Source organism: Clarias gariepinus, chromosome 22, assembly GCF_024256425.1.
Source record: "Clarias gariepinus isolate MV-2021 ecotype Netherlands chromosome 22, CGAR_prim_01v2, whole genome shotgun sequence".
Taxonomy (NCBI): Eukaryota; Metazoa; Chordata; class Actinopteri; order Siluriformes; family Clariidae; genus Clarias; species Clarias gariepinus.
Window position 1 is genome coordinate 25748279 of NC_071121.1, and position 71845 is coordinate 25820123.

Here is a 71845-nt window from a genome sequence, read left to right on the forward strand (position 1 = left end):
TTAACATTAAAACCAATTAGGGTTTGGGTTCCCCTTTTACTAACAGGGCAGCTCTGGCCCCTCAAGATGTGGCTCCACAGGGTATCTAGGAATGTTCTGTGGTATCTGGCACCAAGAAGTTGGCAGTGAATCTTTTGGGTGCTGTGGGTTGTGGAATAGGGCCTCCATACATCTGAATTGTTTGTCCTGCAAATTCCATGAATGATCGGTTTGTGAACGGTGGCCAGCATTGAGTTTTTTGACAATTTTTGCTACATAAACTTTTCTGTAGGATCTGAAAATCTTGCTTCATGCTCCATGATTACTAAGATCCATATGGGCATTTCTTATGCACCAGGCGTACCTGAAGCATGCTTATGATAAGATTGATGGTCCGCTGTGGGTCCACTTGATGGGAACAGCTGACAGACTAACAACACCACAGTTGCCACCTAACACACTGTATAAATGCAGATCATTTCCTGCTTTCTGTTTCACCCAAATGAGGATGGGTTCCCTGTTGAGTCTGGTTCCTCTCAAGGTTTCTTCCTATTACCATTTCAGGGAGTTTTTCCTTGCCACTGTCGCCCTCGGCTTGCTCACCAGGGACAAACTGACCATTTTGATTCATACAAATTCACATTTCATACAAACTTGAATAATTCTTTAGATTGTGAAAAGCTGCTTTGCGACAATGACAATTGCTAAAAGCGCTATACAAATAAATTTGAATTGAATTGAATTGAATAACAACAACTACTGTAAGATTCCAGATATCGTTTTGGGGTGGTTTTGGACAATTGTGGAAGAACAGAGGTTTTTTGATTGCAATTAGAACTCTAATAAGGAATGTTCAGTGGATCCAGGATCTAGTAGTTAAATTGTCACTAACAAAAGAAGTGACTTCTTCTTCTAAACCAGAAGAACCAAACCAGAAGAATGAAAATTTGTGCCAAATTATCACAAGATTAAATATTTATTTTATCTTTAATACCCATTAAGTGAAAACCTGATTACCAAGACACAGCTTTGCTCTTCAGAAGTGTTTTAAGCTCACTGTCTAGCACATGTTCAGCAAAGTGCTAACCAATGCTAACTTAGCGATTAGCTTTGGCTAATTACATCAGCAAGTGCATCAATGACATCAGTGTCTAAAAGATTATCACCAAAGGCTGTTTCTGTTGTAGTGATTTCTCTCTTTCAGATGTGCTAAACAGTTTCCATTTTTGGTTTGAGGATTAGAATCATGTGGCTGTAAGGAAGACCAACCCTCCTCACACTGACCAAGTGCTGTTTTTTACCACAATTACTATGAAAGCTCTGCTGGACCAGACAATATTTCTCTGAACAATACAGTCGTACCAGTGTGCTTCAAGGCCATCAAAACTGTCCATATATCAAGAATTCTGTCCTGTCTCAAGACTACTGTTCTTTCATACTAACACCTACTTTAAAAAGCTTGTCATGAGGTACCCCAAGTTCCCCCCCACCCAACAGGGTCTTTCTTCCTTCCATCACAAACATTTACACCTCACCCCGAACCACCAGCAATGTGGACCTGGAGCAACGTTCCATTTCACTGTCACTGAAATGAGTTGAAATGACTTGACTTATGCTTTTGATATAGGGTGAAACCTTGGATTGCGAGTAACGCAGTTTGCGAGTGTTCCGCAAGACAAGCAAAGAATTTTTATAATGTTAGACTTGGAAAACGAACAAGTCTTGGTTTACGATTACCGAGTATCATGTATCACACATTCGCTTTTTGTTTTGATGCCAAGCCAACGGTTTTTCTCTCTCGTGCGCTGCAGAATTGTGAGTAATCGTCTTCCCCGCTGCGTCTTAGTGTGTGTCTCTCACAGGTATAGTCAACATCCGGGCATGCATTGTACTGTTTATGTGACCATGTGTGCGAGTAAAACATCTTTTTTTGTGTGTCTGTATGCGTGTGCGTCTCTTTGTCAGCCTGCTCTTTGTGTCTGTGTGCCCGCACATCATTTGACACCGTGTCCCACACACACATTCACACACACAAACATACATACAGACCCCTCCTACTATTGTCTTCACATTTGTTTTATTTTAACTTTACAGCAGTGGTTCTGTTAGTGTGTCGCTCAATGAAGTGTCATTAGAGAGATTTCTTCTTTATTTTTCAGATAAAACAGTGTTTCCGTTGTGTGCGTGCATGTGTGTGAAAAGAGTGGATGAAGGGTAACTGTGTAAGACGAGAAGGGCGAGAGTGGAGGGGCTCCTAACTTTAGCTTTACACACACACATACACAGCACCTGCGCGCATTAATTACTTTTATGTGTTTATTTTTTTTGTTCTGTGAAACAAATAATTTGAGTTTCAATTATTTCTTATGGGAATTCTCTGACTGTTTTTACTGGAACGATTTATTCTCGTAATCCAAGGTTCCACTGTTTAAATATTACTTTAGTTTAAATGTGTCCTTTGAGTTCAGACAGATTCATTGAAAATTAATTGAAAAAAAATCAATGTTGCATTTGTGGAATTTTGTGGTAAATTATTTGTGGTACAGTATATTCATCCGCAAACAATCTTTTCATTCATGTTAATAAAACATACCACAATCTTAAAGAAAACAAAGTGCCCCTGTTTTTAGTCAATTTTGACATTCCGTCTCTAACAGGTAAAAACCATTCCACTACATTATGCCTTGGTTTTGATAGAGAGCAATGAAATACTAGTAGGGTAAAGGTTGTGTATTTTGTTCCTTATGATTATTTGTGTTGTGGCTCTGTATAATAGAGGTATGTATACATCTATGTAATATATCAATATGGGAACATACAGACCATAATAATTTTATAATAAAATAACATAATAATCAGTGGTGTCAAAAGTACAGTGGAACCTCTGATTACGAGTAACGCGGTTTACGAGTGTTCCGGAAGACGAGCAAAGATTTTTAATAAATTTTGATTTAAAAAACGAGCGTTGTCGTGGTTTACGAGCACCAAATATTATGTATGACGCATGCGCTTCTTGTTTTGACACCGAGCGTTGCGTCATCACAACTGAGCCAACGGTTTTTCTCTCTCTGGCGCTGTGGCTCGTCTCTTACTGGTATAATAAACATCCGTGTGTGTGTGTGTGTTTCTTTCTCTTGCGCTGCAGAGTGTGTGTGTTATGTGTGTGCGCGCATAATTTGACACCGCCGGTTCACACACACACACGATCTCTTTCTTTCTCGCCTTTACTGTATGTCAGTGTTTGAGTGTGTGTGTTATGTGTGTGTGTGTTTTTTTTTTCTCTTGCGCTGCAGAGTGTGTGTGTGTGTTATGTGTGTGTGCATAATTTGACACCGCGCCTGTTCAAAAACAAACACACACACACACGTCCTCTTTCTCTCTTGCCTTTACTGTGTGTCAGTGTTTGGGTGTGTGTGTTATGTGTGTGTGTTATGTGTAACGTAATTTGACACCGCGCAGGTTCACACACACACTCTCTCTCGTCGTTAGTGTGTGTCAGTTTTTGAGTGTGTGTGTTATGTATGTGCGCGCCCGTAATTTGACACCGTGCCGGTTCACTCTCTCTCTCTCTCTCTCTCTCACTCTCACCTTTAATGTGTTTGTGTGTGTGTGTGTGTTTGTGAGAAACAGAGAGGGGGTGCTTCACTCACACCCAACTGGCACAGTGTCAAATTACGCTCGCGCAAACACATAACACACACTCAGCAGCGCAGGAAAGAGAAAAACACACACACACACAGCGCCTGTGCGCATAAATGGAAACACTTATTGGTCGGGATTTATTTTTACTTTTTTAAAGGTAACATGCAGGTTGATTTGTTTTATTTTTACTTTATATTTTGTGTTAATTATTTTTATGTATTTATTTTTCTTGGGCTGTTGAACGAATAATTTTAATTTTCTATTATTTCTTATGAGAAAATGTGCTTTGATTTACGAGTGTTTCGGAATACGAGCCTGCTTCTTGAACGAATTATGCTCGTAATCCGAGGTTCCACTGTATTCACATTCGGTACTTGAGTAGAAGTATAGATACTAGGGTTTAAAAAGACTTCTTTAGAAGTTGAAGTATCAACTCAAGCTTTTTACTCAAGTAAAAGTGTAAAAGTACTGGTTTCAAAACTACTTAAAGTATAAACGTAAAAGTAACGTGAGGGGAAAAAGCATTAAGGATAAAAGCTTAGGCTGTGCCATGGGCCTATAACACCTCATAAAAAAAAGAAAAATGTGTTGTTTTTTTGTTGTATTTTTTAACGGCCATAGTGATTTGGGATACTGTATATGGCAGTTGAAAAAGAATGCATTTTTGTACAATGCAAATACATTAAAGAACCATATATGTGTACTACTGAGCATTAACATGTTTTATGGAGAAGAAGATATGATAACTAGTTGCCTATAAGTATTTTAATGGTGCAAAAAGTCAAACTTCAGAGGCGTGTCATCGGTAACCTTTATTGGAATGTAAATGTACATCCAAGCTTAGCTGCAGAAATCTGTGAGGGCAACATACAAGAAAATTAGTGTACCCAGGGCAGGCTTAGTAACTTATACCCTTGTATGGTTGTCTACAATAAACATTAGTGCTGTTAGAATTAATGATTAATCCAAGTGATTAATCAAAAAAATATATATATATATATTAAAATTTTTAATTTATATATATATATATATATATATATATATATATATATATATATATATATCATTCCTGTTCCCTTCCTGGTGCTGTTACCTTCCTCGCTGGTGCTTGGTTGTGACATTTCCCTCGAATCTTGAGTCTCTATCACGGACATCTTCATCTACTTATCACAACCTTATCAACTGAAAATGCTATTTTATTCAAACGTCCTTGCTGGAGCTGTATGACGTGACGTCATGTGCAGGTGCGATGGATCGCGTACCAACCAATAGGGAGTCGAAATGGTATGTTTATACGTCCCATCCAACCACAATCAAATTCGCTCCATCTGGATGGCGCGATTTATCCGGATGTTTGTTTTTTGTTTGTTTTTTGAATGACAAGCTGAAATAAAATAGGAGTAACAAGGCTATCTTTAAAATGTTAGAAGTAGAAAGTAGAGATAATTGCATAAAAAAATGTAAGGAGTAGAAGTAAAAAGTCGGCTGAAAAATAATTACACCAGTAAGGTATAGATACCCAAAATTTCTAATTAAGTAGGGTAACGAAGTATTTGTACTTTGTTACTTGACATCTCTGATAATAATAAAACCGTGGTAATAATAATTTTCTATAATAATGACATTTATTTCTGTCTTAAAAAAAAACAGGAGCACAGGAGCTCCACCCAAATATTCCAAATATCAGGTTATAATTACCTTAATCAGTCATAAGGAATCTTGATAAAAAATGCAACATATTTTTATCCTCACCATCAACGTCAACAAGTCTCTATTGTTATGATATAAATCATTTTTATTTAATTTTCTTATTTAAAGATTTATCGTTCAACTATATTCTTTTATAATTAAATAATAATTAAAAAAATATTTGATCATAAAATTTACATGAAAGTATACATGAAATATAAACACATTCATAATTTTATTATATGAAATAATTTCTATATATGACTGCAGTCATTGTATTTTTTTATATGCCGGTATCTCTCATATGTTATTCACTATATGTTCTTATTCATTATTCATTTTTATTGATAATAATATGTCATAAAAGTTGTTTGACATTAATAAAGTTACCTTGCCTCGAGGGATAAACTGTTTGGCTTAACCTTAGCAAATTTTCTTCTGCCATTTCTCTTGACCAATTTATTCTTGATTAATTAATTTCAATTCTATTTAAATGTTTAATAGAACATTTCACATCAATGACGAAATCTTACTGGCCAAAAAACAGCATTTGTGGGTGTGTTCTTTGCCCCAGGTTAATTTTACTGAATTTGCAGATGACATCACAGTGATAATCCCGATCAGAGATAGTGAGACGACTTACTGGGAGGAGATACTCCACCTACAGTACAGTATTAGCATGGTGTGATGACAATAACCTTAAAACTTAAAACCATGAATATGAGGGAGGTCACTGTGGATTTCAGATGCATGCAATCATACTCACAATCCCATTCAAATCAGCTAAACTGGTGTTGAATGTGTACCCTGTTTTAAGTTCCTTGGAGTCCACATCTCTGAACGCCTCTCTTCCGGTTAAAAGGGCACAACAGCTGAAGAGGTTTAAAAAGTTTCATGGATGCTCCAGGATACTGGTGAACTTTTACCACTGCATCATTAGGAGCATCCTCACAAACTCCTTTCAGTGTGGTACAGTAAGTGCCATGCTAACTGGCTTTGTACATGTACTTTGCACATTTCTCAGAAGCAACACACCCCTGAGAGCTTCTAAGGACCTCTCCAAGCCTGGAGATAGCAGACGAAAGCTCTGGCTAGTTGATTAAGTAAAAAAATATTTTGTTTATTTTGTTGGTGAAAAAAGTGTTCTGAATTCTGACATTTCTTTTTAAAATACTGACTTTAAATTTAGAATACTGAATACAATCTCAGATAACATGTTCTGAGAAAAAAAGCTGGAAGACAGAATTTTTAGTTTAAAGTCAGAATTCTGGGAAGAAAAGGAATTATGGCATAAAAGTCTTAATTTTGAGCTTAAAGTCAGACTTCTAGAGAAAAAATACATTTCTTATGGTGACCCTAATTCATTTCCATACAAAAATTAACAATACTGAGATAGTTTTTCCCAGAATGATGGTATTTTTGGTTCTGCTGCCAGTTCTGTCCTCTAGATGGGACCAAAGCTCTATGAGAAGGATTCTAACAAGATATACTATTGTATATCACATTCTATGCAGTTGCTGTTGTAGAACGAAGGCGCTGTTTCCAGTTCGGGTGGTACTTTTAAATTTGAGTAGGTGTTTTATTATGTGGCCCAGCAGCAAGAAGAACTGCATCATACTCATAGTACTTATAGTATATTACTCACTCATGCACTCATCGCCTATACTGCTTCATCCTGTATTCAGGGTCGCCGGGGGCCTGGAGCCTATCCCAGGGGGCCTTAGGGCATGAGGCAGGATACACCATGGACAGAGTGCCAATCTAATGCAGGGCACACACACACTTTTATACCCATTCACACACTACAGGAAATTTTGGAAACGCCAGTTAGCCTAACCTGCATATCTTTGGACTGTGGGAGGAAACCGGAGAACCCGGAGGAAACCCACCAAGCACCCACCAAAAACTCCTTATTAGAACTTCATTATTATTATTATTATTATTATTATAGCATGTATTTTATATTAATATTGTTTTATGTTAAAAGTTTATCCTACATGCTATTTCTTTAAAATGTAATTTTAAATGAGTTTTTTCTTGTTATGGACTAATGCATCACTCAGCAGTTTAGCAACAGACAAGCCGGTTGAACTAGCTTTTTCTATACATATTGGAGAGACTGGGGACAGTTGCAACATGTCTTTTTTCTGAAGTCAAAAACATGCTAGACTGATGACACTCATCCTGCTCATGATCCGTTGAACCCAGCCACCACCAGCAAGAGAATTCTTTTTTATTAACCCAGTTGTTGTGCCTCACCAACACCTATCCTTGTGCAACTGGTGGAAATAATTAACTGTGACTGGTGACCAGTTAATGACCAATAGTTAGTGTATTACCTAATTAACAATAGTTTAGTCCTGTAAATCTCTTATGTTTCTCTGTATATAAGTAAAATGTTAATAAGTAAAACTGTATGTATGTTTTAACCATTCATGTGCCATGTTGCAGCTGTGCCCAGGGCCAGCGTCAATTACAACTTCTGACTCCAACTGACAACCCTAGTCTCCTCTATGCTGTATCCTTTTCTCTTTTAATCATTAACATTTGCTTACTATTTTTTGTCCCTTTGTATCCAGTAGTTTCTCTCAAAGTTGGGGATTAGAGAATAATCTTAATAGGAAAGACATACTTTTGGAATGCAAGGCTCACCCGTTCCCCCTGAAACCAAAACACCGGCCCGTCCGGTCTGATCTCACAGAAAATCCAATGCAGCACGACAATGAAAAAAAAGTCAGTGCTTCTCATCATAGAAAGGCACCAGAACAACCAGTGCACCACATCCCATCATACATGGGGCCCATCAGGCAAGGAGCCCAAGGCCATTAACTCTGCCTTCAAATGTGAGTACGCCATACATTCGATCCGGTCCAATCCATGGTGGTCCAACGACACAACCCACATTACCAAAATCTTTGGTGGTAATATTGGTGTTTTCCTTTTTTTACAAGAACCAGATTTAAAAAATCTTTCGGTAATCACAGTGGGTTAACATTATCTAGTTATCACATGGAACAGATCACTCATAGATCGTGAAACTCAATGAAACATACTATGGGCTACATCTTTGATAATTAGTAATCAAGTTATTTTTAGTGAGTGTCATTCATGGTCATAATTTAAATGATTTACAGTAAGTCCGCGATTTACAAATGAGTTCTGTTCTAGGAGCATGTTCGTAAGTCAGATTTGTTCTTGTATGCACACACATACATACTGGACATTTTATACATTCACTTACTTACTGAAAATATTGTATATAATTGTAAATATTGGTATCTGGTGCACTGCAGTGTCTATTTTTTTGTACAGAACACATGAGGTCCTACCGCAAACCAGAAGTAGAACTGCGGTCCATTCGTACCTGTGGAAATCTGTAACTTTAATGTTCATAATGTGGAGACTACTGTAACTGTATCCAGTGACTGAATCTAAAAGACCATGCCTTTAAGAATATAACAATAAAACGAACAATTGTAGACTATATTTCAGACAAAGTAATTCATACTGTAATTGTTTCGTAACAACCACATTTCAGAGACAGCAAAAAAAAATCAAAATTTCACTGCAGACATTAAGTCATGTTCTTGGCATGTTTCAGCAACTGAGTACTCATCGTTCCCTTTTATCACTGCTGACGTCAATAAAGCTGAACATAATCACATCAAATACTTCACCCAAGACATGTTTCCGTGGCAACCAGTTGCTGCGCTTCGACAACAATCTCTGCATGTTTCTTCATATTTCATTCATGACCTGACGTCTTAGCTTTGCAAATAAGCGCAAATCGGTGATTACTTTTTTTTATTGAAATGGAGCAAAAACAATATAATGGTTTCAAATTTTTGTTAAACTGTGTTTTTTTGTCATGTAATGACAAAGTAATAAAAACAATAATATGAACTACAATATTTTGATATAAAATGTTCTACTTTATATATATATATATATATATATATATATATATATATATATATATATATATATATACTGTATATTTACCTTTACACTGCACCTTGAAGAGGATTAACAGAGTGGTTTGTGGACAAGCCTGTGCATGATGTGAGAATTTTACATCTTTAGTGGAAGTTTATTTTGTTTCATCATCCATTTGCGTCACATAACATGAAATAAGAAACTAGACTTAATTGCATTGTGACATTTCTACACATCTACACCGCTGAACCTGTTCAAGTACCTGAGTGACGTCATGTGCTGGTTGATAAGTACCTAAGTGATGTCATGTGCTGGTTTAACATTTGTTACTCACAATTAATGCCAGGTTAGTGAAAGAGTCTCTGAGTCATAATGGAGCAGCTAAATTTTGATAAAATTAACATTCATTTAAAGTAAGAATGTCAAATAAAAAATTATAAAAAACTTACATTTATTAATTCTACAAATACCATATGCAATTTCCAGTTCGATTAAATTATTTTTTAAGTATATAATTTTTTTTAAACATATATAAAAAAAAATAAAAAAAAATATTTGAATATTACCCAAACAGCTGGCTTACCATCTACCTCGACCTACTGTACACAGATCAGCTATAACATTAACATGCACATTAAAAATAATTATCAGTTACTGTATATTTCAGTATACTGGTGACAAGAACAATGCAAGGCTCACCCATTCCCCCAGAGACCAAACAACAGCCCGTCTGGTCTGATTTCTCAGAAAATCCCATGCAGCACAACAATGAAAAAAAAGTCAGTCCTGCCCATCATGAAAAGGCACCAAACCAATGCACCACATCCCACCTTGCATGGGGACCATCAGGCAAGGAGCCCAAGACCACAAACCCTGCCTTCAAATTGGGATATGCCATACATCCGATCCAGTCCAATCCATGGTGGTCCCACGACACAACCCACATTACCCAAATCTTTGGTGGTTATAATATTAAAGTTAAAAATTTTACGGATGATTGATGTATACAATGTGCTTATGTACTGTATGTATTGGATTTGTGCTGTTAATAAAAAAAAGTATTTTTGATTTTTTTATGAATATTATGTTGTTCATAATATGATGTTAATTTCAGCTCTGCTTTTAATACAGTCATACCCACTACACTCCTTATGAACACTGGCATTCCACAAGCTGGTGTGCTGAATCCATTGCTCAACTCCCTGTTTACCCATGACTGTTTGCTTCTTGCATAACTCCAACATGATCATCAGGGATGCAGATAATGCCACTGGGGTAGGGCACATCAACAAAAATGAGTCGGCCTGTAGTGGGGACATTGGCAGCCTATCAGCATAGTGTTTTTCCAACAACCTCACCCTTAAACAAACCTAAAGAGCTCATTGTGGGTTTCTGGAAATTAAAGATCAGCAGACACTCCCCCATCTACATCAATGGAATTGAAATGGAACGTGTCGCTGGCTTCAAGTTTCTACGTGTCCACATTGCTAAGAATCTGTCCTGGTACAATAACACCTCTGTTCTAGTCAGAAAAGCGCAACAGCATCTTTACTTCCTGAGAAGACTAAAGAAAGTTAATCTTTCCTAAACCTTATAATTTGCACAATGACAATATTTGCACTGATGTATATTCACTATTATTTACAGATCTGGTAGATGTTAAACTGAATTGGTTGCTGAGTACATGTACTATGCCATGACAATAAAGTTCTACCTACCTAACAATTTTCTTTTATTCTTTACCCATATGTTCGAAGTCTCATCTGAAAATATTACAAGGATGACTAAATATTTGACAAAATAAAAAAGGCTGAAACACTATGGCATGTGTGTGAGTTCACGACTTGTATATAAAACTTATATTTAAAGTTTAATCCTCTCTTTATTTTTATTTTTAGATTCAGTTTGCCAGCCTCCCTCCAGAAATGACACATTTCCTCATTATAACCGTTAATTAGACACGGTGGTTTCAAATAACTAGTGCAACGGCCCTTAATTAACCTCGTTGTTTGAATTTTTGTCTCTTACTAGAGTCCTATTGTGCTGTTGTAATATGCATCTGGAGAGCCTGTGTGTTCTAGTTATTTCAGGGATAATTGTTGAAACAAACAAAAAAAAAACGTGACAATTCATAGTGGTATAAAAAAATTAAAACACATGAGCACACGGAAACAGGCACAATTTTTAATAAGTATATAAAAAAGTCACAATAGATAAAAAAAATAATAGGATGGTCTGGTGAATGGATGCTAGTGAAAAACAAAGTTATTTCAAACAAACAAACAAAAAAATACTTTCAGAATTAAAATTAAAAAAATATATGAAGAAATCATGACATTCTATCTTATGTCATATCTGGAGACAAAAGAAACAACATCTAATTCTGTACTCCTTATAAAAATGACCCTTAACTCTATAGCTACTGTATATAGCTCATATTTATGCATTTGAGTTTTGTGTTCTTAAAACTCACTATCAGCGCTGGAAACCTGCTAAATGCTGAAATAAAGATGTCCTCATCTCCTCTTCACAGGGTGTCTACAATAAATTTTGTCAACAGTTAAAATTGTTTGTGCGTCATTTCAGGATATACTTGTGGAACAGACAACTTCATAAACAACAAGCCAAGTTAAATATGGACAGTAAAAAAAAACTTATATAAGAGGAGCTAAAATCGTAATAATTATAACAATTAAGTTTGTGTGTAGCGCATGTTTTTCTCGTATACGTGTTAGTTTAAAGTTCTGGACAATCAAGTGCAAAAAGAATATACAGTATACTTTAAACTAACACATATATGAGAAAAACATGCATATATATACTATAATCATATACTTATATATATATATACTTCTTTTTATACTAATATTTTATCTTGTATTTTTATCTATCTACTTATCTACTTATCTATCTATCCATCTATCTATCTATCTATAGAGATAGATAGGTAGATAGATAGATAGATAGATAGATAGATAGATAGATAGATAGATAGATAGATAAATAAAAATACAAGATAAAATATTAGTATAAAAAGAAGTCTTGAGGAGATTAACGTAGTACAAAAATATAGATTAAAATCAGACATATGCAACAATTTTTAAATTAAATTCTAATTAATTATTTAGAATTACTTTCAAAGTATTTATTTCAAACACTAGAACATTGTTGTAGTGTTGCAGAAGTTAAATCTTGTTTTTGCTTTTCAACAAAAAAATTCATAATCATAATTTTTTTTTTTATTCTGCAACAATTCTTTTCCCACAGCCTTAGGACACCTGGCTGGGAGGTACAGAAGGAGTGAATGGGGTTGTGCATGGGCGTGTGTGACTATAAATATTTCCAGGCATGTGTTCATGAGGAAAAGAGCAACGCAGGCAGCAGCAGAGGAAGGTGACTAGAGCTGCTATTATCAGACTGATCTCCTGTGAGAAACACACCGAATACAGTCAGACGCTAAAACTGCAGAAGAACAGTCAGGTAAGTGCTGATGTTCCCACCTGTGTTCAGGTTCACTGGATTCACACAGAAACGAAAGGTTTTAAAAAGAAACGATGACTTTGATTAGCTCGTAGGTTGAATTCATCTGAGTTGAGTTGAACTCAGATGAACTCTGAAAGTGCTAAAAAAAATTCTAAACTCTTGACTAATTTAATATACAAGCATGTCAGCAAAAGTCAAGCTAGTGTTGTGATCTTGTAAAAACCACATTGTTTTTGAATAGAAAATTGGGTAAAACTAAGGTTTTTCCCAATACTATTAATAATTAATAAATTAAAAAGATAATGCTAGATTTAAGTTCAATAATAAGTTATTGCTAATTTTTTTTATCTTATTAAGTAGTTTAAGTATAACTGAAAAGTTGAACCCTCATAGTACAAAAAATATATTACTAATATTTTAAATAGGCAGCAAGGTCTAGTAGTGGTTAGCACTGTTGCCTTGCACCTCCAGGGTACAGGTTCGATTCCCACCTCGCGGTCTGTGTGCATGGCGTTTTCATTTTCTCCTCGTGCTTGGTGTGTTTCCTCCAGGTAATCCGGTTTTCTCCCACAGTCCAAAGATATTCAGGTTATGTATTTGGTGTTCCAAAATTGCCCACAGTGTGTGAATGAGAGAGTCCAGGCCATACTGTACCCTGTCTCCTGGTATAGACTCCAGACCCCCCATGACCCTGTTTACAGGATAAAGCTGTATAGATGATAAGTGAGTAAGTGAGTGAGATATTTGAAAAACTTGCTGCTACAAATATGAAATATATTTTATTTCAAGAACTTTTTTAAAGATTAAGGTGAATTAGCGTATTATAATATAAACCCATGATTTGAAACCATATGGGATTCTGTCAGAGGTACTCGATAGGGAAGCGTTTAATTTTAGTCACAGTAGCAGGGATTAAACTGGAGACTGAACACCAGTCCATCCCATCCCAGAGCACCTTGCACACATGCAATCCAATGCAAGCAATTCTAGGAAATATTATTGCATAGATTGAAGTCAAGTGTCCCAATATTAAAATAAAGAAATCTCTGTTTTTCGTACAAGCATTATACATTATATAGTGTCTCAACCTGCTTTAGCTCTCGCATACACAGTGCAAGGATTAGTTACCCAAGACTACGTTTTATTTCTCTGAAGTGCAATGTAAAGAAAAGGTGTGTCAGCTGAGTATGGAAACTATTTTAAATACTATACCAATGATTCGCTCTTCTACCCAGGGCAACACATTCGTAATCAGTAAAATCAGCAGTTGAGTAGTCTAGAAGCAGAAGAGCTAGATTTTGTAATAAGACAAAGCAGTAACAGTCTGGCATCTCAGGCATTTCAGAGGCATTCCATTCATCATCTTATTGAGGAACAGCACTCGGCTGGTGTTTGACTTAAACTGATAAGAAGGTGAAAAATGAAGAAATTTGTGTAATGTGGCCCAACAACTACATTCTTCTTTGACCTTCTGGCTCTTCACAGTCATAAGATCAGCATTTCTGTCTCCAACTATGAACATGTGACAAATCTTTGAATGCAGTATTTAGTCAGACTAGTTGCTTGTTGCTTTCTCTCCCCATGCACACGACACACATCATGGTGTAGAACACATTTTTGCCCCTTAGCAAGAAACTTGTACCTTCTTGTTCTTGTTACAATGCATAAAGTGTGGTGTTTGCATTTCTCCATAGCGAAATGTTGCTCAACCCTCATGGTGTTTTGACATTAAATAAAGACAGGTGTATAAATCCGACATGCAATAAATACTTAAATCTTGCCGCTTACTGTAACAGCTCCTAGTGCCTTGCAGATTAAAGCAGAGCTAGATCAGCAAGTAATGATATGTTCTAGTGACGAGAAGATTTTGAGCTCAGGACAGTCAGTGAACAACTCGCTGGACGAGTGTTATGTGTTTATGACTTTCAACTTTCGCTCCTCTGTTTCAGCATGCCTGGGGAAAATATAAGGAATCGGGTTGGTCGACAGGCAGGTGTTACGCTATCCAATGAGGAATTATTGAAGGAAGATCCAGTGCAAGAGAATACTAAGAACAAGGAGAAAGGGGAAGGGGGCTGCCGATGGTGGTTTCGCAAAATCTGCCCATGCTGCTGTCGTCAAGCCAGCAAAGAACCTGAAGCCATCGCCCTTGAGCACAATGCAGAGCCAGACGATGATGCAAAAAAGCCACCAGCGGAAACTGTCGAGACAAATGGTGAGGCGGTGAATGCAGTGCACCGTGGAATATCTAGTTTATAATACTATATCACCTTATACTTATTCTTAAATACAAATTTCTCACTTTCTTTCTCTGTTTTTCTATCCCTCTTGTTTTGCCTTTCTTCCAGAAAATCTGTTAACAGTGCGCTCCATAGACCTCATCAAGTCCAAAAAAGGCGAAAACCGCCTGGATCATCACACGGAGCACTACCATAGAGATAACCTCATCATCCGTAGAGGGCAGGCGTTTCACATGTGGATCGAGCTCTCACGAGCTTTCAACCCCCAAACTGACAAACTACACCTCGAGCTCAAACTTGGTGAGTATTATTAGTTGGCATTCCGCCTTTAATAAGTCAGTACTCATGTTTGGCAGACTGCTAAAAAAGCACTTTTTTATTTTATTTATAGATGGTTTTCAAATGAAGTGTGTCCTGGCCAATTAGACCTGTGTTGTGAAACAATCGCTTTCTAACAACCAGATGCGAACATAATAGTCTTATTAATGCAAATGTAATAATTATATCAGAATTTTTAACTACGAAATGAAAAAAATTAATGACAGGAGTCAAGAATTTGGCTGTACTGAATAAGAACATTATATGCATGTGGTTAATAAATTAGATATACAAGTCTCCAAATGTTCCCCTTATTCATGCCCAGGTTAATTATGTTTTTAGGTTTTTACTCACTCGCTATATTTGCAATCAAATATATAATCTCACTATATTCTAATAAAAATATATATATTGAGTAACAATCCGGTTTAACAAATGACAGAAAAATCTTTCTAAAGACAGATAAGGCACCGGGAGGCTTATTATATCTACGGATACGGATTCATCAGGTTAGGGAAAAGCTATGTGACCGTTATTTCTTTAATCAGAAATCAGCTGTACGGTTGTGGAAACAACATTTTCCCAGAATATCAATAATATCTAACAGTTGTAATCTAGTGGGTACATTTGGCTGGTGACCACAATGCAAACAGATTTTAAATGATTTTAAATGATAACAATTTTTTTTAAAGGTCAAAATGGCAAATGTAAAAGTCTCAATAGATCACAGCCTGTAGCGGTAGTTTTTAACAAGACTGATCATCTTCAAAAGAAATCTATAATCAATGAATATAGCCTGCAGGAGTCCACATGTCTGGAGAAGGGACCTGACTGTGGCTGTTAGGTGATAGGTGATATTTTTTAAGCTCTTCTTGCTCAGACAGGATTGTAGGGTGTGTCATTTCAGGTCTTGCAATACTGTGGTCTATCTAGATCGTCTTGTTTAAAAAAAAAAAATATATATATATATATGAACACCTAGACAACTTTTATTCCTGTCATCTGAGAAAAACAAATAAAGGTGTAGTATCGGTTTAAATTGGATAATGTGAGTCTTACTTTGTAAATCCTGGTGTGTATGTTACAGGTTCCAACCCAGTGGTGTCAAAGGGGACTCTAGTGATCGTTCCTTTAGTGGAAGACTTCCAGAATGATGGCTGGGAAGCCAAGATGGTGGAAAAGAAAGGCAGTAAAATCAAACTCTTGGTCAACTCCCTGCCGACTGCTCCTATCGGCCAATACAAGCTCACTGTAGCAACGCAGACTCCCAGTGGGAACAGCACTTCAACTTCCAATCCTGAAAATGATATCTATGTGCTGTTTAACCCCTGGTGTACAGGTGAGCACTGAGAGAGAAAAGGCTAATTCAAACCAAATATATAAGGAATATGATGTAATTATGGATTCTCTCTCTCTCCCTCTCTCTCTTTCTCTCACTTTTACTCACTCACCCAATCATAGATGATTCGGTGTATATGGATAACGAGGAGGAGAGGAATGAGTATGTCCTGAATGATGTTGGGCGGATGTACTATGGCACTGAATCTCAGATTGGAGAAAGAACCTGGAACTTTGGACAGGTATCAACCATCATTCCCATCAAAATAAATAAATAAATAAACAGAGTTGCTGTGCACGGTCATGTCCATGTCCAAAGAGCTTAAAAGTTTTTTAAGAGCTAGAAGACTGACAGAGTTCGGGAACTCTCCACGTCGAAACCTCTTACTTGGCTATGATGTCTAGTCATCAGATCTCTGGACGTGCTGATTGGCTCACTCAGACCTGACCCACACAATACTCATAAAATCAACTGGAGGTATACAACCTGATACAGGAAAGATCCAGTAGCTCTTAGCTCCAGGCTCTTGACGAGTTTATCAAGTCAGACATATTGATTGTTCCTTGTAGTAATTACAGAGATTCATGCTAGCATTCGTTTTCAGCACCAATAACATCCAAATAAAACCTGATGGAACCCTGAGTCTCGGTAATGACTTTGGGAGATTTATCAAATCGTACACACAGTTAAGTCTCTTGTAGTCATTACAGAGACTTGGGCTTCCGTAAGGTTTAATCTGGGTATTAATAGTGCGGGAACCTAATGGTAACATGAATCTCTGTAATGACTACAAGAACCAATCAATGTGTCTGACTTGATAAACTCATGGAGAGCCTGGGGGCAGGACCTACTCATGACTCATGACTTGATTTGTATCAAATTGGAAACGGGTAAATCTCTTGTAGACATTAGAGAGATAAACTAGGGGAGGGGATGGGAGGCTCCTGGTAGAATTTGGTGTACTCAAGTATCACTGGGAATCTCCTTAAATCAACAGCTTGAGGAAAGGAACTCAATGGAGACCTAAATGAGAAGAACAAAAAGAGTTTTTTTTTTTTGGTTGTTAGTTACTACCTCAAGGCAGCTGTTGACATCACGGGATGTTATTTTTCAAAGGTTGCACTTTGGAAATAGGATGCACCAGCTATGGAAATGTATGTTGGGTGTTGTTTTTGGAGGCCTTTCATGTCCTTGTAGTGTTTGTATGATGTGGATCAGCATCACAATGTAGAAAATCATGTTGTAGTAGAATTGACAATTTTGTAGCAGTAAAGTACTTGCAAACACTTCAAAAAATTGTCACTTTCCATGTGTTTATTGCCAGGGAACTTTAATTTTGATGCATTTTTTCTGACATAAAAATATATATATATTTTATTTGCTATTTTATTGTTGGTTATATTGTAATAGTTATGACAATTGCTGTAAAATAAAATGCACTAAGGACAAAACATCTGTCCCGGAATGCGACTCTGTTTACCTCCTTGTGTGCAGTTTGCTGATGGGGTTCTGACAGCATGTCTGTTTGTACTGGAGAAGAGCGAGACGTCTGCTTCTGGGTGGGGAAACCCTATTAGTGTTGTCAGACTGATATCAGCCATGGTAAGTGTCTAGTACGATAATTACGATTATTGTTGGGTTGTTGGTCTTTTGGCTGCTTTCGCCGAGAGATCAGCCGACCATCTGATCCACACGGCACCCTGCCACTGTTTTTTTTTTTTTTTTTTTTACCCAGGCCTGGGACCAGCACTGCATCCAGTGCCTGGGGTTCAATCAAAATTCATCGAAATCAATATTCCTGTCTTCTTAAAAACATATTACTGCAAGTGTAGCCACAGGACTCCACCGCACCTAGTCTGCAACATGTCAACTCTGTTATTAGAAAAAACATCACATCATTTAATAGTTGAGTATATTTACAGTACAAACCTGGAGAGTGAACTATAAGGGCCTTAAAAAAACGTAGATGATTTAATGTAAACAAACAAAAACAAACGTAAATCAGTTAAAAGCACTAAACACTAAAGTTCAAAAACACCCGTAAAAAAAAAAAGAAAAGAGGTCAACAGCAGCCGCAGCCGTGGGTCTTTTAGGGTCAACCCTGACCCCAAGTACAGTACACTGCACGAGCGAATTCGCAAATACACACTCAGAACCTGTTTGTAAATAATCTGTTGTGCATCTGCAGTTACAGGCGTATATTAATGTGCCAAACATTCTTGTCTCCATCGTCATCATTATTGTTCTTGACTATATAGTACCAATCAAAACTTCGGACACGCCTTATAAATCAGTGCTTTTTGTTTAGTGATTTATTTTCAACATTCTAGAACAAAAGTAGTGATTTCACAACTATGAAATGACACATGAAATTAAACAAACAAAAAAAAATTTTTTATTTTAAATCATAAAGTAAAGCAGTCCTGGAACAGTTCTTGCAAGAACAATACGGTACAAAGCGGTACCTCTGCATATAAACTTATTCTTGTTATATATACTTACACAAGAGAATTTTTTTTTTTAGTTTTGTTTGGCATTTCACTGATGCAAACAAGTTTTAGATGGAAAAATCAGGAAACACCATGGAGTTAGAAGGGTCCAAATTGACTGGTAGGGTATATTATCATACTCGGGTATATTATCATTTACTTACTCAAACATTAATACAGTGACATTTACTGTATGGAGATATTTATTTAGAATTTCTTTTGTTCTAAAGAAAAATAAAGTCAGTGATAAAGTTGCTTCTTACTGCCTTTCTGCAAGTTTTATCATGTTATCTTTTAAGAAGCATTTTTTTAATTCAGAAAACTGCTTTTATTAGATAGCAGAGTTATGTTTTTACCTTCCTTGATGCAAACTGCTTGAACAAAGATGTATAAGAGGAACTGAAATATTTTAGATAATTTATTTTTAAGCTGCATTTTGAGCAGTAAAGGTTATGTCTCAAGGTCAGGAAATAATTTAGCAGAATTTCAGTTCCTAAAATTTAATTACAGTATAGTACTTCATGCTCTTATCCAGAGTGAGTTACGTCTCATTATACATCTGAGTAGTTGAGGGTGAAGAGCCTTGCTTAAGAATGGAGCAAGGGGCAGAGAGGGGTTTGAACCTGGGACCCTCCGATCAGAAGTCCAGAGCTACCCCTGCCCCAACTCTGTACCAATTTATACCAATGCTTGCGTGTATATGACGGTATAACCCTCTATTTATTTATTTAATTTTTGGTACCAGATCAACTCTCCTGATGACCAAGGTGTACTGGAAGGTAACTGGTCAGGTGACTATGCAGACGGGACGTCCCCGACAGCCTGGAGTGGCAGTGTGGACATTCTGAAGCAGTACCACAAAAGCGGAGGCATGCCTGTCAAATACGGGCAGTGCTGGGTCTTCTCGGGGGTCACCACAACAGGTAAAGGGTGTGGGTTATTAGTATTCGTTATGCTTTGTGCTGTCTTATCTTCCCCTGGTTTCACCACCTCTCTCCTTCAGTTCTCAGGTGTTTAGGCATCCCCACCCGCAGCGTCACAAACTTCAGCTCCGCACATGACACTGACGTCTCCTTGACGAATGATGTGTATTTGGATGAAAACATGGAGCCCATTTTTGAGTTGAACACTGATTCTATCTGGTACAAAACATGCAGACACACACACACACCTTACTGACTGTCCACATTCCACAGCAGTTATGGCATGTACTAAATTACAGTGACATAATTGTGAATCGTCTTTCACTTTAAGCTTTATATTTCGATTATGGTCACTGGACTGTGAAACCTGTCTATTTTCACAGCTAGAAAAAATATCAGTGTTAAATCTTTATGCAAGCTTTGAATCTTGGCTATGGATTTGATAGTGATGTACATTTTTGTTACAGTTCAGTTCAGTTTAATTTTTAATCTGGAATTGAAACCTTCAGGTTGGAGTTCCTGGTATCGTTCCATTACGCGCCCACTTTTATTTTGCTTTCAAACCCACAGACAATATGAGATATGCCTAAGGTTATCCTAGAGTTAGATAGAACTCAGAAAGTCTTCAATATTATGTTGTATTTTCCACTAATGATGAGTACGGGGCAACCGGTTGTTGGTAAATATTAGGACGAACTATATTATGTAACCATAGTAACTACTAATCCTTGGTCTCCTGCTTAAGTCATACCTGCTTAACTGTTTAACAAGTGAGAACATGCCCCTCTTCCTCCAAAAAAATTAAAGGAAAAGACTGAACATGGGATAAGGATGGGATAAGCACTTCTCTCCATAATTACGTTCACTCACTGTCTCCATATTCTCATGTGCAGGAATTTTCACGTGTGGAATGAATGCTGGATGGCCCGGCCTGATCTACCAGTTGGCATGGGAGGTTGGCAGGTGGTGGATGCCACGCCTCAAGAGACCAGTCAGGGCAGGTACTGCTGTGGGCCTACTTCTGTGTCAGCCATACATGATGGACAGGTCTACCTTAAATACGATGCACCCTTCGTCTTTGCCGAGGTTTGTAAACACTGGAGCTGTTGTTATCTGTTAAATATTAAAGCACTAATCCAACATCTACAGCAGCATTAGATTGACAATTAAACTATTATGCACTACATGACATATGATATGATGAATATTTATTCATGGTGTACGAGGAATGATTGTGTGTGTTTTATAGGTGAACAGTGATAAGATCTACTGGCAGAAGAACGCTGATGGCACCTTCTCTCAGATCTACTGCGAGAAGCACGTTGTGGGCCACTGCATCAGCACCAAGGCAGTTGGCTCTGACAAAAGAGAGGATATCACACACCTCTACAAAAACCCAGAAGGTGAAAACACTCCCAGCACACACTTCCTTTTAGTTACTTTCAGCCACACAGTATGATTCTAATGTGTCAAAATTCACTTGGTCATTATCCTTATTAAATTTCTTAGTCAAAAACAAAATAAATAACTACAAACAGTGTATCATATAATATTCAAGGGTTTTTGCTTCTGAATTTCCACTGTAGGTTCCGAAGAGGAGCGAATCGCGGTGGAAACTGCCACTCGCTACGGGTCAAAGTCCAGCATCTACCCCCCTCCGGAGGCCATGGATGTCACGTTAGAGGTCTCGATGAAAGGAGAAGGGCCTCGGATGGGAGAGGACGCAGAGCTGACCATCAACCTGAAGAACAGCAGCTCTGGGAAGCGCAGAACCGTGCTCCACAGCCAAGTGGCAGTCATGTACTACACCGGTGTGCATAAGGCTATGATGAGAAAGGATGATATCGTGGTGGAGCTCAAACCCAATGAAGGTGAGAGATTGAATAAAACCGGTATGTTTGCAAGCATTGCAAGCTTTCGTTATTTTTTTATACGAGGCTTTACATGAGGCCTAAAGATTCAGATGTGCTACATTGGAATAACATTCCAGCAGTACTCTTTAAGAACATATCGCATTAATGTGACATAGAGAATCCACATATATACCACATTTTGAGTTTTTGACACCAAGTTAAATAGCTCAAGTGATACAGCTGGGATGTAAAATAATATAGAGTTAATATTTCCATTTTGTAAATTGCCTCTAAATTGCATCTTCCCATTGATCAAGCCTGATATCCCTCCAGCAGGAAGTGTTAAGAAACGTACACTGTCACAGATAGTAAATCAGGTCACCTGAACCGCTTTGGCAGGGTTACTTTATCTCTTATTGTCTGGCAGAGTGATCATATAACTGTGGCCACTCTGCTTGAGCTTTGGTCCAGCCTAGTTCACTTGAAGTAGATTTTTCTGCTTTACTTCTGAGCATCTTGCTTTTATTGTCTGTAAAAACTCATAGACTCCGACAGGGAGGAGTTTGATCATCACCCGCACACAAGCGTTCTCTTTGTGGTGAACTAAATGAGACAAACCTATTTCCCGTAGCAGCATATTTCCAAATACCTTGGAATACCATAGTAACTGGCACCATCATGCAGTCTCGCCAAAAGAGAGGCAAGGTTCAAAAGGTCAATGATATCTCCAATTATGGAGATACAGTATGCCAGCTATAACAAGCCCTAACATGGATAAAACATGTGACAACTTCATTCAAATCTCATCCATCATCCAGTGTTTGCTTTTGAACACGGAAAATGGCCAAGAAAAATAGGCTTTGATTTCTCTAAAGTTTTTCTCAATAGTTCCTCAAAGTACTCATTTTATTGAGTAATGCTAGTCTCAGTTTTACTGCCCTTGCTTTGCACAGATTGGCCTCTGCTCTCTGCTCACTCACTGTTTTATCTTTTAATTCTTCTTTAGTCCAAACACTGGAATGGACCCTTCCCTATGACCTGTATAAGAATGAGCTGGTGGACCAATCGGCCTTGATGCTCACCCTATCTGGACGAGTCAGTGAGACCAAGCAGGTTCTGGCCACCCAGTTTAACTTCCGCCTGCGTACACCTGACATCATAATCACAGTAAGTCCTCAAGTTATTCCTACAGCAGTAAAGATTCTTTTTTTTAATCATATTTTTTTTTAATTATATTACACAAGATTTTAGTGTAATGTATTGATGGCGCCACAGTGGCCTAGTGGTTAGCATTATCACCTTGCACCACCAGGGTCCGAGATCAAGTCCCGCGTCGGGTTCTGTGTGCATGAAGTTTGCATGTTCTTGTGCTTGGTGGGGTTCCTCCGGGTACTCCGTTTTCTTCCCACCGTCCAAAGACATGCAGATTATGCTTATTGGCGTTCCCAAATTGTTTTGTAGTGTGTTTGTCTGAATGTTGACCAGACCATGGTCACCATTGGCCTCCATGGTCCCTAGTTGGACTAGAAAGGTTCCTAGATGGATGGGGAATGTACTCACACTGTTAATTGTGCTATACAGCCTGTAGGGGACGCTGTGGTTGGTAAACCGATGGAAGCTAAACTCACCTTTAAAAATCCACTACCACAAGTCCTGAGAAAGGTGAAGTTCCGCATCGAGGGTTTGGGATTGCAGAACATCAGAGAGATCTCCTATGGGTAAATTTAACTTTTTATCTACATAATGGCTCTTTAAACTAATAATTTCACAGGTTTTTTTTTTTTTTTTTACGTTTAAAGCACAAATCAATCAGATTTGCATTTGACATTGGCACAATCTGTTCTTTCCTACCCAGTGACGTGCCCAGTCTGGCAAGCGTCACCCTAACGGAGAAGTTTGTTCCAAACTTACCTGGCCCTAGGAAGCTGCTCGCCTCTCTGGACTGTAAGCAGCTCACGCAGGTTCACGGCGTCGCCGACATCCTGGTAAAGGAGAAGTGAAAACATGGGGGATTGCAAACTGACAAGCACCACACACTCTCCTACACACCTAAGAGCAAAGATAAGAAAATGAACTCAGGGTAAAAGCAGAAACTGTACACCGTAACGCTGCACTCAAATGAGAGCTGATTCTGATAAGCAGCAGCACAATATCCCAAGAGTGTTCAAACAAAAATATAAATCTAGGTCCGCTGTAACCCTAAGGTTGTGGATTTATATGGATTTTTCAGAAATGATTCCAAGATGAACCTTTGTTAGGAAACAGGAATCCTTAGCAAGAACCCTTGAAAAACCACTTAAAATAAAATACTTTTTTTTTTTTTTTTTTTACATTTAACAGCTCACAATCATTACCTATCAGAAAATGGTTCTATGTTTACAATATAGTCATCTTTTTTTTTTTTTTTATAATAATAATAATAATCTTGCAGTCTTAAAGCGCCCCCTGGTGGCTGTTGGACCAACTTATTCAGAAATATACATGCTAGCAAGCCTGAATGTTTGCATCACTTAAGCCAAATCTACATCTTCTTCTTCTTCCCTGGTTCTTGGAACTGTGACGTCATGTTTAGCCTCTTCTACAGATATGTACGACAGTCTCACTGTCATGTAATACCTCACATACCTTCATTGGGTGTTTACCTACAATAAGTAGATTGCTGTTAGGCAAATCTTTTGTATTATTATTTTATTCATTTATGTACAGTGATTTTATATCAGTAGCTTGAGCTGTCATTGTAAGATGCTTTCATCTCAAGTTCCACTTCTGGATTTTTTTTCTTTTCTTTTTTTTAAATTATTTTTGACACATGCAGGTGCTAAGTGTTGTGGCTCACAGAGTTTTCACCTAGTGTGTTTTGTAACTTATTATCATCATGTAATATTTGTTGTTTATAATGTTTATTTATTCTCCTTAATTATGTTTTTAGATTGTTTGCATTGTATAATTATGACAGAACTGTAACAAACTGAAGTTTAGATAATACCTAACTGTTCTACATGTTTAAAAGTCATACTGTATGTACATAAAATACATCTGATAATTAAACAGAATTTTGTGTTCGACAGTGCACATATTTTCATTACAGGAGCAGTGTTGTTGTTTTTTTCACGGATTTACTGAACTAAGTTAATTCTTAGGTGTCTATACTGTACTTTATGTCACACGTCAGGAATTTCCCCGAGCACGAGTTGCCAAATCAAATCAAGCATTAGTGGACCCATGTGATGAACATTTATTTAAAAAAGGGAAATGTGACATTAAAGGGCAAACAAATAAACTGTACAAGCACACACACACACACACACACACAGGTTAATCTACAGTATCACAGATGCTCTGCACCACTGCGTTGAAAGCTTCAGGCTTATCAGCGTAAACATGATGTGGAGCTCCTTCAATAACCTGGTGAAAAAAAAAGAGATATATTCACCATGTATGGATCTGAATAAATAAAATAAAGGTTTCAGAATTTAACAGAATTTATTGAATCTTTTGCAGTACTTTATTGATATTCAATTTCAATTCAATTTTATTTGTATAGCTCTTTTAACAATTGTCATTGTCGCAAAGCAGCTTTACACAATCAAAAGAACTATATAGGTTTGTATGAGATGTGAATGTGTATAAATCACAATGATAAGACTGTCCTTGATGAGCAAGCCAATGGCAAGGAAAAAACTCCCTGAGATGGTAATAGGAAGAAACCTTGAGAGGAACCAGACTCAACAGGGAACCCATCCTCATTTAGAAGGGATTAATCTGCATCATTCTGTGATCTCTGTCTAAAGTTTAAGCTGCACCATAAGTGAAATCTAAATGTTAAGTAAAAGCGATGTTATGAACAGTTATGTGTGGGATTTAATAATCCACTGTACTTTATAATAATCTACTAATGCGCTACTGTTTCAATGTAAACAAACACCTGCACCAATAGATATTAATTATTTAATATTTTTACTGGGATTAGTTCATATTTTCACTTTGGCTGAAATAACAGCGCTGAAGTGGTATAAGTGAATTTTAACATGAGTTATAGGACAAAACTCCATCTTTATCTGATCTACTTTTTCCATTTCTCATCTGTGATTCACTCTCTGATTACCGAACAGGGAGTGTATTTGTCTGACCACCAAAGAAGGACAACTTAGTGTAAACAAGGCGTAAGATACTCAACCTTACAGAATGGGATTTCTTTGTATTAATAAGTTAGACAGAGAGTTCTGCTGTACAGAAAGACAGACAGACATGTACGTGGGCTTTAACCTCAAATAATAATAATAATAATAATAATAATAATAATATCACTGATTACAGTAAAGGTCAGCAGCTTATTTTTAACCTTTTAACTATTTCTAAAAACTCTTTAACCATCAATGATAAGTACTTACGCTAGTATATATATCATTACTTTTAAAAAGCCATTTGTAATTGCCTAAATGTTTATAGTGCATTCTGGGTAAAAAAAAACCCTCTGCCCATTTATTATTATTCACTCTGAAATATTGACTGTCACATTGCATTGTTATTTATATCTCATACGTCAGTGTTATTGTCGTTCTTATGCTCCTTACCACTGTGTGTGTGTAGCTGTTCGGCCTGAGCCGGGCTACTCGCGCTCCTGTCGAACTGTCCATCCACGACTGGCCTCCGTACACCAGGGTCACCGGGAGGTCAGAGGGCAAGAGGTGAACCCGCTCCAGCATGGGTCTCCTTGCCCAGAGTAAGGAGGCACACATGGCTCTGAACCCGACCTCACCACTGGAGTGAGAGAGAGTGAGAGTGAGAGAGTAAGAGAGATGTTCTCAAAGTACACCAGCTTATTGCATTCAAGTTTAAAATGCACATGAGAGCATGACCCCAGACACCCCACAGGGTCAGAGGTCTACACAATATTCTGTATGAAACACTGCAGTTAATGTTGGTCTGTTGGTATTAAAGCCTACCTGGGAGTCTGTGCGTTACAGTGATAAATGTATTCCATAATCGTATCATCCTGAAAAAGCTCCTCGAAGTTCCTCTTAAAGTCTGGCCGAACTCGACTGATTAACTTTGGACCTGCAAAACATAATAGGATAAAGGGGGAGTTAGATATCGCCGTGCACTACTTGTGTTTTTCTGTTTGTGACTTCAAACCTTTTCCGCTCTTCTATAGCCGCTTACCCAGTGGCCCACAGGCCCGGACGACAGCCAAAGGGTTGAAGTACGATGCGAAGGCTATGATCATCTCTAGCCAGCGTGGACATCCCAGACTCGACACGCCGTCTGGAGGCATGGGCTCAAAACCCCAGGGGTCCACCAGGATCAGGTGGCGAACTCTGACAGGGTGAAAGAGATGGAGATAAAGAGAAACAAGAATTTATGGACGATGTATGATGGTCACCCCTAATGTGTCGTTGTTCCTGTCAATCTCAGTGAAAAGGGGTGTGGCTTCTGCACTAGTAAGTATTAGTCAAGAGGATGTGGCCCCTAAATGTAACACAACATCCACATCACATAACATTATATTGTACAGTACATTTTTTCATCATTCATTTATTTTTCTAACAAAATTCCCAATCAGAATAAAAAAAAATGTTTACAAAAGTAAAAGTTACTGTTGCGTTGTGTATTTACATATTTAGAGCTAAAATTGTAACGATGTACTAACGCAGTGCTCTTTGATCAACCCCAGGAGTTCGTTTGCAGAATTATGTTTAGCATTTACAGTTACAGTTAAACTTTATCTCACTTTTTTTCACAGCAGAACCACAAACTTCTGTTTTTTCCTTTCCTCTTTTACTTTTGCCCATAAGCCACGAGACCACATGGCGCTAAAGTATTACACTCCATAAGAGAAACATATACAAATGACTTACACAAATACTTATACATAGCATTAAACCTGGAAATGCTAAAATGTATTTATTTTTTTATTTTTTTATGAATATACACAAAATATTCCATACTTGGTACGAAAATCAGTTCAGTGATGCAGCGTGATTCTTTTGTGTAGTATTTCATATCTCGCCACACTGATTCACAGTGTGACGAGATATGAATGCATAATACCTAATTTTTAATTTTGTATATGTTCAATGTTTCTATTTAAGGTGCTGAAATGTTGCAGTTTCTCTATAACCCTATAGGTGTTCACACATTAGCAGGCGGCAAAGTGTCCTGTGTTATAGGAGCAAGTTATTTGTTAAGCTTGTTTAAATTTGTAACCTAATCTAATAAAGTGTAATAAAAAAATTTATATTAAATTAGGATTCACTTATATAAAATTGTGATACTAAAAGAATCGCAATACAAATATGATCCCCGGTGATTCCCATCCCTACATCCTACTATAATTGATTTCACACAATTTCACTAGGGATGCTGTGAACACCTTAAATTAGTTTTAGTGCCATGAGAGTCCCATCATTACTTGAATAGAGTCAACCTTTTTTAAGCCTTTTTTTTCTCATAAAATGAGAGGATTGAGTCAGAAAGTGTATCCAAAGTAAATGCAGGGTTGTTGTGCGGATTGGATGGTCTGCTGTGGCGACCCCTCGACAGAAGCAGGCGGAAATCCGACAATAAGAAGTCGATTTCGAAGTACAGTGGAACCTTGGATTACGAGCATAATTTGTTCCGGAAGCAGGTTCGTATTTCTAAACACTTGTAAACCAAATCGAAATTCTCCCATATGAAATAATGAAAACTTTAATTATTTGTTCCACAGCCCAAAAAAATAAATATAATTTTTTTTAAATATAAAGTAAAAATTAAAAAAATTAACCTGCACTTTACCTTAAAAAAAGTAAAAATAAATCCTGACGGATAAGTGTTTCCATTTATGCGCGCAGGCGCTGTGTGTGTGTGTAAAGCTCAGGAGAGAAGGAATCAGACCCTCCCCCCTCCCTGTTCTCATCTTACACAGTAACCCTTCCTCCTCTCTTATTTGAGTTTTACACACACCTACACACGCGCACACACACCCACACAACCTCCCCTCCCCCAACCCACACACACATTAACAAAAAAACTGTTTTATCTAAAAAATTATCCGAGGCTTCACTGTACTTAAATTTTACTACGTTTGTAGTCCTTTTTCTGTCTACCTTTCTTCTGTGGCATCTGTCAATTATTGTTCTCAATTTGCAATCACATGCACCGGCTTAGATGATGTTTAAAGGCTATTGCCTGTGCTTAAAATGCAAGATGCCAGACGTTCTTAACTGTCTTGTCTCCTTTTATTTTTTTTCTCGTTAGCAAAAAATTTAAAGAAAATTTAAGACGAACTTAAGAGAATGTCTGAACGAGGCACAGCGCTCTGGAAAAGTGCTGGTCAGGGTTCAGTTGTTAAAAAATATACCAAAAAGTAAAGTTACCATAAAGCACCGTTATGCAAATGAAGATAAACATGGCACTAAATTGCGACTTTAACACAAGGAAGCTGTCCACCAACGTAAAGCTTGGATTACCCAGAGAGGTAAATATTACTGTAGGAATGGCGTCAAAGTTCAAGGGGCATTATATAGTACAGTGTGTGTCATATACACAACACTCTGTCCTCTCACCTCTCGGGATACTGTATGGCATAAGATGTTGCCAGGTAACCCCCTAAGCTGTGGCCTAAAAGGATCATTTTTTCCAGGCCCAGTGCCTGCCTCCAGTGTTCTATAGAGGTGACGGACTGCTGTTCGGCCTGGGCGGGGTCTAGCGGAAAACGTGGACGAGAGCTCCGTCCGAATCCCAGCACGTCAAACGCGAAGATGGGACGCGAGCGGCACAAAGGGTCGAGATTCCTGATCCACAGACCCACACCACCTCCGAAGCCGTGTACCATCACCAGGGGAGTCCGCGAGCCTGCAAACACAGAGCTCAACTTAGATAAAGCTATAGATGAAGATCATTTCTTTTTTATTTGTATTACCCATAATGTGTTTTCTACTCTCACTCCAGGTCATCTTAAATGATTATACAGTTCTTAAATAACTCTTATACTCTAATAACTTTTTTTTATATTTCAGTATTTAAAAAAATCTACATTTGTGGATAATTGAGCTCAAAAGCCTTTAAGGTAATCCTAATAAAAAGCAAATATATTTTAAATTCTTAACATCCTCTAAACCAGAACTCACCTGACTTTGGAGCGTCTCTGCAACTTTTATGATTAACCATTAGCGTCCAGATCCTGTCCTGAGTCGGAAGAGAGACAAAACGAGCCCACAGGTCATTCTGGACACCTGGGAGAGAAAAAGAAATGTGTACAGATGCAATGATATGGTTAATACAGTATAATATTCATACTGTAATAGATTAAACTGAAATATTATTATCGTGGAATGTCTGTCAGACTAAACATAATAGACATTATTCTTGTACCAAAATTTTAAAAGTTCTTTCATACAATTTTGGTATTAAATATTATTTTAAAAATGCTGTATTTGAAAAGGCTCACAAATTGTGAGATCATGTATTTTGTAAATAAATAAATAAATGTCTATATGTGCATATAAATGTCGTTGTTTGTCTTGTAATCCGAATCTCTCTCGTGAGCAATTTGGAGTCAACTCTGTATATAAAATGTGTATATGTTTTGTTTTTTTTTTACATTTAAAATTTTTTATATTTCTTTTTTTAAATGTGGACAAGATAACTAGAGTATCTTTTTAACTTTTTTTGTTTGTTGCTGAAATGTGTTCACTAATTACAGTAATCATGTTGTTTAAATATACATCTATCCCCATCTAGGAACCTCTGGAGTCCAACTAGGGTCCTTGGAGGTCAGTGGTGACTGTTGTACAATGGTACCTTGGCATGTGATTTGCAAATTTTCACCTTAAGGACTGCAATTTAGTATAAAAGTTGCATTGGCCTACAACACATTTTTTGGGATACGATTGAACAAACCAAGGAGAACTGAACGCCGGCTAAGTTGTGCCGTTTAAAATATGTTTGTGTCAGTGAAAAAAAACCAAGCGAAGCCAGTTTACATTTTTTTGTGGATTTTTTTGTTGTTGCAAGATTTAGTGAAGACATGGCACCAGGGGCCCCAAGACTGTTATCAAGGACGGTAGGAAAAAAAAAATGCGGCCACTTTTAGGTTTGGTTTTTAAAGCAGCTGGTGCCAAGAGAAATCATGAACTAAGATTAAGAAAGGTTTAATGTCTATTTATTTGATATTTGAAATTTATTTACATGTCTTTTCTAAATGTTTTGATTGTTTATATGTAAAAATATAAACATAGTGTTGGAGATACTGGAGGTAATACTGGTAATATTTTGGGTGGCTGGATCGGATTGTCAGCATTTACATTATTTCCTATGGGAAAATTTGTTTCGCAATATAAAATTTCTCCTTAAGAACTCAACTTCAGAATGAATTCAATGCCGATTGTATGTCGAGGTACTGCTGTACTTCTTTTTTTTGTTTGCCTTTTACAGTGGTGGCAGTCGTGGTCACACTCTCATTCACTCACTACAGGCATTTGGGAACACCTAACCTGCGTGTCTTTGGACTGTGGGAGTAAACCAGAGTACCCAGAGGAAACCCACCAACCACAGGGAGAACATGAAAAAATCCATGCACACAGACCCGAGGTGGGAATCGAACCCAGACCCTGGAGGTCCAAGGCGACAGTGCTAACCACTAAGCCACTGTTGTTTATATAAATAAAGTTTATAACAAACACTATGCAAACATTTGCATGATTTTTTGATAAACACATAATCACACAGTAGAGAAGTAAACAAACAAAAAACTTCTAACTGATTCATTTGGGAATCGACACATGGGAGCCGACTCTTCCAGGTGAGCCGACAGCCGAGTCTGAGTTCATATACTGTAGAACTTGTGCGCACTTACGGTCTAGGATCTTCGTCTCGGTGTTCCTCAGGAGTGAGAGGGAGGTCGGGCGCCAGGAGGGCCACCAGGTCCAGCGGGACAATCTGTGTGTGATGCCAAAGAAAGCAAAGATTAAACAGAAGTGTGTAACGCCGTTATTAGCGCTCAGTAAAACTCTCTCTCTCCCCCAAAAACTTACTTCTCCTCAGTTTCGGTTCCGTCATGCATTGTGTTTAGAGACAGGACGCTGAGCTGAATGTTATTATATATACAGCAGGAACACAACACAACACAACACACCGACGATGACGGAGCACCGAGCGCGCGCTCTAACTCACATGCTGTCTGTCAGGAGGGACTTTGTTTTCTACAGATCTCTCTCTCTCTCTCTCTCTCTCTCTCTGTCAGTCAGTCACTCGGTCAGCTGACGGTTTAGCGCAGGAACTTCCTCACCACAGTGCAGTTTATGACGTCACTAAAGGGTTAACTGCTAGCGAGACGCCATATTGGTCCTGGAAACAAGTGCAAGGAAAACAGTGGAGCTGGGGGTTCATATATATATATATATATATATATATATATATATAATATTATTATTAATATCATTAAATTAATACAATACAATTATAAATATAATATGAAATATATACACACATACAATACTGTGCAAAAGTCTTAGGCACCATATTATCAACCACAACACCACACAGGACTAATACTATCTTTTTTAAACATCCAAAATATGACATTGTCTCTTCGCACTCATCCTGGACATTCATGGACACATTCATGCACACTTACACTTACATATTTATATTTTTCATTTCTGGATTATTGTACAAGACACTTTAATGAGATACTTTAATAACCCACTTTTTATACATATTTGCACCCCCCCCCCCTCAAAAAAAACATTTTACTTAATTTTTTTTACACAAATAAATTTCTATATTTTACACTAAATTTCTATTTTTTTTAGTGTTTTCTTTATTTTGCTATATTGTGTAATATCCTTGTATTTACAGAATATTTTTATTTTTATCCTAGTTAAATTGGTTTTCTATTGTATTTTTTATCATTCATATTTATTTCTTAAGGTCACAGGCGGTCGTATAAGCATTTCACTGCATATTGTACTGTATATGACTGTGTATGTGACAAATAAAATTTGAATTTAATATATGCTGTACCAATTTGATATATGTTGTACTAATGTTTATCATGTCTGCATAATTATGTCCAAAATCATTCAGTATTTCCATATATAACTTAAATAAATAAATAACATTACAAGAGAATATATGCATGGCTGTAAAGAAAAAAAATATATAGTACAAGGCAGACCAGGTTTCAGATGGAAATAAAAAACCTAATGTACGCTTCTGGGATTTGCATTAAAATAGAAAGGAGCGAGTGTGACAAAGTTACCAGAAGAACTCATATTCTCCAGGAAGCTCAGTAAAACCTAACAACTATTTTACTTATAGTACTAAGCACATACAAAAATATGGCATAAGTAAAAGATGCTGAGAGGATCTGTGCGTATGTATAATACCCTCAGTTCTCTTCTTTTTAAAATATGTTAAAAGCTATGCTTGAGCTGTTTTCTTTTTAGCAAAAAATAACGCACACTGAGCTTGTGAGCAGCACGTTACAATATTAAATTCTGATTGGCTAATCACCGTTATTTATTCGTAGATGATAATATGTAAAGTTTTAATATTTAATTTTCATGACAAATTTTACATAATACACAGCAAGGGGGATGGTGGTTTATATATGTATAATGATTGGCAGACATCAAAGTGTGGAAGTGTCTTCCATCCCTTCATCTAGGGACAGGAAACACCAGTAACCTCCCGATACGATATTCTCAAAACACCTTTGTGCCAATTTAATTAAAATTGTGATTCTATAAATATCACGATTTTTAATAAATATTTAATTAAATAAAATAATTTAAAAAAAAATTAATATTACATTACATAGATATAGATATTACAGTATATGCATGCTGTCATTGTAAGTGTTGTTATATTAGTGCACAATTTACTTTTTTTTTTAACCATATTTTAATACATAGACCATTTACTATTAATAGTCTAATATTAATAGTCTAATATTAGTCTAATATTATCTAATATTATTATTATTATAATTAGAATGTATATCTATACTACACATAGTGTTTTTATAAGCTATTAATAACAATATATTAAATACTACTGTACTATACTGTATGTTGTTTTAGTGTATTCAATCTATTTATCTAGGAACCTCTGTAGTCCATCTAGGGACCATGGAGGCCTAGGATGACCATTGTATTTATTCCCATTGGTACGAGCATGGTAGGACCTTCAGTCAACATTCACACATGTAGGCACACTACGGGCAATTCGGAAATGCCAATTAGCCTAATCTGCATGTCTTTTAACTGTGGGGGGAAAGTGGAGTACCTGGAGGAAACCGACCAAGTGTGGGGAGAAACTGCATGCACACAGACCCAGAGGTGGGAATTGAATCTAGTGTATTGTTGTATATAAAATTATATGAAGTCACAAAGGAGATGTCTACAAAAATTAACCCAGGGAAATAAGCCACATCAATGCTTAACAAACCAATTTTTTTTTCCAATTCCTCTTGACAGGAATTCAGTTTGTGTAAGCCTAAATATAGAGATTTTAAGTAATTGTAGACAAAATATTTTGTATTTTACGCAGATAAGAATACAAATCAATTTAAAATGTATCACTGAAATCGGTTGAGAAACATTATAGTTTTTTATCAATAATAATAATAATAATAATAATAATAAACAGCACAGCTCTTTCATTTGTTTGTATTTAACTACAGGCCTGTTTTGCCAGGACCAATATGGCGGAGGATTCACGTATCACGGCGACGCGGTGTTTCGGGAATAGATGTCTATAAAAAAATTTAAAAAAGTATATGGTTAACTGTGTTCTACTGTATTCTCTGGGGGGAACGCGTTTTAAAATATTTTAAAAACAGATGCAAGCATTGTAAAAAAAATTACTTTAAAAAAATGAATAATTGTCTAAACATTTTTTTCCATCCTCCCTTTGGTGGTGCGGTTCTTTAAAAAGATTAAATGCCACGCTATATTTGCATTATATGGCATTTTATAATACTAAATAGCTTATAATTTTATTATTATTATTGATATTATTTTAAACATATCAATAAAGGAATACCAATGTAGGTGAGCGGAACTATTTATCCGACCTCATCTCTCCGTAGCCTGAGGGGGCGGTCTAAAGCGGTGACACCCGTTATTTGAGTGAGCAAAGTGCGCATGCGCTTGGCCTAACGGGACACGTCAGGTTCTGGAGCTGTGGGGTCGCGCGAGCTGCAGGAGTTCAGTAAAAAAATATAAATAATAATAATAATAGTAATGGCGAATTCGGTGATTTCTGTGATCTCCAGGTTTATAGGGGAGTACGCCAACAGCACGTCGGCCAAGCTCAAGCTAGTGGACGCGTATTTGCTGTATATCCTGCTCACAGGCGCGTTCCAGTTCCTTTACTGCCTGCTGGTCGGAACGTTTCCGTTCAACAGCTTCCTGTCCGGCTTCATCTCCTGTGTCGGGTCCTTCATCCTGGCAGGTGAGAGTTAGTGATGGCTGGGTCCAAGCACAGGGACTGAGACACCAGGGGAAGGGTTTGGACTCAAACTGATGTACCAGTGGGTAATATATTCTGTTCATTTGAGGTAGAAAGGCAACATGAGGGTGGTGATGCATTTCCAATACTGACACAAACACTGGCAATCATCTAATTGTCAAAATAATAATAACATTAATAATAAAATGTGTACCTTAGATGTACTTGAAGATGTAAACTTATCATTAGGGCTGGAACTAACGAGCATTTTGATCCCCGACTAATCTCGATTATTTAAACGATTAATCGGATTACAAATGGTGTGCAATTACTCGATAGCTCTTATTTAGCTTGTACATTTTGCTCGCGAAGAAGTTAGCCGTCACGCTATTACTTACTTTGCTCCGCTACACCAAACACCTACAGTACATGATGTCACTGCCATGACAGTTCATGTGAGAGTCATGAACTATTCATCGATTAAATTCGTTGGCAACTAATTTGATTGTCGATTAATTGTGGCAACCCTCGATCATTTACGTTGCATAGATTATTGCAGGAATATACTGGGGAGTCCCAACAATATATGGGACAATATTGTGTATGTAATATTGAGATTTACAGCTTCCACTTCAGTTTTTCTGCCTTTACCCTGAACAATCATTTCTTGCTCTTAGCTGTCAGTGTCTGTTACCTTTTATGGCGTATTGTGGGTGTCGCTGCATGCAAATGACTTGCATGTGTGTTTAGGTCAAGATTTTACGGACTTTACGGAAGTTTGCTAAATGAGGCCAGTCATATGTTAAACTTTTGTGTCATGTGCATGAAAGTTCAGGTTTTGTACTTGTATCTGTAAATAAAGCTTATTATTTTTCCTTCTTGTCTTGCTCTCTTTCAGTTTGCCTGCGTATCCAGATTAATCCTCAGAACAAATCAGAGTTCTTGTCCATCTCGCCGGAAAGAGCCTTCGCCGACTTCCTGTTTGCTCACACCGTGCTCCACCTGGTCGTCATCAACTTTGTCGGGTGAAAAAACGCCCCCCTAAATTACAGGGTAAGATTTACATCATGTCTGCATCACTGGATGGAAGGGTTAATGTGAGGAGTCTCCAGTGTCTGGTTGGAGGATGCTGTGTTTTCCAGGTTTGTTGTTGACGAAAAATAATGAATTCCTCTTTCTAATTCCAGATTGACTGAAGAGACGTGACCAAACCCAGAAGTCACATTTCACCTTTGATGAACCATAATGAAGAATCGAACGCAACACGTGGTGTTCCTTGATTAGTAACGCATCATGTCACTTATCTTAATTACCCAGTGCTACAGTCCCTCCATAAACAGAAAAACCTTGATGATTTTGTTATTCTTTAGGTTAAACATGGGACAGAATGTTTAGCAATCATTATTCTGTCGCCTGGTTGAAAAACACTTTTGTACTTGTTGATCTTTACAAATAAATAATGTAAAACAAAATATTACTGCGGTGATTGTGCTTTGTGTGAATGAGTGCATATGTGAACTAAATGTAAAAGGAATAAAATGCTCTGCAAGTAAAGTGAGACAAATGATCATCAATTGAAGTTTCTGAAGTTAATAAAGAATCTATTCAAAATTAATAATAAGTGATTGTAAAACAAATTTTTACTCTCTTTTCTTTTTGTTTAGCATTTTTTATTCCCTTAAATATATTACAATTGTGATTTGTTTGTTGTTTTTTCATTACGGGCACATGTCTAATATTCATTCTTTCTATTTTGGCATTACATGTATTCTTTTATTTGGAATACAAATAATAAAAACTATAAAATAATAAAAATATTATTCATGCACACAGACCTGAGTAGAACCCAGACCTTGAACTTCTAACTTCCCTACCTTTATTAATCACACATTTGCTTTACATCTGTAATAACTGATTTAATATATAGTAATTATATTTTAATATACTGCAGTGCTTGTGCTTTGCATGCATATAAATGTAAAATTAATAAAATTACAATGACTCTCAGCAAAAAACAACAAAAAAAAGTGATGATACAAATGGTGCCTTCAAGTGCCATCATGGAATAAAGTTCCTGACATCCATTCCAAATTAATGTAGGAGGTTTGAAAACTTTTTGGAAAAGTATTATTTTGCTTTCTCTCGCTCCCTCTCATACATCAATTACAACACGGAAAAGATGTTAGGAAAAACTAACCCAGACTCAACGTAAGACAAACTGGGAAACGGTATAAATCCGAGTCGCGCTTGAACGCGGCATGGTGTACGAGGCGAACGGCTGACGTCAGCGGTTTTGCGCATGCGCAGTGCTGTCCTCCGGGTAACAGCACTTCCTAAACACAACACTGGAAGGTAAAGTCCTAAATGTCTTTATACGTACATTTAATAGAAGGATATTATTATTATTATTCTTGTTTTTTTTAATTATTATTATTCTTTATCCTTAGTTTAGTCAGATGAGTTAGCTGTTAGCACGACAGAGGTTTGGAGTGGATGTTAATGTTAACGTTACAGATTAGAGACTCATTATTTTGTAATTAAATGTTTACATGAAGCTCAGAAGACAAAATAAATATCAGATGGATGTGTTTATAAAATAAAACTGCAGGATAACGCATTATTTAAATCTACACAGTGTTACTCAGCTATTTAGCTGGTAATAAACGTGTGCTGGTTTGTTATTTAGGTTTTTTTTCATACCTGTAGTTTAAATCTGAAGGTCATTTCATCATTCTTGTTTTTAGGGAAATAATCAGTAAAGTGTGATGATGTGATGAAGAGGAGTTATTACTGACACCCCAGCTTTTACACCACACTTATTATTATTTACCTATAATAATAGGATAATGTTTTCCTTATAATAATAGTTCCTCTTACAGAACACTTCTATTTCTTTCTTAAACAATGACGTCGTTATTTTTTTTTTTTTTAAACCGTGTTATATTATTATACAAGGTGGTATCAAAAGTTTCAAGAGTCACTTTCGCTGTATGTTCTCCCTCAGACGCCTAAAAAACCTGTACAATGCAGCAAATGTCGAAAACGATGATGAGCATGCACTCGATTGAGCTGCAGACCTGCCTCTCCTTCTCGATTGTGGATATCACGGGCTCTTCCACTGTTGCTTCGTCTCAAGGTCATACCCAAAAACACCCAAGTTTCGTCACCGGTGATGATCCTCGACGCGTCGTCCTTGGCACACTGACAGGGTTGGCAGACTTCGATGCGATGTGCGATGTTCTCCTGAAATAGCAGCCTGGGCAGCGACACGGCGCATGTTCATTTCCCATGTGAGGATCGCCTGGAATGTTCTTTGGATTGTTCTCCGACCATCATCCTGCACAATTTGGCTTGTTGAAGGTCTTCCTGATCCCTCGTGATCTTCCAGGGATGTCTTGAAGCGCGTGGCACTCAAAACACCTCGGACCACTCGCTGCAGCATCACTGTAAACTTGCTGAATCATCTTAAACATCTCTGTGGCAGATTTGCCCAGTTTCACACAGAATTTCACGCTTACTCTTTCTTCTAACCTGCTGTCCGTAATGAAATATTGCTTGCTGACTTATGAAGGTCGGTGCTGCCTGTAACTGTGCGCACAGCCTTGTGCTGCCTTCAGTTGATGAGTTACAAAACTAAACCTTTTTGATACCACCTTGTTGTTCCAGTGCTCTGGCTTGGTTGCACATGCGTACAATAAATAAAAGCTTTTTGGTTGCTTTCTTTTTTAAGCTCTAATCTTTATGTCGGTTTCAGCTCGTCCCTGAGGACGTAAGAAGACCCGCCTTTAAAAGGGAAGACCGTGCTGGTCTTTTCCATCATGGCCTCCGCCTCTGAGGAGACTGTCCATGTAGAGGAGGTGGTGGTGGTGACGACGCCGGACAGCTCGGCTCAGAGTCCGTCAGTGGAGGACATGAAGAACATGCTGGAGACCGCAGACCTGCAGCAGGCCGAGTGAGAGACGTGCAGCTTGTCACAGTTTATTCTTTTCCAGCATGACCTGGATCCTGTCTAGTCCTTCTGTTACTGATTAATAATCGAATAAAATCTCTTTATATTCGTTTGAGAATTTTTCTCATAGTTTTATAGTGATGTGATGGGGAAATTAATTTATTATTTGTGTTTAGTAGAGACTAGTAGTCATGTGAAGTCTGTAGTGTTGTTTGAATCTTGTCACATGTTCAGGTTTTGTTTTACAGGGTGGATAACATGGAGCAGAGTTTAGAGCCGGAATCCAGTCCCACCATCTCTCTGCCTAAAGAAGCAGTGCTAGGTATTGTTGTGGCAAATGTGTGAAAGACAGTGTGTAGGGAGAATGTAGGATGTAAAGAAAAATATTATTTTCAGTACAGGATGTTTTTGAGACAGTTTAATTTCTAGGTAACAGTAGATTAATCAGGCTTGAGCCATAAGGTTTTTTCAAACGAGTTTTTTTAAAGCACCATCACACACACACACACACACACTTCACGTACAACCCAAGACCCGTCCTTACACCTGAAAGTTGTAATGCTCAATAGCAAAAGCTATTGTGTGCAGAATTCATTTTTGGAAAATGCAGTGTTTTGTAAAACCTTTTACTCATTGGATGAAAGCGTCTAGACAGATGTTCCCCGTAATTTTTAAATACATGCTAGAAGTGTGCAGTTAGATCGATTAAGATTTTGACAATTTCTATCTAGATTGGATTGGGGTTCTTGCTATAAAATAAAGTCATCTCTAAGTTTTTTTTTTAGTGTTTTTGCTTTCATAATAATAATAATAATAAACAAAATCTTTATTCACATATATCTATCCATGGCTGGATTCTTAGAGTATATAAAATACAGTTTTACGCAAAAACAGTAAGATAGCGTACATGGTACTCAGAAACATTCCAGTGGTGTTCATGATGTTTGTTACTTGTCTAAAGCAGAGCACGTTTGTGACTCGTAGATGCAGGTGGTACGTTATTCTAAATCCGACATAATTTTTCTCTCTCTCTCCAAACACACACACACACAGTGAAGCTCTCGGCAGACATGGATATGGAGACAGACATCCTTTATCAGATCACCTGCGGAGACAGCAAGGCCGACCTGGTGTGGAAAAAATTCGTCTGCCCCGGCATCAACGTCAAATGCGTGCAGGTGAATGAGTCACACGCTCACGTCACTACACCGCGTCACGTTTAATGACACAAGAGGTCGCTTTCAGCGGTTTTATGAGTGTTAGGAGAACATCCAGTGTGGCACTGGATGTTCTCCTGACGCACCTCAAGCACACACGCCTTTCAGGTTCTGTCACTGAGAAGATTTCTGTTAGAGTGAATCAAGCCTGTGTGTCTTGTTGTGTATCGACTCAACACTATATACTCGATGGTCAGAAAATATACAATATCTCATTTGAACAGTTGATATTGAGATGTATCTGCGACTTAGCTCTGTAAAATGGTTAACGCAAGCACGCGAATGCACACTTAGAGCTACGTGAGCAAGTTGTAGCATCATGATGCCACTTGAAAAGTCCTAACGCAACTCAAATGCAATCGTCAGTCCCTGTGTCGCCACTACGGGGGCGCTATAGCATGAAACAACATGAGAAGGCTGACATTCTTTTTAGGCTAACTTTGGAAAGTCTGAGCCGTTCAGTAGCTTAAATCACCACTTCGTGGACTGAGCTTGATAGCACGTAACAGCGCAGGTTCAGTATATTTACCAGAGATGCATGACGGTGCTGGCGAGGCCAAGCGTTGTCATTTTTCGTTCATGTTCTTGCATGAACTGTCTTTCAGGATTATTAACACTTGAGTAGAGAAAAATCATGAGATTTCTTTTTTATATCATTGATTATTTTACAGTAATGGCACACTTCTAATTGGTTCATTATTTACATATAATGTTCATTATTATTATTGTTATGATGATGATGATGATGATGAGAGAGTGGTGTGAGGTTTCTCAAGTTGCTTTTATAACCTTAAAACCTTGACGTTGAATATTTTTCTGTTTTACATTGACCGCAATCTTTAAAAGTGCAGTCGTGTCCCGTGTTCCCCGGACAACCCGAAACTCTGATAAACTGATTCCGTTATTTCTTATGCTTTATCTTCCAGTTCAACAATCACCTGATCAGTCCAAAGGAGTTTGTGTACCTGGCTGGAAAATCCACGCTGAAAGACTGGAAGAGAGCGATCCGGCTGAACGGGACAATGTTAAGGTGTGTGTGTGTGTGTGTTACTCTGACCGTAACTCTGGAACGACGCAAAAACTGACTTGTTTTGTCAGTTGAGGTGTATGGGCATCTGGTGCTCTGTGTTTAATGTACCACGGTCATGTGATCATTCTGCTTTGAAGCAAAGGTATAGATTCACCTTGTGCTGAAATTTTATTAATAAACTTATAGTTTTTACATGAGACATATTATCATCTGCTTATGTTTATAACATATGCACAACCAAATTAAATGCTTAGATATGCTAGATTAAATGTATATTTTCATTTGTCCTAAAGACATTCTAATGTAATTCAGCTTGGGATACCAGGGGCCTCATGTATAAAACTTTGCGTAGATTTCATCCTTAAAATGTGCGTACGCACATAAGGCAGAATTTGCGTACGCACAAAAGTTTTCAGATTTATAAAACCGTACGTACGCCAGAACCTGCGCAAGGTTCGCTTTATAAATCACAATTATCTGAATATTGTGCGCAGGTGCACGTGCTTATAGCTTACCCCAATCTCCTCCCGAAATAACCATATTTGGAGGTTAAGACCGCCTATTTTGAATATGTATGATCTCCCTGCATATTAACACGACCGATAATTGTCATTGATCTGTTGGCTAAAAATGGAAAAACAGAAACGAAAAGCAAAAAAAAAAAGAAACTTCACCGACTGCGAGATGGAGGTACTGCTGTCTGAGGTGGAGGGCCGAAAAAAAGTTTTATTTGGTGGGCTCTCTGCGGGCATTTCAAATAAAAGAAAGATGGTAGAATGGGAGCAAGTATAACAGAAGCAGTCAATGCTGTTACATCGGTGCCTCGCACAGTCCAAGAGACCAAAAAAAAAAATGGTCAGACTTAAAAGTAGTCGTTAAAAAAAAGAATATGTGCACACAGGCGCAGTGTCGTAACAACTGGTGGTGGTCAAGGAATCACTGACCTCTCAGCCTTTGATGTAAGGGTGGGCGCGATTATAGGGGAAACAGGATTAAGTGGAGTTCTTCCAGAATTCCAAAGTGATAATGTGATTTGCGGTGACGATGGTAAGTAATTGATTTATCTACACATTATATAAGTTTTTGTCTGTTTAAAATTCTGCTTTTTTATTGTGGATAATTTAAATTAACCAATTCAAATTCCGCGGAAGTGGAAAGTCCTAAAATATCCAAGTGACAAATCTAGCAATAGATGCAGCTGTCCTTAAGATACGTTTATTAAAACAGTCGATTTTCCTGTTTATTCATATGCAAATAAAAAATAACTTAAAAAGACAACACCACTTGTACTTGAACACACAGCGCGGTTTCTCCGCGAGGGTCTTTCCAATACTGACCGTAATTCAGAACACAATTCCAAGAGAATGGCTCTTGGAAATCGAAATCGGCTCATGAGCCAATCATCATCATGAGCAAGGAAATCTTCACGGTCTCTGAAAACACGCTCCCTCCGTAGAGCGACGTTAGCAAGGTCTTCTAACAGCGCTAGAGCATCCATTATGATGATATGTTATATACGCACATACCTTTTTATAGCCCATTCATTAAAAAAAAGTAAATTCAAAGTATTTGCACTTGGTTAAGAATGCTGATAATGATAATTCAGGTTGATGCAATTTGATAAATTGGGTGATGACTATTTTAAATAATTATTGCTATTTGGGCCAGTTGGTGTCGCCAAAACACATACTCTTTTAAAAGAGTGCATACGCACGGTCAAGAGCATCCTTACGGTGCGCACTTATTTACGCCAAGTTTATTTTTTATAAATCCCGATATGTGCGTGGAAAAATGCGTACGCATATTTCTATGCCCATTTTGGGCGTACGCAACGTTTATACATCAGGCCCCAGGTCAGGAATTCAGGCAAGGTGGATACTAATATCTGGCGTAAAGATGCCTGGCATCACAACAATATGGCGGTCCACACAATAGAAATTCATTTCTAAAACACATTTAAGAGAATTTTTTTTTGTTCTTGCATTTTCCATCACTATTTATTTTTTATTTTATTAAAATAATTTGTTTCCCCAAAACAAGTTTTTTTTTTCAACTCTTTTTATTTGTGAACTTGTTTATTTGTGAGACTCCTAGGTGAAACTCACTCATGAAAACTACAAAATTACAAATCTACATATTAAATAGACTTTTGTTTGTTTTGGATTTCTTTGTTTCTTGGTAAAAATGAGGACCTTACACAAACTTTTCAACTAGTAGTACAAGTACAAAAAGTAAAACCTTTTAGGACGTGATGTTATAGGAAATTAATCAATGCTGATTTGCTGTTGCCACATCAAAGTTATTTTCCAATAACAATATATCAGCATTTTATTCCACTTATACCGCAGCAATTGGCCAGTAAAGATCAAGAGTTTACTTCTTTGTCTTTCGGCTGTTCCCTTTCAGGGGTCGCCACGGCGAAGCATCTACCTCGACCTAACCCTATCCTCTGCATCCTCTTCTCTTACACTAACTATCTCCATGCCCTCTCTCACTACATCCATAAATCTCCTCTTTGGTCTTCCTCTAGACCTCCTGCCTGGCAGTTCCAACCTCAGCACCCAACATGTCCAAATCACCTCAATCTGGCCTCTCTGACTTTATCTCCAAAACATCTAACATGGGTTGTCCCTCTGATGAACTCATTCTTGATCCTATCCATCCTTGTCTTCCCCGAAGAGAAGCTTAACATCTTCATTTCTGCTACCTCCAACTCTGCCTCCTGTCTTTTCTTCAGTGCCACTGTCTCTAAGCCCTAGAGCATCGCTGGTCTCACCACTGTCCTGTACACCTTTCCTTTCATTCTTGCCGATACTCTTTTATCACACAACACACCTGACACTCGCCTCCTCACCTCCTTTGCAGACTCTCCGTCTCCAAGAGTTCACTTATTAAGGAACATTACATAATACTTTATTCTTTTAGAGTTGCATTAAACAAAACTTGTTAGCTTTCGCTCTCACTTATGTAAGAGAATCTAGAAGTGATCATTCTTTCACCAGAAATGTCTCTGTACAGGAAACTTTCACCAACACTTAATAATTCCATTTAAACTTGGCATGTGTAGCTGCTCTACTGTGACTTCACAGCTTTTGACAGTGAACAGTTTACATGGTGAATTTTCAACTTTTTCCTAGTTGTCTTAAATAGGGAGCACAAACTCGTACCCCCTCTGACTCATACTACTTATTTTTTTCTTTATTTTAATTATTTCGCTTTTCCATGGTGATGTTTTCTGTCCTGTAGGAAGATCATGGACTCTGGAGAGCTGGATTTCTACCAGCACTCGAAGCTGTGCTCCAACACGTGCCGCAGCACCAAGATCGACCTGGTGGGGACGCGAGCGTCTCTCAGCAGCCAGGTGTCCACCGAGACCGCACCGACTCCGTCTTCCACTGAAGGTACGGACCGCTCTGTTATATGCACATGTCAGAAAGGTTCAGGAGTCACACTGATAAATAACACTAAACTGTTATATACAACAGATGTAACAAAAGTTGCTCTATATACAAACATGTCACTTTATTTTTAGTGTGCCATTATTTTGGTCAGTTAATGCTAGTCATGTATATTTGTAGTCCAAACAGTGAATGGATCCTCAGCCACGTTTACAACAGAAAGCTCAGAAGACAGCACCGAGTGGGTCACGGCTATAGGAGGTGAGCTAAATATAAATGAATAAAATACTGCATTTATTCACATGTTCTTATATCTTAACTGATTGTTTCATTCATTAAGCACCTTTAATGCAGATCTTTATCAGTAGGTCACATGATCATATAAAAGTATTTGCTCCTCCTTGATTTTTTTTTTGTTGTTGCATATTTGTCGCACACAAATGTTTGAAATCATTAAAGATATCATAAATAAATGATGATTTCATTTTTTAAGGGGAAAAAATCTGTTCAATCCCATCTGGCTCTATGTGAAAAACTAAACTTAGTAACTAGTTGTTCCACCCTTGGCGGCAACAACTGCGACAGCTGGCAATGAGTCTTTCATGTCGCTTGGGAGGAATTTTGGCCCACACTTCTTTGCAGAATTGTTTTTTATTCAGCCATATTGAAAGGTTTTTGAGCATGAATGAACTGTTTAAGGTCATCTTAGATTATTAGAATATGGAGAAAACAAAAATCAGGAAAGGGGCAAATACTTTTTAACAGTTTTTTTTTTTTTTGTTCTGCATTTTGAAAGTTCCGTGTAGTTCCAAAGATTGATGATAAAAATCGAAAAGATTACTAGTGTGATCATGCAGTCTGTAAAAACATGCCAGATTTGAACAAGATACACCAGTAATGCATACGCTACGCAATTTTTTTTCTTTTTCATGTCATACAAATACAATCCAGGCAGAAATCATTTCCAAAGGGGAAGAGGAAAAGGCATGAACATGTTTATTAAATCTAAAACTCCGGAAATTAACCTTTTTCTGTTCGTTTTCAGAGGACACCATGACATTTTGGAAAGGTCTGAAGGATGCTGGACTGCTGGAGGACATCGTGGAGAACGTGCAGAAAGAGATCGAGGAGATCCTCAAAGGCCTGGAGGAACGTGTCCAAGAACCTCCGCTACAGGTCAAAGGTCAGTGGGGGTAGAGCCAGGCTCCAGGTTATAAACATTTACATTTGCGCGTTCAGCAGACGCCCTTATCCAGAGAGACTTACATTTTTAAATCTCATTACACATCTGAGCAGTTGAGGGTTAAGGGCCTTGCTCAAGGGCCCAACAGTGGCAACTTGGTGGTTGTGGGATTTGAACCTGGGATCTTTTGAACCCGTAGTCCAATGCCTTAACCACTGAGCAACCCCTGACCTCTATAAACGTGATCCATTACCAAGTTTCTTTTAAACAATAATAATAATAATAAATAATTTTGTTTATATACTGTAGGTACTTTTCCAGTCACCGTCCAAAATTCAAGTCAGATTTGTAGTTGGAACGGTGCATTTGGTTCTTATTTAGCATCAAGTCAAACCTGTCTTAGTATTTTATGGTCTTATTTTGCCTTTATGTACATAGAAAACACTTATAAACCGACTAAAACATTCGAGGGCTGTTCAAGTCAAACCAGGACGTTTGATTGTGTAGACAGAAAACAGCTCTGAGAGTAAAAACTCTCTTTATTTCTCTATATAATCCCCTGCTACACTAATGCACTTATCCCAGTGTTTCACTAGTGCTTGGACACCATCAAGGTAGAAAGTTTTCTCAGTACACCGAAGCCGTGTTCGGACTGTCTGTCTGAAACGCTCCTTTAAGTCTGCTGTAATGGTCAGTCGATTCTATGCCATAAATTTCAACTTGATTACCTCTTGCAAAAACTTTACAAGTGGCTTGTGGCATTTAAACGTGATTTTTCTTTTCTTTAATACGTCACCAAGAACGAATTTTAATATATCAATCTTTATAACAGTCCATTTCTAAGTACGAGTTGTCATTAAGTCGGACATTCTTAGCCTGCAGCCTGCCTGTATTGGGGATTGAGGTAAAGGAAGAAACTTGCACAGTTATACTTTAAATTTGTATAAGCATGTGACTGTAAACACGTACAGTACGATGTTGTATTTGTATAGGTGTGGTGTTAAATATTGTTTTGCAAATAAAGCTTTGGAGTAGTTAATTGCACACACAGCCCTGGGATTTCCCATCGCAGCTGTAAACTTGGTGGAAGATTCAGAGATTAAATGAGAGCTATAATGTGGTGTTTTAAAGTTTCTGCCTCTTGAAAACTTGATATTCAGTGTAAGGAAATCTCTGCTCTTTTTGCTATTGCATTTATTTATTTATTTATTTATTTATTTTAAAGAAGAACCCATTGGCATGGTTTATTAAAGCTGAGGTGTCAGACCATGTGGGTAGAAACTACTTGCTGTTTTGCTTGAAATTATCCACAGTTGCATCTGTGATCACTACATGTTTTCGTGTTAATACATGCTTTCCTGAGATCACTACATGTTTATTTCCCAATGAAGAGTCGTAGTTCTTGTTTGTATAGACGCAGTTCTGCTTAACAACATCGTTCAGAACTTTGGGATGCTGGACCTGGTGAAGAAAGTGCTGGCCAGCCACAAGAGCGAAATGGATCGCTGCAGGGAACAGTACACTCAAAGCTTAGCAGGTGAGTGATGTACGATTTTCAGTTCATTACCTACAGCCTGTCTGTGGTTGTAATTTGTAGCTGACGTCCTCAAGCAGTGAAGCCAGAGCTAGGCTGTAAGTTTCTAAAAGACAGGTTCAATGGCCCACAATTCTTCAAGCTAGTCAAGGTGCAGAGTCAGGATGGGAATCACCAGGGAGCAGCCGATACGATATTATCACGATACCGTGGTGCCGATTCGATCTGCATCACATTCTTTAAGTATCACGATTTTGGAAATATCCTGATGCAATTTTAAATAAGCTTAGCAAATCATTTGCTCATATGATGTAGGATGACGTGACTGTCTGCCAATGTGTGAAAAGTTCAGAGTGCAACACCAGCAGGATTATAGAGGAACTACAAACTAAAAAGTTGCTTTTTAATGGCTTGCCACACAAAATAATCACAATAAGTCATTGAATAATTTTTGAGGTGCCAATATTTATGATCTAACCATGGAATCTGTGATTTCTAAATGTATTTTATTTGTGTTGCTGCTGTAGCTCTGGAGCGCCAGTGTGACGAACACCGCAAGCGTGCCAAGGAACTAAAGAGCAAATCCCAGCACCTCAACAACGTCCTGATGAACCTGACCCCCGCAGCCACACCCACACCTCCAAAACGTCCCCGCCTCACCCGCGCCATCTCCGGACCCGCCTCAATGATGGCTCCACCTGCTCAGCCCACTCAAATCACCCTGCCCGTCACCCAGCTTACAGGCATCCCGCTGGACAAAATCCTGTCAGCCGTGGGAGGCTCCGCCCCTAACCAGGCACCCTTTATAGGGAGCTACACATTCCTGACATCTCCAGGAGGAGCAGAACTGCAGCCCGACACGTCGAACCTCACCGTGCTGAGCTCGGATGTGGCAGGGGGCTCTGCCATCGTTAAAGTGATCAGTCCCTTTCAGTTGGTCACGCTGCCCACTCTGGGACCCGGAACCACGCTGCAGAACCTGGCAGCACCAGCAGGGGGCAGCACGGTCGTTGCAGTGCCTGTAGGTACCTCTACGGTGGAGACGATGGGAGCTCAGCCAGAGGAGACAGCCGAGGGGATCGCTGAGCAGCAAAGCAAAGACAAGCAGTAGACTCGATAAGATTAACCTGGATGGAAATTAGTTTTTTTTTTCTCTGTCAAATAAGAAACTGTAAGAAGGTTTTCAGTTAAATTAAAAGACTGAAAGTGTGGCATTTTTTTTTATACATTTCTTGTCAGGATTCGTACCGGATTCGTTCGGTATTAGATTGGATTGCTGAAACTTCTGTTTAAATTAGTTTGTGTGCTTTAACTAAACAAGCTACAAGCGACAGAATTCATAAATTTCACATTGTTGGTTTATATGAGTAGGAAAAAAAAACACCACTACAAAACCCCGGGTTTAGTTTGGTGTGTTTGTGGTGTTTATGTGTTCACGTGGAAATATCTTGCTGTAATGTTACTAGATTTTGAGTTACTAATCAGGGTTATTTTATACTCTGATAAAATGATTTCAAGAAAACGTGTCGTGTTCTGGGGTGTGTTTATTTTCTGGGATGTGGCTGCAGTGTGTGGGTGAGTGTTTGTGTGTGTTTGGTCTTCAACTCTTGGCTAAAATGTCTGAACTTGATATTCAGTTTATTCCGGTTTATATCAGAAACAACCTCAGAGCAGCACTCGCACCATGTTTTTTGCCATACAAGGTGTGTGTTTGTGTGAAAGAGACTAGTTTTCGGAAATAAAGCTAGAGTTCTAGGACGAATATCCAGGCACATTACTGAGGAGCAGAAAGATACTGGTTATAATACTACTACTACTAACTAACTAAATAAATAATAGGCAGTCACTGGAGATATTATTTGTGCAAAGTGGTGAAAACAGCTCGTCCTCAGTCACATGGTTCTTTAAGCACTTTCACAGTCTGGAGGTCCAGTGAGTGTGTGGAGGGGAGGGGGTGTGGTTTAGTCCGGTTGCCATAGCAACGGCTCTGGCTGCAGGCTGACACACACAGAGAATGTAACATGGTCTTTTCCATTTGCTTGAATGAGAAGGTGACTGTGGAGAACATGCAAACTCCATGCACACAGATCCCAAGGCTGGAATCGGACCTGGACCCTGTACAGTAGGTGCACGGACTAGCCACTTGTCACATTTTTCGATAACTCAGATTCTGTATTTCAAGAATTTTCAAGTTTAAAGTCCTGGGTCGTTGGACGTTTCTTTAATAGGAATACTGGCATTTGCTGGGTCTAGCAATTATTCAATCAGCTAAGTGGCAGCAGCGCATCACATTTAATTATACAGGATAAAGGTCATAAGATAATCTTCATGTTAAGAATGAAGAACAAAATGTGATTGTGCTGTTTTTGATCTTTGATGTTATTCAGAATTTGCTGATCCTCCGTGATTCTTAGGCACACCATTCTCAAGGGTAAAACAACCATAACAGCAATGACCACACACACTCTGCAACCATGGTGAGCAGAAAAGCATCTCAGGACAAATGCATCTTCTTTTAAAACAAAGTACAAACTTTGTTAATTTTCCTCAAACAGGCAAGACTGTATCTGGTTTGTCTTTCTGTGGCGTGTTGGCACTCCATGGTTCGCTCTAGAGCTTTATAGTGTGTGAGGTGAGTTATAGCGTTATTTCAGCTAAAAGCCGGGAGGAAGATTTGCTGCTGTCATACGTGATTAAAAACACACAAGGCGCAGGATTAAAAAGAAATAGCTGGTGCTTTACACATCCCTAGGCTCAGTCTTTGTGGAGTACATTATATTTTCTCCCACATATTCTAGCTATAATTAATAAGAGACGGTCTATATGAGGACATAGTGAGTAGTCTCTCACACTGGACTACTACAAATTCCTTTACATAATCTACGTGTTCATGGTTTTTTTCGCCCTCTCTGCTTGTGTGTGCGCATGTGTGCTGATGCTCATCCCAACATACACCCTTTTAAGCATAACGATCAGCCATTGATCATTTCCTACCGCCTTTCTTCATGAGAGCACAGAAGCAAGACTGTGGAGACAAATGGTCCGCTGTGGTGACCCCCAATGTGATCAGTTGATTAAAAAAAAAAGATTTTCTTGACTTGAATGGTTAAATCTACTGTAGAACTCTTGAAGGATCTTTGGGTTTGTCTATGGAGAGTGTTCTATGGACAGCACTATGATAAAATTATTTCCTATAGTAATTCAGGAAGTTTTTACCCCTTATTCATGAATAAACCTTGTTCATCAAGTTTGTACTTTTTAAATCTCTTAGGCCACCTGAGTGGTCTTTGGTTTGGGAAACCCTGTGTACAACCCTACAGGAAAAAGGAGGACTGTAGACGTGCACATTTAGAAACTGATTGATCTTTAACTATCAAAGGGAACTTTTTATATAAGAAAGTGCTAATCAGTTATGACTGTCGAGATTAGACCATGTTGTTTATTGGTCACATCTAGATCTCTTAAGGGTCCTTTGGTTGTCTTCAACAGAACTTTAAAACTTTTTTTACCTCAGAATTTGCTAACTCTGAAGTTTGTCTATCTCATTTTTTTTTTGAGAATCTAAATCTTTTTGGGAGTTTTATTTGTTGTTGTGTTCCTATGAAACCTACGAGAGTGTGGTAATCCACACGTACGTTTACACATTTAGCACTTCTGTTGATGACCAGCAGGCGGAGACATAAACAAACTCACCTGTAATCATGTACCGTCGTTACTGAGAAGACAGCTCCTTTTTTTTATTTATTTATATACCTTAAATTTACATCTTTATTTTTTTCAATTCCCTCTTAAGTGACACAAAGTCTGGCAAATCAAGGTCTCGCCCTTTATTGTCATTTTAAAACAAGCATTAAAATACAGCACGCATCGTATTTGTTTACATCGAACAGCAAAAATGGCGGCGGTGTGTTAATACACGAATGCCGTAAACAGCACGTTGTACAGTGAATACGGGATCCAAACGTTTAGCAGCATATGTGTGGCTAAAACAACAGAAAGTCATGAGACTTCATCAGCCTGTATAAGTTCAGCTACTTTTCTTTCTTAGCAAAACACTCTAAAGACCAAAATCATCGTACGATGAAGGCTCCTCGTCTGAACGCACTGAAATTTTAAAATGGCGTCGTAAAAACCCGCCGTATCTCTTCTGGTTGTCCCAATTTAATTTAGGACGGTTTCTTCTCATGAAGCCTCCGTATCTTTTCTGCAGCTCCTGCTGGCCGGTTTCTTCTTCCTCAGACTCACTTCTTTTGGGAAAGAACTTTCGCCGGAAGCCTCCGTAACGTTTCACCTCATTCCGAGGAAACGAACTGTCATAAAGTCCCATTTCGTTCTCTGAGGTGACATCTTCGCCTTCGACGTCCTCGGTCAACTCGGGCGCATTTCTCTCGATCAGTTTTAACATGGCGTCACCATATTTCTTTGCCAGTGACCCTTTGTCCACAGCGTTCTCCCTCCAGGGTGAAGTCAGCAGGTTTTTTTTGTTTTTGTCTATCCTTTTTATGAATCCGCCATAACGCTTCACTGGGTTCGACACTGTCAGATCCTGCAGGTCGTCTTCGGGTCGTTCCCATAAAATCTTCTCGCAACGATCCAGTTCAGTGCTGGATGTAAGCGTTCCTTCGCACTCTAAAGTACAAGTCTGATTAAGGGAGAAAAACAAACATTGAAAAGTATAAGATTTGATGATAATAACAGTTCCAAAGTTTATTACTTTCCTTTTAAAGCCTAATATGATGGTTTTTTTCCTCTTATACCACAGAAGTTGGTCAGTGTTTTGTTTTGTTTTTCTATTACTGGACAACACATCAGACTTTTTATCCATCTATAGTTATGTTTATGGTCTACATGATGTAATTTCCTTATCTTGTAACATGACAAGAAGCTTTTTTTATGTTACAGCAAAACCTGAATTCGCAAACATGTCATCCCTGAAGACTTTACCTTGATAAAAACCTACTGACACTGGCGACTCCTTCCACATTAACATCAAATGAAATAAATATTTAGCATATACAATGTATCTTCTTGAATCTCTCTAGATTTATTAGCATTAGATTATACGGAACACCTGCCATACAAGTCCCTGTGAATGAGCTGGTTACTATAGAAACGATAATGTACAGTAGGTATAACCTTTGCTCAGACCTGCTGTTGCATAAAATTAATTACCACCTTCTGACCAATTAGTTTCAAGAAATACTACATCAGCATTGGTAAAGTTTTCTTCAACTAGAATATTTACAGCTGTTAATTATTATTATTATTATTATTATTATTAATAATAATAATAATAATAATAATAATAATAATAACAACAACAACAACAAATGATTTGCAACACAACTGCAGACAATATAAATGCTTTTAACTCTAATTGAAAAGTCAATTCTTTTATCATTTCACAGAGTTGTGGCCCAGTATTTCTTCCGCACCTATTTTAGAAAGGATCTTAGAGGAAGAAATGACAAGAGAGAAAACATGGCTAATAAACCAAATAACTCTTGGTCACTTTGGTAGTACTATTACGCATATGCCTTTTATACTTTTAATATCTTTGTACAGTTTAAACTAAAATATAATTATTGTCCATTTATGGTTAAGTTACTTTAAATTAGTACACTGTTAGTTAACAACATATTCACTTAAATAATATTTTCAAAGGTACAACGGAGAACCTTTACAACAAAGCTACAGTTTGCAAGGAAAGGTAGTTTTGTCTTAAGATTAGAAGATTAGATTTTGCATGTTTTCAAGGGGTGGAGTGGAGGGTAGAGGGAGGGTTACTGAATCCAGATGTCTGATTTTGGTCAATTAGTCTATATCAGTCTAAGCTGCTGAATTAAAAAAAAAAAAAAAAATATATATATATATATATATATATTAAAGTCCTGATTTTTTCATCTTCTCTACAGGTGGTTTCTTTTGTTTGACGCAGCAGAAGGATCTTACCAGCAGGTTGAGAGGTGAGTCGGAGATCTGCAGAGCGCATTTGAGACACTGTTCTGAGCAATCAGCCCAGGATAGACAGGGGAAACTAAGCATTAGCACCAACAAATACCACCCCATCTTATTTGTCTTGAGGATCCTGTAGAGCAGAGCAGAAGATTTGGAAAACAAGGTTAGGTAATGTAGAATACTTCTGCTTATAAGAATCGACTTTTGATCTTTAATATTATTCTGTAATAAGAATAAAAATCAATACAAAAATCTCCTTAAATTTTAATTTGTGAATTAAGGAACAATCGTGAAAAGAAATCCGTGCACAGGCAACAAAACGTGCGTAAAGGTAACAGCAATGAATTTACGCACGTTGCCAATGTTTAATTAACGCACACAATACACACTAGAGTGTCGGACTGGACGCGGGTTTATTCATTTAAAACTGTTTATTTTCATCTCTTCAAGTTGGATCCATCAATCTCTATAACTTTTACACAGAAAGCAGTATTTCTGCATCTTCACGCGCGGTGTGTTACGGTCCACTGCGCAGTCTCCACACGTTCCCAAAAGACGCATCGTTGATATTGTCCATGTGGCGAGATCTTCACCACCAACGAGATCTTTAAATGTTTCATCTCTAACTGCAAATATTAAGATTTCACGAACTACAATATATAGAAAATGACACTAACCGTAAGGAGTGGTTTTAAATCAGAAACTGATTTGCGTCTGTATCTAAAATCTAAAATCCCAGACGCTAATTGAAATGTTGATTTAACTCTTGCATTGTAATCCGTACAATAGTGCGGATGGACTTAATTCAGAGATACTTTATAGTTTATTAGATTACTGATTAAAAAAATAAATGCATTATAACAATACTACTACTACTACTTATAATAATAATAATTATTATTATTATTATAACAATAACAATAAGATGTAGATTAAAAATAAAGAACGCACATTAATCCATAATTAGAATAAAAAAATAACAAGCAATGGTATTACAAAAAAGGATAGGGAGCATTACCTAGCTTTGTGCTGCCTTGTTTTGTTCTTTCTCTCCAAGTGCTGATGCAAATCCTAGAGAATGAACCTGTTGGTGGTTGAGTAGTGTTCCTCTCTGTTCCTCCCTCCTGAAGGCGCGTCTCTCTTCTGCTCTCCTCTTTATTCCTCCCTGTGCCCGCTGCCCACCTTCCTTTCACCCACTGGTAACGCAGGACCCGCCTTCATCTGACCAATCGCACAAAAACCTAGTGCTCATCAATACACACACACACACACACACACACACCGTTCTAATAGGTAAAGTGTCCACCCTTGAAGACGTCTCGGCCGCAGACTAAAATTTGCCCCTGCAGTGTTTAACTCAGTCCTTCTGGGAGAAATGAAGACTTGTGTCCGAGGGTTAAATCACAACAGTTGTGCAAATAAACCCAGCGCGCTTAGAGACGTGTGTTCATGACGCAAAGCATGTTGCAGGTCACACTGCAGTCAGTGATTAGTAATGATACTTTTCGAAATCTCGGCCTGAATGTTAACGCGGCGGTATAATGGAAGCAATTGACCGAGTCGATTCTTTGGAACTGATTCATCTGGAAATGATTCATCCTTGACAGGAGGAACATAAACCCTACACATTGACTATCATACGGTTTAATCGCATGCTGTAACCATATTAATCATTACACATGTTTTTAATTATATATATTTTTTTATGGAGCAAGTTCCAATGACAAAAATCAAAGCATTGTCATATTGTTGCTTGGTTAATGAGTTGGTTGGTTGGTGGGTTGGTTGGTTGGTTGGTTGGTTAATGAGTTGGTTGGTTGGTTGGTTGGTTGGTTGGTTGGTTAATGAGTTGGTTGGTTGGTTGGTTGGTTGGTTAATGAGTTGGTTGGTTGGTTGGTGGGTTGGTTGGTTGGTTAATGAGTTGGTTGGTTGGTTAATGAGTTGGTTGGTTGGTTGGTTGGTTAATGAGTTGGTTGGTTGGTTAATGAGTTGGTTGGTTAGCTGGTTCATTAGTTGGTCAGTTGTTTGGTTGAAGAGTTAGTTGGTTGGTAAGATTTTTTGGTTGTTTGGTTGGTGGGTTTGCTGATATAATGGTTGGTTGGTTGTTTAGTTGTTTGGTTAAGTGGATGGTTGGTTGATTTGTGAGTTGGTTTGTTGGTTGTTTGTTTGGTTGTTTAGTTGGTTTGTTGGCTTTTTATTCATTCGGTTGGTTAGTTCATTGGTTAGTTGGTTTATTGTTCGGTTGTTTGGTTGTTAAGATTGTTAATTGTTTTTGTTTTTGCCGTTATTAGAAAATAACCAATGTCAATCTTGGAGTTCAGTCTTTCAGTTTAAAACTCCACTTCATTCCTTCAGAGCACTGGTGTTTATTTTTCTACAATGTATTGCATTTCCAATGTATTCTTTAAATATCCACTGTTATTCTTCAACACAGATCCTTACACATTGTTTAATGCTGTAATAATTATTATAATTTGGTTTTATGCAACTTTTTATTATATAGTTCTATGATTTATATTTAAATGCGTGGACTGGAAAATGGATTTTGAGTGTTGATGATAAGAGTTTCAAATGTTTCCACATTCCACAACAAGACTTTTTCTCAACATAGAAATACAACTTATGAATTTATTATTTTTCATAAAGCGATACGCCAATTATTTAGTATTCATTATACAGCAACTGGTGTCTGTGTTAAATTGAGTATCTACAATAAGAAACGTGCTACTATTGTTTGTGTGTAAGTGTATATGTTACAATATTTTTCTGTACTATAATATATAGCAATGTGACACGTACTGTAAGGAAGGGAAAAGTCAGAGAGTTCTCAAAAATAAAAGCAACCAGTCAGAAGTAAGAACCAGCAATGACATCAGCACACATTTGTACACACAACAGGAGTTTGGTTTGTATCATCTGATTGAAATGGCATCCTGGTGGTCCACTTGCATTTTTAGAAAGTCCTATCTTCATTTTGTTTTTGCTTCAAAGAGTCGGAAATTGAACAATTATTTCAGGAGCGTCATCTCCCCATATTTTAGTTATAGAAAATAACAAGGTTCATGATAATTGCTCCGTTCTGTTAATAACCTGCACACAAGGTTTCACATTGATTCAATCTGAATTTGTGAGGAGTTTCAAGGAAACCTCTTACGGGGGCAGCATGGTTATTAGATCTTTCCTGATTGGAAAAACAGACGCATCTTCTGAGACATGACCAAAAACCCTCCCCTGTGATAAAAGTTTAGATGCCAAGCTTCCTGTCAGAAAACAACATTCCACAGCTTTGAAAAGTTTTTGAAAGGCTCTACTTGGAACTCTTTTTGATAAGAAACACTCTTGTACAGTTCTCAGCCTAGTTCCATCTCAACATCCATTCAAAGAAATACATCAATGAATACATCAGAAACAAGGTCACTTTAAGTGCCCACGCTTTTCTGATGGACAGAATTTATCCTCTTGTTAATCTACCTTACTCACACCGACTGTTTACCATTTAACTTAGAAAGGATTGTATACATCAAAAAGTATGGTTCACACTTTGTTTGTAGAAATGTGTACTATTTAATTTGGACTATTTGCTATTACACAACACAAATACTCAGGTGGTTAAGAATTTTTGAACTAGACAAATTCCCTGCTTCAGTAAACTTTGTGCAACTTCCATCTCTCTCTCTCTCTCTCTCTCTCTCTCTCTCTCTCTCTTTCTGTTTAGTCCTACCAAGATTTTTGTTTTTTGTAAACCAAAATAATAGTAGACTTCTTATTGAACTGTTTTCACACAAAAGCAACCCATCATATCGAACTGAAATATCTCAGTGACTCATATTATATTGAACTTTGGACAGCTTTGGGTAAGCTATCGATATCGATATTATCATTTCAGAAAGTAAGAGACAGACACCAGTAGTCACAGTATCCCTCGTCATTATGGTGAGATTTAAAGTGCGAAGAAAACACACTGACTCATGTGTAACGAAAGCACCGACAGGTTTAATTTTAGGGCAATGAGAAAGGGAGGATAACAATCACATATGTTCGTATATATATATATATATATATATATATATATATATATATATATATATATATATATATATTCACAGCGCATCACTTTTCCCACATTTTGTTATGTCACAGCCTTATTCTAAAATGGATTAAATTAATTTTTTTCTTTAGAATTTTACACACAACAAAAAATTGAGAAAGCACATGTACATAAGTATTCACAGTCTTTGTCAAAATTGAGCTCAGGCGCATCCTGTTTCCCCTGATCATCCTGTTTCCCCTGATCATCCTTGAGATGTTTCTGCAGCTTAATTAGAGTCCACCTGTGGTAAATACAGTTAATTGGACATGATTTAAAAAGGCACACACCTGTCTATATAAGGTCCCACAGTTGTCCGTTCATGTCAGAGCACAAACCAAGCATGAAGTCAAACGAATTGTCTGTAGACCTCCGAGACAGGATTGTCTCCAGGCACAAATCTGGGGAAGGTTACAGAAAACTTTCTGCTGCTTTGAAGGTCACAATGAGCACAGTGGCCGTAAGTGGAAGAAGTTTAAAACCACCAGGACTCTTTCTAGAGCTGTCCTGCCATCTAAACTGAGCGATCGGGGGAGAAGGGCCTTATTCAGGGAGGTGACCAAGAATCCGATGGTCACTCTGTCAGAGCTCCAGAGGTCCTCTGTGGAGAGAGGAGAACCTTCCATAGGGACAACCATCTCTGCAGCAATCCACTGATCAGGTCTATATGGTAGAATGACCAGACGGAAGCCACTCCTTAGTAAAAGCCACATGACTCAGTCAGGATAGAGGAAAAGATGACTGCAGCAATGTACAGAGACATCCTGGATAAAAACCTGCTCCAGAGCGCTCTCGACCTTAGACTGGGGCGATGGTTCATCTTCTAGCAGGACATCAACCCTAAGCAGACAGCCAAGAAATTAAAGTGGCTTCAGGTCAACTCTGTAAATGTCCTTAAGTGGCCCAGCCAGACCTCAAGTAAACCTTTTTTTATGTTGTCATTATGGAATGTTGTGTAAAAAATTCTGAGGAAAAAAAATCCATTTTTCTATTTTGGAAAAAAAATATTTTAATATTTTTTAATGCACACATCATTATGGGTGATTTATCAGAGGGCAAAATGTTGATGCCCATCTCGCTGGCGCATCTGTGACCAAGACAGCAAGTCTTTGTAATGTATCAAGAGCCACGGTATCCAGGGTAATGTCTGCATACCACCAAGAAGGACAAACCACATCCAACAGGAGTAACTGTGGACGCAGAAGAAAGCTGTCTGCAAGGGATCCAAAAAATATAAAACCACAGCTGCCCAACTCACTGAAGAATTAAATTTGCACCTAAACTCTCCTGTTTCCATCAAAACTGTTCGTCGGGAGCTCCACATGGTCAATGTACATGGCCGGGCTGCTATACCCAAACCTTTGGTCACTTGTGCCAATGCCAAACATCGGATTCAATGTAGCTAGCAGCGAAAAAATCTTAGCCCTGTGGACAATGTAAAACATGCATTGGTCTCTGATGAGTCGACCTTCACTGTCTTTCCCACATCTGGGAGAGGGAGAGTTATGGTGTTTGGAGAAGCCCCAAAGAAGTGTACCACCCAGACTGTTGCATGCCCAGAGTGAACCATGGGGGTGGATCAGTAATGGTTTGGGCTGCAATATCTTGGCATTCCATAGGCCCAATACTTGTGCTAGATGGGTGCGTCACTGCCAAGGACTACCGAACCATTCTGTGTACCCAATGCTTCAAACATTGTATCCTGAAGGCAGTGCCATGTATCAGCATGATAATGCACCAATACACACAGCAAGACTGGTGACAGAGTGGTTTGATGAACATGAAATTAATGTTGAACATCTCCCATGGCCACCAGATATACATATAATATATATAATGTGGCCACTGTGCAGGACTTGTATCTGTCATTCCCAATATAAACTAATGCTGTATTGGCCACAATAGGAGGCCCTACACCATACAACTACCTTTATTTCTATTTATAATCTCCTGCTACACTAATGCGTTTATCGTAGCTTGGAGGCAAAACATCTCAAACACTGGCCTCCCAGGAACTCCTTTAATGGCTCAAAAATTATAAATGTCTTAGAGTAAGGTCAAGTCTGTACAGGCGATGTGGCAATAACTGTGTTGGTGAACGATTGTGTGTACAGTTTCCACAGAAAGATACGTCTCTTCCGCAAGTTGGTTAAGTCGATTTTCGAGGATCAGGCGTTCCGCTCGCAGAATGTTCACAGGAAAGACTGCAGTTGGCTCCGTATGTCTTCCCAAAGCCATTGTGTTGTCCTGCTTTTTAACTACTTTGTTAAATAATATTGCTTGCTGTATTCTCAAACAACACCTAATAAGCCAAGGCCTCCTAATTCCAGTATCCCCAAAAAACCTACTCGTATATTATTGCAACAATTTACACTTTAAAAAAATCACTCATCATTAGTGCACGCTTGAAGGAAGCGATACATGAATGAACAAATGTGTGATGCCAGCGTCACTCATGTTTCCTCATACTTGGAGTGAATGAGTGTCGCACAGGAAGCTTTGAGTAACCTGCAATATAAAACAGGAAGAGACAGGAAGTCCTGTGAAACAGAAACATTCTTCCACGTGTTGCGGATATTATGAGATTCACCTCCTCTCTGTTTAGGTCGGTATAAATCATTAATCCCTTGTCCAAACATAATCCCAGTTGTGACGTGGTCACTTCTGGGAAGCCAGGAGGGTTATGTGGTCTGCTGCCCCACCGCTTGTGTTTACAATCCTCCGCCTCTTAGCTACAATGGCATCCCATCCTCATGCACTTACACACTGTGTCACTCAATCTGCACCGCCCTTCTCTCTGTCTTCACACTCATCAAAAAAATCTCATCTCACAGTGAGGACAGCAGTCAGGATTAGAATAATTTATACACCGCGCTTGAGGAGTTTACAAGAAATGATGTTCTGGTGAATATATACAGTACATATAAATCACTCTAACCAATTATTGTGCCTGGAAATCACATTTCTGGAATCATCATCCATTTAGTGTCCCAGGAAAAGATTTTTTTTTTTTTTTAACCAATCACAAATCATCAGTACACGCTCCCTCTTTACTCCTCCTCATTTTCCCATTCCTGAACTCCTCAGAAATTCACGCTTTCACAGAAATTTTCCACTTTAACCAGGATTGTTTTTACCCTTTTTTTTTGTTTTGTTTTTTGCACCCTGGCTCAACACATAAAAGTATGACTCACAAAGGTTTTGTGTAGGTTCTCACACCTATTTTGTGGACACCTATCCACACACACACACACACACACACACACACACACACATTTTATTTTATATATATATATATATATATATATATATACTGTTTATATACAGTATAATACATTAATACATTATTATACATAATACATATATTATTTTAATATAACTTTATTACTAATTATTTATTTATTAATATTTAATATTATGCTCAGTGAAGGTCTTTCTGATCTTTCCTCGTCTTCCAGTGATGTTCTTCCTCTCTTCGACTCATCGCAGCATCGCCATAAACTTGCCGATTATATTTATTTGTATTATATCAAATGTCTCTGTGGTAGATTTTCCTAGTTTCACACAGAATTTCAGGTTCGCTCTTTGTTCTAACTTGCTGTACATGTTGAAATAGCACATGGTCAGAATAGCATCAGGTGCACAGCTCCCGATGTCTTTTGGCACACTGACTTATGAAGGTTGGTGCTTCCTGTTACCAGCATGCAGCCTTGTGCTGCCACCTGTTGGCGAGTTACAAAACTGGTCTCAAAATTTTTTGACACTAAGGGTGCTTTCACATTAGACATTCTTGCTTCATACCCTGCCTGAGTATGATTCCTAACCGCCCTCATCAGTCCTGCAACAGTCCAGCTTTTACCTTATGTTCCGTACCTTACGCTCTCTGGTATCATGCACCTAATTTCTTTCTGATCCTCTCCAATAAACATAAAGAGGAGTATAAGGAAGCTAATCTTAATGCTGTGCTTAATATTGTGATATTCTGCATTAAGCTTAAGGATGACTCTTTCACTCACCTTCCTACATTACCAGCTCTGGCTGTGCAGTACACAGATTTGGAAGGAGACCGACGGCATATTGATGATGTGTGATCCACTCCTTTTCTTTTGGTGCATTTAGCGATCATATTTGATGCAAGCCAAGTCTGAGCACACACTACCATGTTTAAGACCAGCTTTTAAAATGGACATGAGCATGGTACAGCAATGTGTCCCTGGACAATGTGCAGAGCATTTGCACTTCTTACGATGGGTTTATCTCCCAACATGGAGATAAATCCATCGTTTCTGGGGTCTGGTTGCCAGCTTGATGCCTGTCGAACCCATGAGACTTTGGGGTCATAGGTTCTGTTTCTGTGGCCAAATCCCTAGTGAGAAAAAGGTATTTCCAATTTGCTTTTATAATAATCTCCACTTTTCTGGGAAAAGCTTTCCACTAGATTTTGGAGCAGAGCTGTAGGGATTTGTGTTCATTCAGTGAAATCTTAACTTTTATCAAGGTCTTATTTATTATTTTGGTTTAATAACATCATATGTAACTGCTCGACTTTTCTCTTGAGTGCACTGGACCGATGATCTTCACCTTAGCATTGTTTGATACATTGCAGATATTTTTGTAAGAGCTGGTTCTTCTTCCTTTTTGACCTTGACTGTAAGGCAGTAGAGTTTAGTCACATACAAATGGCTGACTCATGCCTTCTTTGCTGCTTAAATTTCTCCCCTCATGGCCTCTGGACGAATAGTTGTTCAGACTCCTACATACCCTCTAGACCCTACTGAGTGAGATATAAGGATCCATATCCTCTCTGTGACCAGATCAAAACACTTGAACCATGTTTTCATAAGAGATGCTACTGATTTTAACCCTTCATTTTCCATTTGTAGTTGCAACAGTGTCTTTATTCAGTATGAATCTGTTTGGAAATGGCTTCAACTTCTTTTTTTAAAAACCTGGATTTGAAGGCAGCGTGCAATCTGCTCAAAACTCAGCAAATGGAAAAAGACCATGGATTTGTCATTCAGCTCGGAATACCAGGTCAGGAGTTCAGGCAAGATGGATATTAATATCTGGCGTAAAAAAAAATGCCTGACATCAATATGGCGGTCCACACAGTGATCTTTTTCTACTTTTTCTTCTAAACAAATCATTTCTGTTTTTATTTCATATTGTGGATTTATTTTATTTTGAGAGCTAACCTCTTTTTTTCCAAAATTTCTCCTTAATAAACATTTAAAAATTCTTTTTTTTTTTAAAGGTTTCATGGAGGTTATTGTCATTTCCTGTGCTTTTAGGCAGGAGGTTTAAAGGTCCCATATTTTACTGTTTTGTCACAAGTTAACGCAGGTCTCAGAGCTCCCACAGAGTGTGTGTGTTAACGCTCCAGCTGAAATAGCCTTTAAATAATGTATAATTTATACTTTATACAATCTTCATCCCTTTTATTCTTCGTCCGAATGCACTGTATCTTAAAAAGTATCTATGTGAATGACATACTGCTTAACCACACCCCACATGCAAAGCTGAGGAGGGGCTTATCGTATATGATGTCACATTAGGTGGGAAATCTAACTGGCTTGGTCAAGACAAAAAGAAAAGAAAAGAAAAAGATAAACAAAGGGATTGTTTTTTTTCTCACATTTCTTTGGGCATACTCACTGGAATCCCATCAGAATGTTTAATATGGAATTTTACATACAAGGTCCCCTTTAAAGTACCAATTCTCAATGTATATATTCGGTATATGTGCCATCTGCATAACATCTGTGTCAGAAGTACCACATCTGTGCCAGCTTGATGCCTGTCATTCACACACTACGGGCAATTTAGGGACGCCAATTAGCTTAATTTGCAGGTCTTTGGACTGTGGGAGGAAAACGGAGTACCAGGAGGAAACCCACCAAGCATGAGGAGAACATGCAAACTCCATGCACACAGACCCGAGGCAGGAATCGAACCAAGACCCTGGACAAAATATCTTTGTCCAACAAAAAAAATAACCCTTACAAGGGGTTATACCTACTTTTTCACACTACTATACAAGCATTAGATTTTGAAATAAAATGTGTCGTGCCTTCAGTCAGCTTTAGTTCCTCACGTGTTGATGCTTTTATATGATCAGTGACTCCATGACGTGGAGAGAGATACATTTAGCCTTAGAGCCAAGTACCTGAAGAGTCCTGTGTACAGGGTGCGAAGGTAACCATAGCAGCCGAGGAGATTATGTTGTTGCCATAAATAATTACGGTGGGTGTTGCGACTTTTAATTTCTCATATTTTCCTTCTTCTTCTACTTCTCTACTTTTTTTTTCTTCTCATGAGTCCTTTGTGTTAAGTTAAAGCAGATCGTTGACGCGTTTTACCCCCTTACCGGATTAAAACATGACGTACACTTTTGTTTATTTGTTACTTTTTCTTCATTCTTCAGATCTATTTTGGATCTCAGGCTTTCAAAGGCTTAATGGTTTCTTACCTATTATTTGGATCAATGATCCTGGTTCCTCATCTGCACATGTTTGTGTATTACTTATGTACATGAATCATCTAGTTCATATTTAGGGGGGGGGGTCCTTGTCATTACGGTGACATCTGAAGTGTGAGGAAAACATAATGACTCATGTGAGCTCACGTTAATTTGCCTCGCAGCACTTTGATATTGGGGGGGGGGGGGGGGGGGGGGTTTTGCTTACACACGTGTGCAAGACGTGTGTAAGCAAAACTCTTTTTTTTCATGCTGAGAAATGCTTAACAGATTCTGCCACAAAAAAATATAAATAATAATTTTCAAACGCTCATTCAGTTAGCGTGATGTTGAGAAGCCTTGGTTATAAGGCGTTGCAGATTTCTTTTTTGCATCGTTGCAGAGCAAGGTCGTTTTTAGGTGCTGTTTTTCTTTCTGTGGATCAAAAGCTGCCGATTAAACTCCTATTTCTCTCTCACGATGCCGCTGTCATTCAGCAGTCTCGAGTAGTTTTATGGATTTGGATTAGCAGCATAATTGTAAAAGAAAAAAAAAATCATTGCATGGCATTGCGAGGCTAAATCGCAGTTATAAGAACCAACAATTTACATTAAAACTGAAATTAGTTAATTAGAACTTTAATTGTAAATTCGTCACATATACATTACTACACAGTAAAATTCTTTATTCTTTACATATCCCAGCTTCTTGTTAGGGTCAGAGCGCAGAGTTAGCCATTATACGACACCCATTTAGCGGACATGGTTAAGGGCCTTGGTCAAGGGCCCAACAGCAGCAACCTGGCAGAGCCGGGGCTTAAACCATCGACCTTCCAGTGAATAACTTCATGAGCATTAATACACTGAGAAATTTAATTGAGTCCACACCTACTTCTACTTTAATACAGAACAGCGTAAATGTAATAAGGAGGCGAAAATCAGAAAGAGGAAGTATTAATTAACAAACTAAGAATAAGACACGGCAACCTTAATAGCACTTTAGTTATCTGACGGGACCCTATAGGGTATGACACGAAAGAGAGACTGTCGAGCATGCTCTGCTCTCATGCAGGAAAAACATGCAGGAGAGACTAGATATGGTGTCACAGCTCCAAGAACTCGGGAGAGTAAAAAGCTATGTTGAGAGTTTTTAGAATGAGGAGCCATTGATCCAGGAAGGAGGCATTTCATGCTGTTTTTGATGAAGACTGGACTGGAAAGTCGGCTTTAAAAGGGAGATCTATAGGTGGTGGTGGTGGTGGTGAGGCAACTTACAGAACTTCCACTAGATGGTAAGCGAAGAAGGTTCGTGTGGAAGTGTCGGGCGAAGCGGATGAAGAGTTCGGAAAGACAAGATGAGGGAAGAAAGCATTAGACGTTTTAATAAAGGCTGGATTGGAAAATCAACTTAAAGAGGATGAGGGAGAATGAGACCTACGGTTGGCGGTAAAGTGACCTACTGGAATCCAATCACCATTAAACAACAAGGAAGGTAGGTACATAATTTTTTTTTTTACTGGAAGGTACAGAATTCATGAACCATCATTGCAACTGTGACATAATGTGGTCACGCCTCCTTCAGTGGGACTAACAGACACAGAGGCCACACCTCTTTAGGTGGGCCTGACACATACAAAGGCCACACCTTCTTCACTAGACTGCAACATACAGAGGCCACGCCTCTTTTACTGACACTGAGAGGAACAAGCATGTATTTGATTTGTAACCTTAATGGTACAATCAAATATGACACTGGAGATTTGACTTTGAGTAAAAATAATAATCAAGCCATGCCTTCTTCATTGGCCGAAGGAGTTGACAGTGAAACAGCCAGACAAAGGGAAAGGAAGGATAAAAGAGAGAGAGAGAGAAAGAAATAAAGCCTCACCTTCTTCACCACACAGTAAAATCCCATCTGCTGATCTAAGACTTTCAGAGCTCTTTTAAGTCCACCCATAGGGTGTGAATTCAGCGTCTGAGTGGTTAGCACTGTCACATTGCACCTCCAGGGTCTGGGTTCGACGCATGTTCTCCCTGTGCTTGGTGGGTTTCCTCCATGTTCTCTGGTTTCCTCCCACAGTCCAAAGGCATGCGGATTAGGCTAACTGATGTTCACGAATTGCCCGTTGTGTGTGAATGAGCATGTATATCTGTGTGTGTGTCTGCAGTGGATTGGCACCTGTCCAGGGTGTACCCCACCTCATGTCCTGGGTCTCCTGAGATAGTCTCCAAGCCCCTCCCATGACCCTGTATACAGGAATAAGCGGTGTAGACGATGCGTGAGTGAGGTTTTTTTTTTTGTCATCCTGGTTGTTGAAGAAAGTAGGGAACAGACAAAAAAAACAATAAAGCTAGATGATTTTACTTATTCTTCTCTCTCCGACACTCCCTTTTTCTCCCTTTTCCCAGAAATTGCTGGTTTCTTTTTATGAACAGTAGGGGGCAGCATTCATCCCTCCGTTGCTTTCACGCCTCAACTTCAGCATGATTTTCCAGAACATCTTGTAACCTAATCCAACATTGTGCTTATCTTACTTAGAAAAGCTATACGTTTTCACTACATCTGAAATCTGAATGTAATAATGATAATGCACATGAAAGGGGTGAAATCCCAGGAGAGCCGGAGAGCTGGAGAGCTTGCGTGAGGTGTGTGCTGGAGTTGATAAAAGCATCATATGAATCAATAAACTCTTTTTCCACTTCAGCTGCAGATAAAATACGCTGTTTCCAATTTTATATCGGTTACTATTGATGTCATTGATGTAGCCATATTGAGCTAGTAGTCTTATTTTGTTTGATATTTTCCTTTCATGTCATTATAAAAAAAAATAAAAGGCCATTTTTCATCCAAGCTTTATATTCGTCATATATCTGTTGCCGTGGCGTAACACATACATTCGGGTTCTGTAAAAAAAAAAAAAAAAAAAAAAGTGTATTTCTTTTCCTCTCTGCCTGTTAGACTTTTCTAATATTTAGCTATTTCATCTGTGTACCTTTCTGAAAATCATCCTCAGACCCCCTTGTACGGAAATTGACGCAGACCCTGGCTTGGGAAGGTATTATTTTATTACACGTACTTACTATAATGAAAAAATGACCGTATCTCTTCTGAAGAGCCTCACGAGATAAAGGCACAAACTTGCTATTATGAATTTGAACAACATGAATGTGATGTCCTTCAGGTTACCGTGGTGACGGAAATGACATTCGGAACGAGTCAGAAGGAAGTATGCATGGGAGAAAGGGAGGACAAGAGAAAGAAAAAAAAATCTAATAAAACAGTGTGTGAGAGGATGTTGTGCTGTGGCCCTGAAACTTAAAACATTCTGCCTGCATAGAGAAAGAGAGAGAGAGAGAGAGAGAGAGAGAGGAAAATGAAAATGTAAGGGGTATAAACAGTCCTTGCACTCAGATCGACCCATGAGGGAAAAAAAAAAACAATACGTTGAGGCGGAAATCTGTGTGAAAGTCAGGCTGAAAAAGAAAAGCACATCATTTTTTCTTCCCTGAGGCTCCATGTAATGACCTTCCACTCATCCAACCTGCATATCGATGAGTTTAGAGATGCTGATGCTCCAGGGTATTGGATCCGTCAAACAGGAGGTCATGCTTTTAACAGTAAGGAAAAAGATTAATGATGTAGACTAAATAGCCAGTTTATTAGTAACTGCATCAGTACACATAATTGAATTTCATTAAATTCACATTTATTTGTATAGCACAATGGGCATTGTAGCAAGGCAGCTTTACAGAATCAAAAGAAAATTATAGAAATGTGCATGAAATGTGTCAGAAAATTCGAATCCAAATTTTATTTCTCACATACACAGTCATACACACAATATGCAGTGAAATGCTTAGACGACCGCCCGTGACCTTAAAAGTAAAAGCTTATTAATAATAAACAAATATGAATAAAAAAAGAAATACAATAGAAAATTAAATTTAGCTAGGAAAAATGTGTATAAATCGAAATTATTAGATTGTCCCTGATGAGCAAGCTGAGGGCGACGAGAGCGACGATGGCAATAGGAGGAAACAACAGGGAACCAGATTCATCTGAGTGATAACAGATAGCGGGAGGCTGAAACTTCATATAACAGAAGATGTGGTTAAGTTAATATGGAGTCCAGTTTGTTATTGGGGACTCTCATCCATGTGACGAGATCTTCAGCCAGAAGCAAAGCACAAGGACGAGACAGACAGGTTCAGAGGGTAGGGGTCTGGATCACAGGCAGCTCTGGAGCGGTGTGTGTAGTTCAACAGTGAGACAGGGAGAGGGAAAGAGAGAGAAGAGAAGAGAAGAGAAGAGAAGAGAAGAGAAGAGAAGAGAAGAGAAGAGATAACAGTTAGGTATGGTCACAGTCACACAAAGTATAATGTATATTTAGTGTAGAGTGCAAGCAGGGACTTCAGCAGGACTAGGTATGACATCATAACTAAAAGGGAGAGCCATAAGGAAACACAGACATGAGGGGAAACTGGGATGTTAAGCGATGAGTCACTCGACCATCAACAAACCTGAGTGATCAATGAGAGTGCGGAAGACATACATACATAATAAAAAGTATAACTGTTATCCAATACACAATAAAAACAGTGTCAGTGTGTGTTTTATCATCTTCCTATACAGCAAGATAGATGACTATAGCAAAAAAAATGCTTCAGCGAAAAAAAAAAAAAAAAAACACTTTATTATACTTTAGTTTTGCACCCTGGGGTAACATACTTTTTCTCTTTGTTTTTTCATAATTTGGTTTTGGTTAAATTCCTTCCCACGATCTAGCTTCCTTCTAATAACTGACATTTACCACCCGTAGTGCACTTATATGGACTTGTGATTTGTAGCTGCTGTTATAGAACATAAATCAATATTGTCCGACCAATTGCAATCAGGAATTCAACAATGCTGCGGCACAATTATAGCAAGGAATGGAAGGCAATCTATTGAAAAGTTTATGGTATGGAAGTGGTCTTCTTATTACGCAACCCTGTCAACCTGTCTGTCAACACAATCTGGTACTAAGGATTCATACAGTATGTTTAATTGGTTTATTTTCCAATTATTTATTTAATGTACGTTTGTAGAGTCACAGGAAGCTGAGGCTCTAGAAGATGTTTAATACACAATTTGATTATGCTGAGATAAATAGAAGATTTTAATCACTTAACAAGATATGATTAAATAAATAGCAAAGTTTACATACTGCATGGGGAAAAAGGATGAAAGTTAAACCTCTCCTGAACTATGTTTAGGCATAAGAACATTTTCCAATATGGCACATAAAGTCCATGGAAAAAAATAATTTTAGGAAGAGAAATAAATTAATAGATAAGAAGAAAATCCAAGTAGTGAACTGTGCCTGTGAGCCTCCACTCCAAAAGCAAACAAATAAATAAAAGAAACCATGAACTTAATTTTTTTTGTTCAAACTTTACATTACATGTCTATTTCATGACTTCACTATCAAGTCAGTACCAAAAATAATCTGATTTATAAACATTTTTTTCTAGCAAAAATAAATACATGAATAAATATATTGTTATTATTATTATTATTATTATAATGAAAAAATTTATTAATGTTCAGTAAAACTAAGCAGCTCGTTTCATCATAAATTGTACCGAGACTATGTTTTAAGCAAACCAATTGTCTTTGTTTTTTTAATTACTGTTTACTCTTTGTATAATTATTTTTTAATGTAAAAGTATCATGATAACTCTGCATAGACACAAAATAAACTTTTTAGAGACTAAATATGCTGAATGTTTCTTGAGCAAGCATAGTGAAGTGCCAATCTAGTCAAATCCGATTGTAGTACTATAAGTACACCTATTCTGACTGGTTATGCAATTAATCAATCTTAATTCATCCCATCATTCAGTGACATTACTGTATTTCAAGAGCTGTACAGTAGGTTTAAATTCAGAACACCTCTAAGAACGCATCAACAGAGAAAAAAAAATCTGATTGCCTAAATATTTCCTTGCTCCCTAATGACACATACTGTACTTTGATTTGAATAAAGGTTTGTAGGAATAGGAGTGAAATGTATGTACAAGGATGAATCAAAAATTATCTGCAGTCTGGCTGTAGAATTGATTTTAATTTACTTTTAGAAAAGACAAATACATAATTTTTCAACATAATTTTCTTTCTTTTCAATACACTTTGTCCGTCTGTCACCAAGCTTTCATATTCCCTCATTAAAAAAATATTTAGACTAAGGTCTGCGAGCCACGAATGCACCGCTGTTTCCACTTCTTCTATAGAAGTAAATCTTCGTCCATGTGGGGCTGCTTTTATTGGACCAAACAGGTGAAAGTCTGATGAAGCGTGATTAGGACTATAGGGAGGATGCTCCAAGTTTTTGCAGAGTGTCGACAGTGTGGGCAGAAGTGTGTGGATGTACATTCTCAGGTGAGATCACAACGTCCTTGGATAGCAGTCCTCTGCATTTAACATTTTTGTCTCTACTTTATATTTGCACATATTTTTTTGCTGCTGTAACAAAGAAATTTCCCCACTGTGGGAAGAATAAAGGCATATCTTATCTTATCTTAATCAGAAGTTTAGGTTTCAGCTCTTCAATAAACGTCTCACTGTAGCGAGCACTGTTGATTGTTCAACCGTTTTCCTGACAATGTTCCAATACTGGCCCTTGAGAATCCCAGGAAAAAAACTGTAAGCGTTGATGAATTTCCAGCTGATGGTTGACTTTTGAGCTTTTTCTCGGTCAAGGCTTGAGGATGTCTTCTGCACTCTGCCATATACTCTCAGGATCGTAGTGATGGATCCGTGTCTCGTCCCTAGTAATGATTTTCTTTAAGAAACCCCCCCACCCCCCCCTATGAGCATCATAATATGGTTGAGCAGGTATCACTGTTGCCTCACAGCTCCAAGGTAGTGGGTTTGAATCTCACCACTGGCCTGGGCATGTTCTTGCTGTGTTTTGTGCATTGTTGATTTACTCCAGGTAGTCTGGTCTCCAAATAACCCGCAGTGTGTGACTGGGTGTGTAAGTGTCTGTTTGTCCGTGCCTTGCAATGGGTTTTACTTCTTGTGTGATCTTCCTTTATCTCCCTGAATATGTAATGGATGTGTAATTACCACCGAAAATAACATTGGCACATTTATTGCCGTTAATGACATTTTCAAAGAAACCTCGTTAATAATAGTGTCAATAAACTTTATTCAAATTATAAAATTTATTCAAAAATGAAATGTTGTACAACCGTTTTGGTTACTTGTAATGTTGTTAAAACAAACCACTTATGGAAGTATACCGTGCTATACATTTCTAAAGACTTAATGAGGCAGAAAACATAATTTACAACCAGCTTTACTTCTGATTGTTATAAATGTTATAGTCTTAATGGGGGTGGAGAAGCAGAAACCTGATGCATGCTGATCATCAAGTCTAGCTCAATATTGGGTATTCCCCTGGAGTGCTTGGAGTTGGTAATGGAGCGAAGAATATGCTGCACAAACTGTTAATTATCATGGAGAAAACCGCACATTCCCTCCACAACCTACTGACTAAAGAGCGGAGCACTTTCAGCAAGAAACACATTAACTCCGTTTTGACAAAGAACGCTACAGGAACCGAAATTAGACTTTACAGTAACTCCGCTCTGCATCAGGAGAGGGAGCTCCTTTTCTGACATCACTATAATGAGGCTCATATACAGTATTCTGTTG

General features: G+C 38.1%; 5 protein-coding genes across 5 annotated transcripts; 3 read left to right on the plus strand and 2 right to left on the minus strand.

The window, feature by feature from the left end:
* Positions 1 to 12624: 12624 nt before the first annotated feature.
* On the plus strand, positions 12625 to 24287 carry LOC128510136 (protein-glutamine gamma-glutamyltransferase K-like). The gene is made up of 14 exons (XM_053482178.1): positions 12625 to 12726; positions 14679 to 14944; positions 15078 to 15269; positions 16375 to 16626; positions 16749 to 16867; positions 18121 to 18228; positions 19861 to 20038; positions 20119 to 20257; positions 20932 to 21124; positions 21288 to 21441; positions 21625 to 21909; positions 22898 to 23058; positions 23473 to 23609; positions 23747 to 24287. The coding sequence occupies exons 2-14, from the start codon at positions 14680 to 14682 to the stop codon at positions 23889 to 23891; spliced, it is 2328 nt and encodes a 775-aa protein (XP_053338153.1). The 5' UTR covers positions 12625 to 12726; position 14679; the 3' UTR covers positions 23892 to 24287.
* An 815-nt stretch (positions 24288 to 25102) lies between these two features.
* LOC128510139 ((Lyso)-N-acylphosphatidylethanolamine lipase-like) lies at positions 25103 to 32105 on the minus strand. The gene is made up of 8 exons (XM_053482180.1): positions 31908 to 32105; positions 31730 to 31812; positions 30003 to 30107; positions 29439 to 29727; positions 27055 to 27209; positions 26838 to 26949; positions 26466 to 26652; positions 25103 to 25296 (listed from the first exon to the last, which is right to left on the minus strand). Exons 1-8 carry the CDS (start codon positions 31934 to 31936, stop codon positions 25207 to 25209), a joined length of 1050 nt encoding a protein of 349 aa, XP_053338155.1. The 5' UTR covers positions 31937 to 32105; the 3' UTR covers positions 25103 to 25206.
* Positions 32106 to 35018: 2913 nt separating this feature from the next.
* Positions 35019 to 36805, plus strand: LOC128510558 (dolichyl-diphosphooligosaccharide--protein glycosyltransferase subunit dad1-like). The gene is made up of 3 exons (XM_053482934.1): positions 35019 to 35334; positions 36230 to 36384; positions 36519 to 36805. The coding sequence occupies exons 1-2, from the start codon at positions 35124 to 35126 to the stop codon at positions 36358 to 36360; spliced, it is 342 nt and encodes a 113-aa protein (XP_053338909.1). The 5' UTR covers positions 35019 to 35123; the 3' UTR covers positions 36361 to 36384; positions 36519 to 36805.
* Positions 36806 to 37637: 832 nt separating this feature from the next.
* On the plus strand, positions 37638 to 48851 carry gmeb2 (glucocorticoid modulatory element binding protein 2). The gene is made up of 10 exons (XM_053483387.1): positions 37638 to 37683; positions 39086 to 39283; positions 39529 to 39602; positions 40334 to 40458; positions 41424 to 41527; positions 44774 to 44928; positions 45106 to 45186; positions 45971 to 46108; positions 47523 to 47645; positions 48170 to 48851. The coding sequence occupies exons 2-10, from the start codon at positions 39150 to 39152 to the stop codon at positions 48751 to 48753; spliced, it is 1518 nt and encodes a 505-aa protein (XP_053339362.1). The 5' UTR covers positions 37638 to 37683; positions 39086 to 39149; the 3' UTR covers positions 48754 to 48851.
* A 2637-nt stretch (positions 48852 to 51488) lies between these two features.
* On the minus strand, positions 51489 to 54695 carry pdyn (prodynorphin). The gene is made up of 3 exons (XM_053483183.1): positions 54619 to 54695; positions 53595 to 53730; positions 51489 to 52284 (listed from the first exon to the last, which is right to left on the minus strand). Exons 2-3 carry the CDS (start codon positions 53709 to 53711, stop codon positions 51700 to 51702), a joined length of 702 nt encoding a protein of 233 aa, XP_053339158.1. The 5' UTR covers positions 53712 to 53730; positions 54619 to 54695; the 3' UTR covers positions 51489 to 51699.
* Between the last annotated feature and the right edge of the window lie 17150 nt (positions 54696 to 71845).

Bases quoted from the DNA above. Each gene is read 5' to 3' on its own strand.
- LOC128510136 (XM_053482178.1), top strand. From the start codon at position 14,680: ATGCCTGGGGAAAATATAAGGAATCGGGTTGGTCGACAGGCAGGTGTT. The intron at 21,910-22,897 runs GTGAGAGATTGA...ATTCTTCTTTAG, and splicing joins GGAGCTCAAACCCAATGAAG to TCCAAACACTGGAATGGACC. The intron at 23,059-23,472 runs GTAAGTCCTCAA...TGTGCTATACAG, and splicing joins CACCTGACATCATAATCACA to CCTGTAGGGGACGCTGTGGT.
- LOC128510139 (XM_053482180.1), bottom strand. From the start codon at position 31,936: ATGCATGACGGAACCGAAACTGAGGAGAA. The intron at 31,813-31,907 runs GTAAGTTTTTGG...CATCACACACAG, and splicing joins GGAACCGAAACTGAGGAGAA to ATTGTCCCGCTGGACCTGGT. The intron at 25,297-26,465 runs GTAAGGAGCATA...TTTTTTCACCAG, and splicing joins ACAGCTACACACACACAGTG to GTTATTGAAGGAGCTCCACA.
- LOC128510558 (XM_053482934.1), top strand. From the start codon at position 35,124: ATGGCGAATTCGGTGATTTCTGTGATCTCCAGGTTTATAGGGGAGTAC. The intron at 35,335-36,229 runs GTGAGAGTTAGT...GCTCTCTTTCAG, and splicing joins CGGGTCCTTCATCCTGGCAG to TTTGCCTGCGTATCCAGATT.
- gmeb2 (XM_053483387.1), top strand. From the start codon at position 39,150: ATGGCCTCCGCCTCTGAGGAGACTGTCCATGTAGAGGAGGTGGTGGTG. The intron at 41,528-44,773 runs GTGTGTGTGTGT...TCTGTCCTGTAG, and splicing joins CTGAACGGGACAATGTTAAG to GAAGATCATGGACTCTGGAG. The intron at 46,109-47,522 runs GTCAGTGGGGGT...TTGTTTGTATAG, and splicing joins ACCTCCGCTACAGGTCAAAG to ACGCAGTTCTGCTTAACAAC.
- pdyn (XM_053483183.1), bottom strand. From the start codon at position 53,711: ATGGGGTGGTATTTGTTGGTGCTAATGCTTAGTTTCCCCTGTCTATCC. The intron at 52,285-53,594 runs GTAAGATCCTTC...TCCCTTAATCAG, and splicing joins ACTCACCTCTCAACCTGCTG to ACTTGTACTTTAGAGTGCGA.